The sequence below is a fragment of the Citrus sinensis genome, chromosome 4 (assembly GCF_022201045.2).
Source record: "Citrus sinensis cultivar Valencia sweet orange chromosome 4, DVS_A1.0, whole genome shotgun sequence".
Lineage (NCBI taxonomy): Eukaryota > Viridiplantae > Streptophyta > Magnoliopsida > Sapindales > Rutaceae > Citrus > Citrus sinensis.
Genome location: NC_068559.1, coordinates 11137271 through 11209359, shown reverse-complemented (window position 1 = coordinate 11209359; position 72089 = coordinate 11137271). Strand labels below are relative to the sequence as shown.

At 32.4% G+C, this 72089-nt stretch overlaps 2 protein-coding genes across 3 annotated transcripts; one reads left to right on the top strand and one right to left on the bottom strand.

The window, feature by feature from the left end:
- Positions 1 to 31913: 31913 nt before the first annotated feature.
- Positions 31914 to 34444, bottom strand: LOC102623573 (uncharacterized). Its single transcript, XM_052439874.1, has 6 exons — positions 34421 to 34444; positions 33607 to 33841; positions 33306 to 33456; positions 33061 to 33208; positions 32707 to 32952; positions 31914 to 32357 (listed from the first exon to the last, which is right to left on the bottom strand). Exons 1-5 carry the CDS (start codon positions 34442 to 34444, stop codon positions 32779 to 32781), a joined length of 732 nt encoding a protein of 243 aa, XP_052295834.1. The 3' UTR covers positions 31914 to 32357; positions 32707 to 32778.
- A 1717-nt stretch (positions 34445 to 36161) lies between these two features.
- LOC102623274 (DNA gyrase subunit A, chloroplastic/mitochondrial) lies at positions 36162 to 59683 on the top strand. Of its 2 annotated transcripts, XM_006485472.4 has the most exons (27): positions 36164 to 36744; positions 37266 to 37335; positions 37434 to 37499; positions 40380 to 40481; positions 41386 to 41430; positions 41516 to 41614; positions 41759 to 41845; positions 44165 to 44235; positions 44655 to 44763; positions 44882 to 44944; positions 45307 to 45372; positions 45515 to 45603; positions 46491 to 46539; positions 46666 to 46752; positions 46997 to 47090; positions 47795 to 47865; positions 47963 to 48052; positions 49607 to 49732; positions 49866 to 50023; positions 53920 to 54001; positions 54085 to 54249; positions 54341 to 54442; positions 57344 to 57480; positions 58317 to 58437; positions 58536 to 58590; positions 58697 to 58796; positions 59343 to 59683. In XM_006485472.4, exons 1-27 carry the CDS (start codon positions 36371 to 36373, stop codon positions 59491 to 59493), a joined length of 2829 nt encoding a protein of 942 aa, XP_006485535.1. In that variant the 5' UTR covers positions 36164 to 36370; the 3' UTR covers positions 59494 to 59683. The 2 variants fall into 2 exon arrangements, with proteins under 2 accessions (XP_052295575.1, XP_006485535.1); XM_052439615.1 differs by lacking the exons at positions 58317 to 58437; positions 58536 to 58590; positions 58697 to 58796; positions 59343 to 59683 and adding an exon at positions 57947 to 58044 and having other exon boundaries at positions 36162 to 36744.
- The last annotated feature ends 12406 nt before the right edge of the window (positions 59684 to 72089 follow it).

The following is a 72089-nucleotide window of genomic DNA, read 5'->3' as shown; positions in this document are numbered from 1 at the left end:
CACATGGAGAAGACACTGAAATAAATTTGAGTGACCCACCAGATTTGAATTGATTTTTTTTTCTTTTCGTTGATTTGATTTTTTTTTCTTTCTTTATATTATTCTTCTGCTAATTGAAATTATTTTTGCATAAGTGTGTTTGTTTAACTATTAAGTTTTCTTTTATCATTTTTAATCATGAGTACCTTACTTAGACCGTTCCTCCTGAACATTCTTAAACCACTTCAACGTGTCAAAACTCATCTCAAAAGGCACATTTAATTTTGTAAAACACATCGCATTTGGGCTCTACAACCACCAGAGTTAGTAGCCTATGTTGAGGGTTTAGAAAGCCAACTCAGAGACATTGAGAGAAGTGTTTACGACATCCAGTTGGAGCTTGAGGTAAATTCAATAAGAGGACGATTTTAATTTCTTGTGTGTTTTAATTTGTTTTTCTGTTTGTGTGCTTTAGTTTGTTACCCCGGTGAAGTGGCGGATAACGGTACTCCGTGACAATCAAGTCGATTACTTCAGTTTCCCATAATAACTGATATTCTGAGGTGAAGGTATGGACAGAAACGAGATTCTAGCGAAACTTCACAAGCGATTCCCTTCACTTCCTCAGAATGCCCTCCTTACGATCTATAAAGCTCGGTCCGAACGCATGCGATTACTCATGAGGAATAACATACCTGCTAACATCCGTTGGTTAATCGAGGCTAAAGTACGATCGGCAGGTGAGTTACCTCCAAAATTTATTGCATACATGCCTGGTTGTGGTAAAGGAAATTATGCAAGAAAACGACGAGCTCGAAGAATTTCTGTTACTTGTCATAAGTGTGCCAGAATGAGTTGCAATAAAAACCCATGTTCTTTAGGAATGATGTCTGATAACAGGGAAGATAAGATTCAATTCATTAGGGATGGCTTGAATAAGGAGTCATTGGATGATATCCTTTTGTCTCTTGAAACGCATCCCAGTGGATATGTGCAAGGAGCGATTCTCTAGTTATGGCCATTATTCCAGAAAGAGCATGCACGATATAGTCTCGGGAATCTGACTATAAACGACCCTGTTTGCCAGTTTATAAGAAAACTGGATAGGAAGCCTATCCTCGACCCATAGAGGGCGTTCAAACCGTTTCTGGACGTAAAACCAGAGGAAGATGTAAGCCACAGTCGCAACTACCTGTAAATATCCTTTCACTTTACTGTTATTTTATTTCACTATTGTTTTATTGTGTGCATTATTGTCTTTAAAAATTTTATTACTGTTTGCTTTTTCCTTATTACTGTTTTCTTTTTCCCTTTCACTGTTTCCTTTTTTATTAGCAAGCCACGTGCTTTACGCGTTATTTGACACTGACATATTACCTCATACACAACTGTGATCCACTGTCACCAAGATTCTTAAATGTGATTTCCTTTTTGTCAAGCACTCACAAATTATTTTCGAGAAGTATCACAATGGCAGCTACTCCCAATAGACAATTCAAGAACATTTGTGTGCTTTCTGGATTTACCTATGGCAAACATAAAGAGTTCGTTGAGGCAGCTATAGATCTTGGTCGAAGCATAGCAGCGAGAAAATTACACTTGGTGTATGGAGGAGGTAACCGAGGGTTATCAAAAATGGTCTCAGAAGCAGCTTTTATTAGAGGAAGTAAAGTTTGAAATACTAACTAGGCAACCCAAGAGGGGGGGTGAATTGGGATTTTAAAAATTATCATAGGCAAACCACACAACAATTTAATCTAATGCCTTAATAAATTAGAAAACAATAAATTCAATAAAAGCACAATAATAAATGAGTAAGGGAAGAGAAAACAAACTCAAGGATTTTTACGTGGTTCGGCAATCCCCGCCTACGTCCACGCCTCCAAGCACACCGGGCTTGAGGATTTCACTAAGCTAGCCTCCCAAGGCTTCAAACGCTTACAATTGACTTCCAAGGTGTCAATGGACCTTTACAACAAGAGATTATCTCCAATCTCTTAACCCAAGTGTATCCCAACACTTACAATCTTTTAACTTGATTTTACAAAAAGATTACAAATGAATCCCTCTCACACAATGTGTTTGATCTCAAGTGAAAGCTCAATGTGTGAATGAATGAGATGAATACAAAGATTTAAAGCTCAATGAAAGTTGTATTCTCAATATTTTGCTCAATGATGATCGTTGGAATTCTTCTTGTTTGAATTGGATTGAGCTTATTTATAGTTGGAGCTGAAAAACTAGCCGTTATAGATTGTCTGCACGAAAACGGTTCACCATTAACCATTAACGGTTAACCGTTTAGGCTGGTCAAAGTTACCGTTGGGCCAATTTTCAAATAAACGGTTAGCCGTTTAGGCTTACCCTTTCGCCGTTAATTTCCAAAGACCTGCGAAACAAATTTGGTTTAACCGTTCTTACTAAACGGTTCAAGGTTAGCAATCTGAAAATAATCGGTTAACCGTTTTCAGTAAACGGTTCACCGTTAGTTTCCAGAATCATCATTTTAATAATACTTTGCAGAACATGCTTTCTGGAAATTATCGGTTAGCCGTTTGCTACAGTGATTGCTACAGTAACCTGCACAGTGCACTATTTTCCAAAATTACAGTTTGTCCCCAAAACTTTACAAAACTGTACTATAGCCCAAAACGTTATGAAACTTTGCAAATAGGTCCAATTTCAGAATTTCTAAATAATGCTTTGTTAATCCCAAAACTTTTTGAAATTATGTTATAGTCCAAAATGCTATGACACTTTTCAAATAAGTCCTTCACCAAAATTTCAAGCAATACTTGTTTGTTTCAAAGTTTTCAAAATGCTTTCAATTAAACCATAAACTTTGAAAAACAACCAATTTCATAAAATCATTTTTCCATTAAATATGAAACATTTATAATGTGAAAATAATGATTTATTATTTAAAAAGAATAAAAACAATCAATTTCATAAAATCATTTTTCCATTAAATACAAAACATTTATAAATGTGAAAATAATGATTTATTTAAAAAGAATATTAAATAATTTGAGCTTAAAAGATTAATCATTCTTAATCTTGTTTGTTATCATCAAAATCAATATTATGGAAACATATATGTTAACAAAGTGTTAGGCATCATCCCAAGAGTCCTAAAACCATTGGGCAGTTCGTCTGACTCATCAACTGGAGAAGAGTTAGTCGTCTCAGGTATGCAAGAAAGAATAACTGAAATGCTTAATCATGCTGATGCTTTTATTTTCCTTCCAGGAGATCTTGCAACACTAGAGGCACTTATCACACTAGCATCATGGGCCCATCTGCACATCCACCAGAAACCCATCGGTTTGTTAAATGTCAATAATTTTTATGATGGCTTTATCGCATTTCTTAACCATGCAATAAAAAACTATTTCATTCCTTCTAATGTGAAAAAACTTTTTATTTGTGCTCACACTGCTAATGAGCTACTTGATCTGTTACAAGCTTATAAACCGGAGCCAGACCCCTGGACCTTTGTGTTGAAGCATCCACATAATGATGGTAACAGTAGCCACAGTAAGAAGTACAAATTAGATTTAACTCTCCGCTTGTAAATATTGTTTTCTGTGTTGCACCACCCAAGTGATGTCTTCTAAACTCTACTTCTTTCATTTCAAACATTGAGGACAATGTTTCGTTCTGGTTGAGGGGAGGGAATAATCGACAATTGTGGAATTTTGGTTAAGTTTTTACTAATTTTTTGTTGTAGAAACTAATTGTTGCTAACTTTTTGTGTTGAAGATGGCTGAATATGGAGTGTAGTGACTCTAGAAACGCATCTTCATCGTTTTAAAAAAAAAATTTTAAAAAAACTTAAAAAAAAATTCAGACATTTTCTTTTTCTTTATTATGTGTTTATGTTTATTTTTCTTCTTTTTAATTTCTCCTCTATAAATATACATTTTCCAACTTTTGAGTCGAAGATGGCTGAATATGGAGTGTAGTTCCTCTAGAAACGCATCTTCTTAAAAAAAAAAATCATTTTCGTTTTCTATCATTTTACGTGTAACTTTTCTAATTAGTTTTTATGCATCATTTTCACATTTCTGCATGCATATTTTCCTTTCATGTTTAGAATAGGTTGGGGGATAGAATGTTGTTTAAAAAAAATTGTGTGATTTGTTTTAACATTGGATGACATGATTAATTTCAAATTTTAGTATTTGTATTATCTTTGGTCTTAAGTGATGTTACGCTATGTTTGCTACTTTACATGTTGATGTCGGAGACAAATGTGAGTTGGTTGAAGGAATGAACATGTCATAATAAGTACCAAGTGAGTTTTTGAGCCTATTATTTTTCTTGGAGAATAACCCTTTTGCCCACTCTTTATACAGCTTAGCGGTTTATTATTTTACACACGATCTCTAAATTGCTTTTGAGTTAACCCTTAAAAAAAATTGTAAAATTAAAAAAAAAAGAAAAAAAAAAGAAAAAAGAGTGTGTTGCTATATTTGGAGGCCCATCTAACTAGTAGATATGGAAGATTATTTAGAGCCCTAAAAGACGATGGAAAGGCCATCTTTAATCCGTTTGAGCCTTTCTAGCCATTCCTTTTATCAAATATCCATAGTTAACCATTTTGAGCCTTTTTTTTAAAAAAAAAACCTTTTTCTTTGTCAACTTATCATCTTGACCCACTCCGATTTGGAGTATTATCCAATGTCTTATAAGTTCCATCACCTATTTATGTTTGAGAAAATGTAAATAATTATGTTGTTCAGTAAAGTTATGCCAAAAAACAAAAAAAATAAATAAAAGTTGTTGTTTCAAAAAAAATAATAAAAATAATAGGTGAAATCCACCTTGCAACTTCCAAAAAAAAAAAAATTCTATGCATTTTTCTCAAACATACACTTTGTTTTTCTTATTTTCCTTCTTTGTTAGCCATGTCCCTAGCCTACGTTTCGTCCTAATAAAAATCCTTCTTGATTTTAGGGAACTATAGTTTGAAGTAGAAGCTAGTTATATGGGCTAAAAAGATGCAGTGATGCATAATAAAAAAAAAGAAGATAAATAAAGTGGGTTGACTAGCATTTTTGTTTGACTTGAATTCGTATTTTTTATAAGCTGAGGGCATATTTATTTCATCTTGGTGAGAGCATGTGATATCACTTCTTTATTATTTTCTCTCTCAATTACCATTCATTGGAGTGACTATTTTTATTGGTTTTAATTTCTTTGTGAAAGTGTCACTACTTCTAGTGAGATTTTGGGGTTTGACATGTCATTCTTGAAAGTAGCTATGACAAAGTTTACTGGGCTGATTCATGTGGATGGTTGATGTGGGTGTGATGTTGCTTTAGACTGGAGATAATGCTTATACTTTTATTTGATTGCTATCATTAATCTGACGGAATAAATACGAGTGTTTCTATTAAAAAAAAATATTTTGAATTTGAATTTTGTTTTCGCTTTATTTGCTAGGGACTAGCAATAAGCTGGTTGGGGGGTGTGTTGAGTGTTAGAAAATGCATATTTATAAAGGAGAAAATCGTCATTTTACATTTCAAGTCTTACTAACAACCCTTACTTTTATGTATTTAACCTTCTTGTGATTTAATTACATGTGTTTTATTTTAATTAAGTATTTTATGTATTTTAGGGGCATTATAGTCATTTCACAATAAAGGAGAGATCAGACGGCAAAACAGACATCACTTTTGAACTCAGGACGGTCGAAAACCTTAGGAGGAGCATAAAAGGAAAAATGGCACTATTCATATGTACGGTACTATTCACGTGTACGGTACTAACTACGTTACTGTTCACAATATTGTTCACATAGACGGATCGATGACGTGGCATTGACCGATGATGTGGCATTGACCGATGATGTGGCATTAACTGATGAGGTGTCACGATCCTGTTGGGCTAAAATTCTTATGTACTGTTGATGGTGACGTGGCAGCATATCAGTGGATGAAAAATCTCACGTACGGTACATGCATCACACAGGATTATTTTCAACCAAACCGCATTACTGTTCATCCGAGTCAAACCTCGTTACTGTTCATCCGAGTCAAATCGTGTTACTGTTCATCCGCGTGGTCAAACCGTGGACTGTTGACTGATGACGTGGCGCAATCCTGAGCGTCCAAACTGTTTTTAATCCGATGGCCATGATTTACTCCGTGTATCTATAAAAAGGGGGCCTCCCCCCCTAATTTGATATCTCTGAATCCATTTTTGGGATCCATTTTCTGTAATTCCTTTTCCATCTTGTATCTTCTTCGTATTTTAATAAATTCCCATTTTGCCCCTAGTTCAATTATAAGTGGCTAATTTTCTTTCAAGCTTGGGTTGAAGGTGAAGTCTCAACATGTGTCATGGGCTTAATTTGGTAAATTTATTTTCTCTTCCCCTCTAGTTTTTGTGGATGTTTTGACTTCTCGTCGACAAATAATAATAATCTTGTCTAGATACCGCCTTGGTTACACCGGCTCTCTAGTATAAGATTATTATTATTTGGCACGATAAGCCCTTAGCACCATATTGATTAGAGCGTGGTTCATGAGGTGTGGATTCCCCCCTCATGATTTAATTGGCATTAATAAGGATTATTTAGCCCATGATGCATGTTGATACGGATCCAGATACCCAAGTACGTCATTTTAATAGAATTCTCTTCAATTTATTCTCGCCATTTCAATTCCAATTTTAGAATTTATTCTCGCCATTTTAATTTAAGTTTTAGCATATCCCAAATCATTTCCACCACAAATCCAATCACCCATTTACAAAATTAATTCTACACAATTAAAATCTACCTCCTCGTGGGATCGACACTCGTCACCATTAGTCTATACTACAATAGATTCGTGCGCTTGCGAGTACATTAAAATTTGCACAACAATTGTTATAGCATATCACCCACAATCTAATGGTCAACCAGAAGTGTCCAACAGAGAGATTAAAAAGATTTTAGAGAAAGTAGTTAACCCCACTAGAATGGACTGGTCATTGTGTTTGCATGACTCTTTATGGGCTTATTGAACAACATACAAGACACCAATTGGCATGTCTCCATACATAATCATCTTTAGAAAAGCTTATCACCTACCCATTGAGCTAGAACATAAAGCATATTGGGCATTAAAGCAACTAAACCTCGATATACATGTTGCAGCAGAACAGATGAAGCTTCAACTTTGTGAACTTGATGAATTAAGGTTATTCTCCTATGAAAATGCAAGGATCTACAATGAGAAAAGAAAGCAGTGGCATGACAAACATATCTAGCAAAGGAGTTGAATTCCAGGCCAACCAGTTTTCCTCTATAACTCAAGGCTGAAGTTATTCCCGAGTAAATTGAAATCTCGATGGTCAGGACCTTTCAAGTTAGTTATAATTCATCCTCATAGGGTTGTAGATCTCTTAGATGAAAGAACATGACAAGAATTCAAGGTTAATGGCCACAGAGTAAAACACTACATTGATTATGTTGTAGAGCAATCAAAAGAGGACTTGCTCCTCAATGATCCAACATTGTGAGAAATCAAGGAAGGTCAGGCTGAAGGGTCGAAAATCAAGAACTAATTGAGAGGCAACCCAATAATTAGGGAAGTTATTTTGATTTGTTTTTCTTTGTCTTTAGACTTAAGTTATCATGTTCTTCTTTATAATTTTCATTAATTTCTTTATTTTAGTAACTAATTGCCTTTCATGTCTATTTAAAAAAAAAAAAGAAAAGAGGTAGAACAATTAGAGGAAATGGGACTCCCATGCTGATTGTTGCAGCATTGCACTTAACAAGACAGACAGGTGGTGCTTCTCAATAAAATGTGGAGCTTTACAACAGCATGCTGCCGAACACAAGCTAATTCCTGCAGCATACGAGTGACACATCGAGGGAAACTTTTTTTTATCGTTAAGGCTACAAAATGTTGACAGCTGGTGTGGTTGATATAGATCACAATCTGAAGGGATTCTAATCCCTAAATTATTGCATCACAATCCATTTCCATTCCAAATTAGAATTGTTTTAAATTTAAAATCCATATTTCCAAGTTTATCTCATTCAAATTGATTTCCTTCCTAAATTAATTTTTACAACATGTATAAATAAGGATTTCACTGTGCAAAAAGGGACACGCTAATTTTATTTTCTCTTTCTCTCCCAGGAACCAAACTGATACTCTTACAACTCCCTGTAGCAACTGCATCTTCATTCTCTTGCAAGTACCTTCAACTTGCTCCAGCAATGAATAAATACAAGGTCATAGCACAACGTCTTAAGGACCCTTCCCACTTCTAGAGTTACAAGGTAGAAGAGAAATTTGAAGAATTTATAGAGCCAAGAAAAATTTTAGAAGAAAAAAGCTTCCAATTTCCACCAAATCCCTCAGGAATTGTCCAAACCATTCAAGCTCTTGTAGCAAGACGGGGATGGGTAGACTTTTGCCAACATCCGAGAGACCCTTTGGTACTAATAGTAAAGGAGTTCTATGCCAACATGCTGAGCCAGGAATAGAAAAAAAATTGGGTAAGAAACTCCCTCATCCCTTTAGACCCACGAGTCATTAATGCTTTTTATAACTTGCCATCTGACGTGGAGTGTGAGTATTCCAAGCTGATTGCAAACATGACTGATAAAACATTGAATAAAGTACTCAAAACCCTTACTGTATAAGGGACATCATGGGCTAATGAGGAGGGTCGTGTGATCAATCAAATTGACCTTAAACATGTTGCTAAAGTATGGGTCAATTTTTTAAAATCTACACTAATAACCACTACACACACTACCACTGTATCATAAGAACGATTAGTGGTTTTATATGTCGTTGTTCGGGGGCTACCATTGATGTGGGAGTTATAAGTAAAAGGCAAATTAAGGAGTGTGCCATGAAACAACATAAAACAGCAGCCCTCTTGTTTCCATCTCTTATTACTAGTTTATGCCTAGTATCTGGGGTGAGGGCCACTGTTCAAGATGAGCACATTAAGAATGCAGGAGCTTTGAATACTCGAACAATTAAATAAATTACTAAAGAAATTATTGCAGCACTAGCAGAACCAGTTGTTGTAAGAAGTACAAGAAGAGCTATTAGGGTGGGGAGAAGACTGCAAGAACTAAGTGACAGCATTACCCAGTGTGTTGCTGCAAAGCAATGAGAAAATAATAGATTTTGGGCATACTTGATGCATTTGGAGAATCATCTGCATCAGTTTGTTGTGTTCATGAAAAACCAACACCAGGATTTGCCAGACTCTTTACTGCTGCAATTCAACTTTGGAGACCTAATAGTAGGGAGTGAGGAAACTGTAACAGAACCAAATAGTGAAGCCGAGGCAGAAGCAGAAGACCAACCGGCACCAACAGAAGCAGAGGGTCCTCAATTAGAAGCCCACAGCTCCATAGAAAATTGGGAAGAAGGGGATTCAGGGGATGACAAATTTGAGCCATCAAAGATTACACCCCCCAAAAGAAGAAGAAAGCACACTATTGGAGATAAGTATAATGATAAACCTGAGGAGGAACCACCAGTCCCATCTCATAAGGGCAAGAAAAAAGTCAAAAGTGAAGAGGACTCTGAGGATGTTTCAGCATATATTGATGCAGAAATATAAGCAGCTGCTAAAAGAGTCACTCAAACCCTTGCAGCAAAGAAGCATCTCTTGGATATCATTGTTGAAATAACTGTTGAGGAAGCTGTTGCAACAAAATCTACCTCAGCTGCAACCCTCCAACCTCTATCTAGATCTCCTTCAACCACCACCAAGACAACCAACATACAGTAGAGGGGCCACCTCAAGAGATGCTACAACACTAGAAGAACCAGAGCGCAAACGCACACGATCCACTCAATCCACCCTGAGGCCATGCTGGTACTCCCTCAACTAGTCCAACACCACACCAGAGGACATAGAAGTCTACAGTTACACCTCAAGGTTCCCTTAAAGACCGTTTGAGGAGTGCCACGAAAAAGAAGTAAATCTTACGCTGCAGGAAAATAGACCACATCAAGGGAGTTCTTTTTACTAGTTTAATTTACTTTCTTTCCTTTCCAGAGCGTTTCTTTCAGCTTAATGCTTTTTACCACCATTTGCATGTGTAGTTTGATTATTTTTGCGTGCATGTGAGAGCACATCATCTTTCAAGTTTGGGGGAGAGTTGTGCTAAGTTATATTATTGTGTTTATAGTATATGTTTGCATTGTGTGTTTAGTATGGTATGTAGCTCTGTTATCTATTTGTGAGTGGATCTAATAAAAACCCAATGAGGACACCCTGAGTGTTAATTTTAAAGCACCAAGTAGAACAATTCATGAACAAAGGCTGAATTTTGTCATTACACATAAGCTTTGAGTAAGTCCTATGAGAATACTGTAGAAAACCCAGAGAACATAAAAAAGGTGAAAAAATCTCAAGTTTGGGGGGCAAAGAAAAGAAACAATACGTGTGCTTGTTGTTAAATGATTGCTGCTCCTATGGCTTAAGTTATTGAGTAACATGGCTGAGTATGTACTTCATATACATACTTGAGTCCAAAAGCAATAAAAGCTATGAGCATTGCTGTAGCAATTGATGAGTGCTATAAAAAAAAAAAAATGTCCTTTGTCTAAGATGTGGAAATAGCCAGGTTTATTCATAAACACTATGTTTAGCCTTGAACTAAAGATGTCTCTAGATACGATTATATTGTGCATATTTCTGCAGCAACTCTGATTTGTGCATTGTTTAAGTAATTGGGTGTCATCATTACAAGTGATTGATATTAATATGAAAAATCAATGACATTGAAAAGAGGTTTTTGATAGATTGACATGTTTTCTAAATAGCACAATTTGAGATGACTTGTAACTATTGCTCCCTAGATGTAAATATATTTATGTTCTACCTCTGAATTTTATGCAATGTCTGTGTAATGCTATAACATCTCTAGAATCTTATTAAAGTGGCACACACACACCCTGGACGGAATGAGGCCTAAGTCTAGAACTTGAACTGCTATGAAAAATTTTACATGATTAAGAGTGTGATCTGAGGGTTGAAGAATCCTTGCAAATTCGATGACAGAGCTAAGTTGCTTGTTGTATGATAGTGTGATTGTAGTGTTAGTATTGTTGTCATTACTTGAGGACAAGTAAGGGTTTAAGCTGGGGGGTGTGATAACTCTATGAAATTAGAGTTATCATGAGACTTTTAGGCTTAAATCAAGACTACTTAGAGAGTAATTGATCAATTTTCAGTACATTTTGATGTTAGTTTGCATTAACATCTATCTTAGTTTAAGTCTGATAAAGTTTGTGCAATTTTGAATAATTGTATGCCTAAAACATGTGCTTAATTATAGGTGACTAAAAACCTGAATTCTATGGAAAGGATGCTTTTGCAATGGACTTATAAAAAGGACAAACGAACATGGCTACAGAAGACTTGAAGCAAGGCTGGAATAGTGCAGATGATGTAGCTATTGTTGTAGCAACCATTACTGTAGCAATCCTCAAGCATTGACAGAAAAATCCAGGGAGGATATTCAAAATATTACGATCTACAGTTTCTTAATCTAAAGATGCGCACTGATTAGTACTAAAAATTGTTTAATTATCAAGCGATAATAATATTATTTTGTGCTTATGTTATAATTTATTTTTGTGTTTATATAATATATTAGGAATTATTAATTATATTTTAAATATATTTAATTTTGTGTATTTTTATGTGTTTATTAGGTAAAATATTAATTTCACGTAATTTGAGGCCCCAAACAGATAAACGGAGGATAAATTTAGATTCCGGAGATTTGAAAACCTTAAGATCGGTCAAGATCGGCTTAAAATTGGGCTTGTGTAAAAATAGTTGACTTTTCCTATTGACCGAGCACTGATTGGATGATGAAATGAGCTTACAATAGATATGAGCACATAGGATAGCTGGCAATTTTGACTAATTCTCAACCGTTCATGATTCAATGGCCATAATTATGCCACGTGGTAATGGTTGGTGAAGCAAGTTGTAGAATTTGAATCTTTGTATTCGGGTCGGCCTGATCCACCCATTAACCCGCCAAATTTCAATCGTTCTTTGGCCAAATCGGACGAGTCAAACGATGCCATGTGTGATTTTAACTTTTGAAGTTTGACCAGCCATTGGATCTTGATCCAATGGTTGTGAGGAGCACATGCATAAAGCTTATGATGGACCGCAAAACACTGGATTATGAATTTATTTTTTTATAAATAGAGCCTCATTTTTATGTTTTGAATAATCTCTCTATAATGCTCTTCTTCTCAAATTCTCTCCATCGCCCTGTAATCTTGATTTTCAGGTGTGTTTTTAATATTTTGTATAATTATTTTTATTAATAAAATTAGTTTTATTATCAATTTTAGTTGTTTTTATTACTTTAATTATAAGTAATTTAATTTTAATATTTCTTTTATTTCAATTATGCTTAACTAAATAGTATTAGTTAGGGGAAGGTGAAACTCTTAGGAAATAAATATGATTTATTCAAATTCTATTTTTAATTTTATAAATTAAATTATTTTCTATTTAATTTTATACATATTTATACTTTGAAATTTTGATTTATTGTAGACAAACAAATGAATTTGGCACAATAAATTCTTAATATCTTAATATAAGGTATGGTAAAATGGTATTTTGACTTATTGTAGTTGTAGACAAATTAAAGTTTAGCACAATAAATACTTAATCCATCATAAAATTAAAGGGAAAATAGTAATAATTTATATAATTAATCTTTGGGGCAATAAATTTAAAAAAATGGCAAAAAGAATTTATTAAATTTTATTTACTACTAAGAGTGGATCCACAACCATAACTAGTTCAATTTCATAGTTTCATTTAAATTAAGTTGTTTATATTCAAGTTTTAATTTCAATTTTTAGTTAAAATAAAATAAACAAATTAAATATTTTCTCTATGGATCGACCTCGGACTCACCGAATTATAATACAACAAGACACTCTTATACTTGGGAGTTAAAAATTACTTTTAGGTTGTGTCACGCGCCCTAAAGGTTTCTATTTACCCTAGTTTTTAACTATAAAAGGAGGCATACATGAAAAGAAAAAGGAGAGGCCGTCAATCAAGATCAAAAACAAAAAAAGAGACAACGAAGATACAGAATTCCTAATCAGAATTCAAGGCTACACCAGTAGAAGAACTTCCAGAATCGATTGGAATCTGTTCTTTCTCTTTCTTTTCTTGTTTATTTGCTACTCATTGATCATTGAAGATGTATTCGATGGCTAGAACTTGGTTGATTATTGACCTTTCACAAATTATGAACTAAATTTATTTGTGGTTGAGTGTTAAACTAGCTTGATGGTTAATTGACTAAATATAGATGTTGTTGCCTGTTTGCTATAACATTTTACTTTGATAGTACTCATTTAAAGTCATTATTTTGGCTGACCACCTATTTAATGGTACAAGCTAGGAAAGAGGCACAAAAGGGTCTATCCTAATAGAACATATCAGATCAATACTTGGTTTTCAATTGAATTTCCTGAATCGAGTTTAACTTGAGTCCTAAAAGGGCCATGCTTAATCTAAAATTAGTGATGAACTAGATATAAGGATTCACCTTGTAGGATAAGGAGAACTTAAACGTGTAATGTTATATCTAATGTTGCCATAGTAACTAGTCACTGTTAGGGTGACATTAAGATATAAGACATCCAACATGCTACCGCTAAGAATAAACATGGTTTTTGCCCAGTGCTGTGGTAAATGTTGCAGCAACTGAACTTGACATGAATAAAACAGTCAACACCATCAAGAGAGTTTAATCACACAACTACTCCATTTCTATTTATTTAAGCTTTGTGTTTAACGTGCCAACTCTATTCATTGCAATTTTTATTTATTGAGATTTTATTTTACTAAGTTATTTGGTAGTCTTAGTTGTATTAATTTAATTTAGAACATCGAGTGTACTGTTGAAATTGCTATAGCAAGTAGGGTTGGCAAAATCCAAATCCGAATGCACCTACATCCGGATCCGGATACGGATTAATAGTTTTACATCCGGATCCACATCCGGATTCAAAAAAAAAAATGCGGATATGGATGCGGCTAATGTCTGCAACATATGTGGGTGGATATTTCGGATATCCGGATCTGCAAAAATTAAAATTTAATAATTTAATATATAATTTAAAAAAATCAATAACTTATCTAATAATATCAAATAAAATTTAATCATAGTTTAACAATTAATAATTCAACATGAATAACATAAAAATAATCTCATAAATTTACAAATAAAAGTTAATTTGTCATTTTTTATTTCATTTTTAATGTAAATTTTAATTTAATTTTTAATGTATATTTTAATTTAATTTTTAATTTAAAATAAAATTCAATAATTTACCTAATGATATCACATAAAATTTAATCATAATCGAACAATTAATAATTCACATGAATAAGATACAACAACATCATAAATCCACAAATAAAATTTAATTTTTTATTTTTTATTTAATTTTAATTTAATTTTTTATTTAAAATAAAATTTAATAATTTACCTAATAATATCAAATAAAATTCAATCATAATCCAACAATTAATAATTCAACATAAATAATATACAACAACATCATAAATCTACAAATAAAATTTATTTTTTATTTTTCATTTAATTTTTAATATGTATTTTTAATTTAATTTGTAATTTAAAATCAAAATTTATCCGGATATTCGGTTTTCCGGATGCAAGTGCATCCGGATTCGGATCCGGATCCGTGCAGATCCTCATCTTTTATATCCGGATCAGCATTTTTAATATGCGGATCCGAATTTTTCCGGATCTTTACCGATCCGGATTTATTTGACATCTCTAGTAGCAAGTCTGATAGCATCAATCTCTGTGGAAACGATCTTGAATACTCATCATTTTATTACTTATTGAGTACACTTGCACATTGACACCATAGCAATTGAGGTAAAAATCAACAACACATACTTTCTATAAAATTTTATTATTAAAAACATTATTTGTCAACATACTCTCTGTAAAATTTGAGATTTTTTCGGTGAAGGAATAATTCATTAAAAATTAGAAGCTAAATACTATTCTATTGTGGAATTGATATTGATGTTATTTTAGACTTAACGATATAATTGTGGTTGTTATTAATTAACAATAGAAAGCGTACATTTAATAAGGTTAACATTGTCATCTTTTTATACTTATAATATTGATTAATGCATTCATAACTTATAAACTATCTTAATACTTCCCGAATATAATTTTATGTTAAATTAGATTGTAATATGTTAATTTTATCCAAATCTTATATTTTAGATAAATTTCAAGAATAAAGGAAGAATCTGAGCCAAAAGCGGAAGAAAAAGAAGATGAATTTGTATTAATATAAAAATAAGAAATAATAAAAAAATTGAAACCAATTGATAGTCAAGTGGCGGCCGCCACTTTGCTACTTGACTATCACTTATCCCTTTTTTTCTATCATTGTTATAAAAAAATAAATAATTGAATAACAAAAAAAAGAGGATGAGGCAGGAGTTGCCTACAAAAGGAGGGGAAAGAGAAGAATTAGAGAGGAGAAAAGAAGAGAATTAGGCATAGGAAAAGGAAGGAGAAAATGAGAAAGAAAAGAAGAGAGGGAGTAGAGGGGGGGGGGGGGGGGGGGCTAGGGGATAAGGAGAAGAAGAGGAGTCGGAGTATGTAGAAGAAGGGTGAGAAACATAAGGCTCAATTACCAAAATTTCTTCCATTTTCTTTTGTATTTAATTTTCTTTTAATTTATTTCAAAATTTTAAAATTTAATCCGTAAATAAATTTTATTTTATTTTTAATCTTAGCTCGTTTAAGTTTAGTTATGTGTAATTTAGTTTTAACAATTGCTTTTATTTAAATTATGCTTTGCTAAATAATAATAGCTAGGCTAAGTTAATACTCTTACTAGAAAAATACGGTTTAAAATTTCTATTTTTAATTATATAAATTAAATTATTTTCTACTTAATTATATCCATATTTTATATTTGAAATTTTGATTTATTGTAGATAAACAAGGGAATTTGGCATAATAGATTCCAATATCTTAGTATAAAGTATGGTGAAATGGTATTTTGACTTTTAGCAGACAAATTAAATTTTAGCACACCAAGTAGTTAATCCATAATAAAATTAATGGAAAAATAATGAAAATTTATACAATTAATCTTCTGGACAATGGAAAAAAAATATAATAATAAAAAATAAATTTATTAAATTATATCTACTACTACAAGTTGATCATAATTCTAACTAATTTATTTCCATAGTTTCACATAAATTAAATAGCGTGCTCTTAAATTATATTTTTAGATCTTAGATAAATTAAAGGAAATTAACAAATTAAATGTTTTTCCTGTGGATCGATCCCGGACTCACTGGAATATATTATAATAGGACACTTTTATATTTAGAAGTAATTAATACTTTTGAGTCGTGTCAAGTTTTTGGCGCCATTACCGATTAAATGTATTTATTTTGTTATTTTCTGATTTATTATTATTTTCTTTTTATTTCTCCTTTCGTCACTCCTTTGTTTGGAACTCATAATTTTATTGTATTTTTATTTCATAAAATTTCAGTTAGGGCCTTTCTTTCTCTTGAAATTTCAGTTCTGCTAATAAAACTTATAAAAACTAAATTTTGGCCTAGAAGTTCTTGCAAATTAGTCCCTGAACTGAATTTGACCTTGGATCTTTGGATTATAATTTATTTTTGGAGATTTGGACCTGAGAGCTAAATGAATTTTGACTTTTAGACTTTGTGGACATAATAAATATTGATTTGAACTTTAACAATTACAACAAAGGCCTAATAATTTGAATTAATGGCTTAATTAGGTAGTAGTTTTAAAATTTGAGAAAAAAAGAGTTTGCTACTTGAGGTAAGCATTCCTTTTCATTCTTCTTTATTTTTATGTAATATAATTTCACATTTTTTATTTTTTATTTTAATTTTTCTTTTTGGCATTTATTTTACATTGTTAATTCATATGGCCGATTCAATTGCCAAAATTTATGTTTTATTTTGTTAATATATTATTATTCTATTAATACGTGTAATTTAATTAATTTGTTTATATGGTTGGTTCTATAATGCCGCCTAAATTATTAATGCTTTGTTAATGTGTTATTTTTAAATTTTTTTACATTGTTTATATGGCTAATTTAACCACCTATTTAGTTAATTTAATTTCAGTTAATCAATGTTTAGTTTATTTACATTACTTGTTTATTTAATTTTTAGTTTGCTTCTATTTCTTTTTATTATTTTTTTCATTTTCATTTAATTTTGAATATGTTCCTCATTTTTTTGTGTATCGTCTAATTTCACACATACACGTCATCAAGTTGCATGAGACTATGGTTTTGAACATTAAGGGGTAGGCTAATTCGTAGATCTCAAATATTATTGGGTCCATCTCATTTAGGGGCCCAAAAACCCAAAGTCTAAAAAGGCTTGTTTGATGTGCAATTGACATTAGGCTTTGAACATGAATGAAATTTGCCATGAAATTTAGCTTTGAAAATCACATAGCTATTTAAAGAATAAAAAGCAATTTGCTAACCTAATTATCAATCGCAGTAAAAAGACGAGAGAAAAAGAGAGAGACAGTGGCGTGGAGATTATTTTAGGGGCAGGGGTTTCAATTTTTGATTGGATGATCGAAAAGCGATTTTAACTCTGTTTTCTCCCAAATTTGGAGGGTAAGTTCCTAACATCACTCTCTACAATCGTATTGGTATTGATTTTTATTTTATCCTCTCATTGCCTATTATTTGAGATACCCACTTGTTAGAGAGACAAATATTAAATTGTTATTGTAAGCCAAGAATATTAAGATTCTGATGTTGTTAGCCTCTAGTATTATCTAAAGAAGAATTTGTGATGTAATCCCATTAATACAATGGAAGATTATATCGGACTACAGTCCTATAGTTTTTCCCGTTTTGGGTTTTCCATGTATAAATTCATGTCTTCGGTGGTTGGTTTATTCCTTTGAATTTTATTTATTTATTTTTCTACTTATTAATTTGTGGTATATATCCTATTTTAATCACACAAAGAGGGAAAGAGTTTTGTTTTTGCTTAATTTGCAACTGCTTATGTGAGTTCTTTTCCTAACAATTACCACCACCAATCATGGAAAAGAGTCAAGAAGAAAACCTTTTGGACCAATTTAATCCTTAAATTGATCAAGGAGACAACCATTCTCAATATAATGCACATGATCAGAATCAATTAGGAACTTTGAGAGACAACATGAATCCAACCAAAACTGCAACACCTTCGTGTAAAGTATTTCCTTCAGAAGCATCTCAATTCAATTTCAAACTAGGTATTATCCAACTTTTACAAATATCTCATGGTTTAGAATCCGAGAATCCACACTTACATTTAAGAGATTTTGGGGAAGTTTGTCATATGAACATAATTCGATTAATAAGAACTTCGAATAACATGCAAGAACAATTTTAGAAAAAAAAATTTCTAGCCTACGGAACAAATTCGTTTAAAAGATAAATCATCACTATCACTTAAAAGCCAAAAGAGACTCTTTACTATTGTTGGGATAAGAATAAGGAATTACTTAAAATTTGTCTACACCATGGTTTTGAAGCATAGATATTAGTGTCATATTTCTATAAGGGATAGGTTGTTAAAATGATGTGTAATGGTAGTAAGTTTAGATAAAAAAGTCTTAAAGCTCAATTAGATTATCTTGACCAATTTGCTAAAAATGTGCAACACTAGGACACTATTGGTTCTTATGAGTCATCAAGTAAACCCCGGCCATGATCATCTGATGGAAGCATGTACAACCTTAGGGAAGACCATGCCTTTCGAGCCAAATTTGCATCTTAGCTAGAAAGCTTGTAGCATTAAGGTCTAAAAAGACAAAACTTGTTAAATTTGTTCAAGATATTTCATATTATGGTTACAGTTCATTGACCATGTTACGCATGATTGTCCGACCTTGCCAGCTCTGAAATAAAGCTTACATGATCAAGTAAATACCATAGAAAATTTCAAAGGTCGAATCTCAGTCTATACTCATAAACTTTAGTTAGAGAAACCACCAAATTTCAGTTGGAGAAATGACAATAAAGCATAATCTTTACAACAACCTGCTCCACATCAGAAGTTTTAAAATTCCCAAAGTTACCTACCTTATATCCCACCACCAAGAAAAACTCATGAAGATACATTACATTCATTTATTGGAAAACAAGAGACCATCAATAATTAAACTATACAAATCTTGTCCAATTTGACAAAAATCGTCTCCAAACTAACATCAGCCCTTGTAATTCATGAAAAGGTAAGTTTTCTTCTCAATCAGAACCAAATCCTAAGAGTCAACAACATCCTCAAACGAGTAGTTTCGGAAACTAAAACATGAGCTAAGTCAAATTAGTTATAACCCTTTGTAGTGGCAAAGTTGTCTAAAAAATACATTATTGATCCTTGTGAAATTAGTGAGGAGTTAATTTCATAGAGTAAGGAAGAGTCTAACGAACCTTTAACCCATGAAGAAATAACCAACTCTCTTCCTATACCTTCATTCCCTCAAGTACTTGTAGGATAAGGTAAAAGAAAGCTTTTATTTCGAAACAAATAAACTCCATTATCTCAACTACTAATATCTTGAAATACAAAGATTCTAGTTATCCAACTATTTCTTGCATTATTGGGGACCATAAAATTGAATGTGCTTAAGATCTCAATGCTAGTGTCAATTTGCTTCCATACTTAGTGTATCAACAACTCAATCTTGGTGAGTTAAAGAAAACTTCTAACAATCTTTTACTTGTAGTTATCATTTTTGAAACTATATCAATTACTAATGAATGTAAGCAAATTCCTATCATATTAGGTCAACCATTTCTAGCCATCACTAATACTTTGATTAATACTCCTACACTTTTTGTTGAGGTGACATTTTCATGGTTTGGCACTGAAATGACACCTCATTAAATGTTTCATAACAATCCTCTTTCTTGAGATTGATTTTAGCGCATTATGTTATCTACTTGGTGAATTATTATGGAGTCACATTTATTTATCATCGCTTTAATATGTTTTGTTGAGTGCCAACATGGAATGTGGACACTTATTATAATTAATGTGTATGGGTAAAAATGTAAAGAATTCAATTAATTAATTAATTACATTGAGTAACTCATGGACAAAGTTGCAGATAGTCGAAAGAAGAGAACTTACCAATGGAAATGGAAAATTATTGTCACTAATTAATTAATAACTAATACAATTAGAGACATTTGAAAGATATTTAAGGAAAAGAGGACACTGAGAAAGAGGAAAATGGTGAATCAATTTAGTTAAGCAAGCAATTTGTTTAAAAAAATGAAATACCTTTTCATCAAAGAGAGGTTGAGGTTCGGTGTGATTGTTGCCTTGCGATGAGCTCATGGAAATGAATCTTTTCATATTAGGACAGTTATCAATCTAAAATTCAAGAGGGGAATTAGCATAATGAATGCCCATGGCAAATCCCATTAGTTTTGGAAGATCTATGAGCCTTAGGTAGTGTAGTCTAAGAAAATCCATTTCAATCAATCTTCCTTCATTTTTTTTTTTTTTTGGGACTTTGTAGAGATGGTTTCGACTACTCCTCCCATTGACCAACATTGGCATACCTCAAGATGTTGAAGTCATACAAGATTATTAACCATTGAATATATAAATAGGTGTTTCAAACGATCAGAAAACGCCACTTTCACTTTTGTTAAATTTTGACAACAAAATATTCTTAAAAACTTGTTTGGCCATAATTTTTTAATGGTAATTAATGAGTAAAGATCCAGCTCCTCCAAGCTTTGAAAAATAACCTACAACGGCAAAAGCATTTTTGTTACTTTAACAACTGTCCATTATTCTTATGATGATTTGAAAATAACTCATGCTGAAGTCCACAAGAAGTTTTGTACACTTTATAGCATTATAAAGAATTTTACAATGTTATAATAAACTCTTTTAATTTATCAAGCTAAAAATCACCTTCAGCTTTTCTAAAAATAGACATGTACTCAAGTGCGCACAAAGTTTATGTTAATGTACTCACTTGAGCATTTCTTTTAAATTAATCATGATAATATATTTTGAAACATAAAATTATCACCTTCTTATTAAGATCATCCTTTGCAGTGATTTTATTGAATCCCAAAGTAGTTCATTGTTTCTCATGAGAGTTATTAATGGGATGAGCCTTACTTGTACAAGATGTGTTCAGATCATGTGATCAAAAGATGTGCACTAGATAAAGAAATTTCAGACATCATGTACTCCTATCATGCTGCAACGTATGGAGGACACTTTGGAGGGTACAAGACAACATTAAAAGTCCTTCAATCAGGTTACTACTAGCCCTCTATTTTTAAACATGTCTATGAGTTTGTTAAATATTGTGAGAGGTGTCAAAGGGCAGGAAGTATCTCTTAAAAGCATGAGATGCCACTCATTAACATTTTGGAAGTAGAGCTTTTTGATATATGGGGGATAGATTTTATGGGACCGTTCCCACCCTCTTTCAACAACCTATACATACTAGTGGTTGTAGACTATATCTCTAAATGGGTGGAAGTTGTAGCATTACCTACTAATGATGCCAAGGCAGTGGTGAAGTTCCTTTAAAAAAATATTTTCTCAAGATTTGGCATTTCAAGAGCCATTATCAATGATGAAGGTACACATTTTTGCAACTAAATAATTGCTCCAGCATTAGCCAATTATGGATTCAAGCATAAGGTTGCTACAACATATCATCCGCAGACAAGTGGACATGTAGAGGTATCCAATAGGGAGATAAAAAAGGTTTTGGAGAAAGTTGTTAGTCCCAACAGAAAGGATTGATCACTTAGATTAAATGACTCCTTATGGGCTTATAGAACAACTTATAAAACTCCAATTGGCATGTCACCGTACAGAATTATTTATGGAAAAGTGTGCCACTTGCCATTAGAGCTAGAGCACAAAGCATATTGGGTAGTCAAGTAATTGAACATGGACATGACTACTACAGCAGAGTAAAGGAAATTAAAACTTTGTGAGCTACAAGAGTTCAAGTTATTCTCCTATGAAAATGCAAGAATCTATAATGAGAAGACCAAGCAATGGCATGATCAGAGAGTTCAGTAGAGGGAACTCATTCCAGGCACTCAAGTCTTGCTTTATAACTCGAGATTAAAGCTCTTTCTTGGAAAATTGAAATCTAGATGGTCATGACCTTTCAAGCTTGTCAAAATATATCCTCATGGGGCTGTTGAACTTTTAAATGAAAGAACATGTCAAGAATTCAAGGTTAATGGGCACAGCGTGAAGCATTACATGGGAGCTATTGTGACTCACCCAAGGGAAGACCTATTCGTGAGGGATCCAAAATGAGCAATCAAGGATGGTCAGACTGAAGGACCTAAAATCAAGTGCTAATTGGGAGGCAACCTAATGATGAGGGGAATTATTTAAAATTTCCCTTAAAAATTAAGATTAGTTTTACATGTTTTAATTTACGTTTTTTCATTTTAAATAGATTATTTAATTTCTTTTCTTTCTTTCATTTTATTACAGCACATTTTGTTTCTAAAAAAAAGGGCTAAGAAATTCACACTAGTTGTTGCAGTATTACATACAACATGGCAATTGGAAAGTGGTTCTCATCCACCAGGGGAATTTATCATTGTTGTTGCAGCACCATATTAATTGCTGCAGTAGCAATTTTTACCGTTGCATCAACAAAACCGTGGAACTTTTTATCGTTGGGAGTTTGTTAGGATAACGCCAGCAGACCAAAGTTGCAGATACAGAAGAATTGTATAGTCCTTAAATAACCATGACAAATATCCTTTCCCTTTTAAATTAGATTTGTTTTAAATTTCAAATATTCTTTCTAATTTATCCTCTTAAGTACCTTCTTTTTTTCTATTTTAACACCATCTATAAATTAAGGACTTATTGTAGCTTCTTTCACTCTCACAACAATTCTTTCATTTCCCATCGATTACTCTTACCATTATTTCAAATTCCTTTTATGATTTACCTCTTTTTTTTTAGGAAGCATACAATTCTGTCCAATGTGCTCTAGCAATGCCGAAGTTTGATTAAAAGACCTTTCATGCTTCCATAGCTATAAAGCCGAAGACAAATTTGAGGAATTTATAGAGCCACAAAAAGTTTTGGAGGAAAAGAGCTTCATATTCCCCAAGCAACCCACGGGTGTAATAAGTAGCATTTTTAATGTTGTAGTAAGGTGAGGATGGGTAAAATTTTGCTCTTACCTTCAAGACCCAATTGTCCCATTTGTTAAAGAATTCTACTCCAATATGATGCAACAGGATCAGTGCAATATTATTGTAAGGCAAGTCCAAGTTCCTTTAGAGTTATTAATGCCTTTTATTATTTACCCATTGTTGTAAAATATGAGTATACACAATTTGCTGAGAACATGACGGTGAAATAATGGAGGGGAGGGGAGTGTTCAGAACATTGACTGAACCTCGTAGTGAGAGGATGACTGAAGATGGACGATTGATTAGTAGAATAAATTTGAAACCTATAGCCAAAGTTTGGGTAAAGTTTTTAAAATCTCAATTAATGCTAACTACCCATACTACCATAGTTTTGCAAGAAAGGCTCATTCTCCTCTATGCCATAGTTAAGGGTTTAGTGATAGATGTAGGCAAAGACATTGAGAGGGAAATTAGAGATTATGCTATGAAAAAACAAAAATATGTTGCATTATTATTCACTTCTCTTATCATGGGAATATGTGAGGTCTCAGGAGTTCAATTTAAGGACAGTGACGAGAGAATAAAGAATGAAGGAGCCATTATTGTGAGGACAATTGAGAGAATTGCTGGAGCATCGGCAGCTGCAGCAACTCCAAAACACCCTGCTACATCACGGACGGAATATACTATAAGGATCGAGAACATGTTTCAAGCACTTAGTAAAGCTGCAAGTGCTTGTGCCCAAGCACAGGTGGAAGAAAATAAAAGGTTTTTGACCTACTTGCAACATCTAGAAGCCCAAAAGCACCAATTTACTTTCTCCATAGAGAGTAAAAATGCAGACTTTCCAGACTCGTTGTGGCAACAATTTTAAATTTGCAGAAGCTGGGGAAACTGCTCCAACAGAAGAGAGTAAAGATGCTGGAGCAGGAGAAGAGAGGGAAAGAGAGTCTGAGGAAGATCAACAACCAGAGCAAAAAGAAGCAGATGATGCTGAAGCAGAAGCAGAAGACTCATAAGAGGAAGAGAAAGAGGAAGAAGAATGAGAGATAGAAAAGGAGGACAGAGAAGTAGAACTCCCAAAGGTAACTCCCCTACACAAAGGAAAAGAGAAAATTTTAGAAGAAAATGAGTCAAATCATAGTGAGAAGAGGATGTGGATGCAATTATAGAGTAAGTTATTAGTAAAGTCGTTAAAAAGAGAAACCAAAAAGCAACATAAGAGACCTCATTGACAGTATCACTACTGAGGAGCCTGCTGCGGCAAAACCTGCTCCAGTTACTACATAACAAACTCCACCAAAATCTCTTGCCACAACTCCAAGGGTATTCAACAAGTGCAAAAAGGCACAAACCTCTAGAGGTGCTACAGCACTAGAAGAGCCAAAGCAAAAGTGAACAAAGCGAACAACAGGGGAGTATCCCTTGCCAGCCTAATTTAATTTTTCAATTTTTGAAACTTTTCTTTTATTTAAAATTGTTTATTTTGCATTTCTTTCTTGATTGTGTATTCATGCTTGCTTTGTTTTGCTTTGTGTGCTTGTGATGACACAACACTTCTTAAGTTTGGGAAAGTTGTATTATGGTGTAATGTGTTTGTGAGTGCATGTGTTTGTGTTGTAAGTTATGTGTAACTCTGTTATCCAGTATTATAGTTTATAGATGAAGGTTGAAATTCTGTCTCAACACATAGGCTTTGGTTGAGTTTTACGAGTATGTTATAATAAAGCCAGGAAGACAAAAAAAAGTTAGAAAATATTTTAAGTTTGGGGGGAAAATTTTTGTCAAATTGTGCTTGTTATGAAATAAATTCTGCTCGAATGGCTTAAGTTGCTGAGTAATCAGGGCTGAGTATGCACCCCATATGCAGACTTGAGTAAAAAGACAGTAAGAGCTGTGAGCATTGTTGTAGCAACTATTAAAAAAAATAGAGAGAGAGAAGGTCATTTGTCTAGGATATTAAGTAGCCACGTTTGTTCATGAGCGTCATGTTCAACCTTAAGTTAAAGGTGTCTTTAGATAAGACTATGTTATAGCATTTTACATGTTATTACTGCAGCAACTTTGATTTGTGCATTAGTTGAGTAATAGCACAGTTTGAACTTATTTGTGACTTCAGCTCCCCCAAATGTGAATGTACTTATGTTTTACCTCTGAATTATATGTAATATATGTGTCATGCTGCAGCACCTCTGGAAATTTATCAAAGTGACACACACACACACTTTGGACAGAATAAGGCCTAACTCTTGAACTAAACTGCTGTGGTAATTTTGCGTGATTGAGAGTGTAATCTGAGGGTCAATGAATCCTAACAAACTTCATAACATAGTTAAGTTATTTGTTGAAGGATTGTGTGATTGAAGTGTTAGTATTGTTATCATTACTTGAGGACAAATAATAGTTTAAGTTTGGGGGTGTGATAACTCTATGAAATGAGAGTTATCATGACACTTTTAGATTTAAATCAGTAACACTTCGAGAGTAAAAGAGATGCTTTTATTGTATTTTAGTTACATTTTGCATGAACATATATTTCAACTTATTTTTAATAAATTGAGTTGTTTTAAAATAATTTGTGCTTAGATTATATGTATAATTGTAGGTGATTGAAAGCTCAAGTTTTAAAGAAGGAATGCTGCTGCAACAGACTTGCAAAAACAATTAAAGAACTTGGCTACAGAAGAATTGAAACAAATCTGAAACAATGGAGATGTTGTAGCTGTTGCTGTAGCAATCCTGGAGCAATGACAGACTGGATTTCGCGCGCAACAACGAAAAGATTGCGATCTAAAGTTTCCAAAAATAGAGGATATGTGCCAAACTGGATTTCGCGCGCAATAACAAAAAGATTGCGATCTAAAGTTTCCAAAAATAGAGGATATGTGCCACATATTTTCGGTTGCCCTAATTTTGAGTTATAAAAAGAGCACCCTTACAAAGGAAAAAGGGGAGTCGTCACTCAAGGAAAAATCAAGAGAAAAACAAAAGAAAAATGGAAAATAAGAGGGATTTGAAGGCTGCAATAGAGGAATCACAGTGACAAGAATGAGAGATCACAAGATTAAGTGGACGTCAACTCTTTATCTTGTTTTCTTATTTTCTATTTACTTATGGGGATGTATTTAATGACTGAAACGATTCTATTTGCTATTTTACTATAAATCATGAATTGAATTTGATTGTGGTTGAGTTGTAAACAATCTTAATGGATGTTTGACTGACATATGTGTGTTGCTCTATGTTTGCTATAGTATTTTGTCTTAATTGTTTTATTTCAATTTTTATTTCGACTGATCATCCATTTAGTGGATACTAGTTAAAAAATGGCCTAAAAAATGTCTTACTTAGTGGATCTCACTAAGAAAATACTTGGTTTTAGATTGAGTTTCCCAAATTGAGTTAATCTCAATTTGAATAGGGTCATACTTGATCTAAAATTACTGATAAACTAGACATAAGTATTCACCTTGTAGGGTAAATGGAACCTAAATCGTTTAATACTATATTTAATGTTGGCATGACAATTGGTTACTATTAAGTTGTATTAGATATAAGATATCTAACAGGCAACAGCTGAGGTTGCACGAGGGATTCTACCCAGTGTTGTAGTAGATATTGTAGCAACGGTACTATAATTGAAAAATAGTAAATGCCATTAAGTGAGTTTGTTCACTTAACTACTTCTTCTTGTGTTTGATGTGAGAATTTTCTTTATTGCGTTTTATTTATTGCATTTTTATTTTAATTAGTTTATTACTTTCATAAATTGTCTTATTTTAATTTAGAACAAAACTGTACTATTACAGTTGCTATAACAAATTTGATAACATCAATCCCTGTGGAGACAATATGAATATTCATCAGTATATTATTTATTGTGTATACTTACACAATGACATCCATAGCATTAGAGATCACATACCAATAGATAACATTAGATATCATTCCAGTACCAGACCAAGCCAACACGATTAACTTATGCTCTAATCGAAACGTGATTAAACCTCATTCTAATCCAAATAATTCTAGAAGAGCGATTTCTTACAGATAATCCTAAAGGGAATTATAAAATAGGTTTTTTATTGAATAATCAATGTTGAAGTTACGATAATAAGACCTCTTTATTCATAATAGAGTAAACTACTTCACTGATAATAAGACTAAGACACATGCCATAATTGATGTTAATTAAAATAATAAAATTTCTAAAATTCTAAAATAACGTTCTACATCAGTCTTTCCTTTTTAAAAGAAACTCGTCCTCGAGTTTGGATACAATTTGGAAGATGAAACTTGTAGTATAAGAGCAAATCATCTTGTAATTTGAACTTCTTGTGTTTCTCATCAATCTTTTTCGAAACTTTGAAGAATTCATGCTTCATCAATTTCCTTCACTTGTGCATTCTTCGATGCAATCTAGATTTCTAAGAACGAACAATGATCAAATAACTCTTGCCCTTTCCCAATTGACGTTCAATGCATTCTCCAATAAATTTCACCTTTTTAATCAAATATTCTTCAAGCAAAACCTTCTTGTCTTCAATATGAATAGGTAGAACCATTCCAATCATTTCACCTTCTTCAATTTGATTTTACTACACGACCTCGATCGTACTATTAGGCTCAATGCGCAAATCAAGGTTAGGTTGTTCTTCTTCTTTAAAAGTCTTAAAAAGATTAATAATCTCATCATCTTCAACACTTGTCTTGTCCTCTAAGGAAACATCATACACATTCTCACATAAATTATCAAATTAGAACTTTAAATTAATAGTCAAATTATACCTTTTCTTCTACAATAATGGATACATCTTCAACATGTGGAGAGGTATAAACTTTTTTTATTTAGACATATTTTACTTTAAGTTGCTGACTTTTGATATTAGGCTGCTGACTTCTGATAAAACTAGGGATCTCAAACTGGTGTCATGGATGTGGTTGACTTAACTTCTTTGATGCTTGACTTCTTTCTCTTTGGATTTGCATTTCAACTCATAATGTAATTTTGATGACATCCAAAAAGTCGCAATGAATCACAGATTGCAAAGGAATTTGTTCTTTGATCTCATCACATAATTCTCCCACAAAACTCAAAATTAATAGATAATTATTTTTAGAAAAATTTGTACGAGAATAGTAATCTTGAAATTGAGAAATATAAGCTCGAACAAATTTTGTTCCTTGTAAACAATTCTCAAACTTATAAAGTATTATTGTAGTATAATCATGAGGTATAAAATGAGCTTTAATCTTCCTCTTCATATCATAGCAATTGTGAATCTTATCATTTCCTTGATGAACTCATTTTGCCATTAAATTTCTCCACTAAGTAAGGTATATCTAGTAAATTTGCAAGAGACATACTTGACATGCTTTTTTTTTTTTTTCTAGAATGCTGTCAATCATAAAATCTTCAATTACAGATATCTAATAAAACAGTCTTTGGATCAACAACAAGACCAGAAAAATTCTGAAATCATTAAACAAATCTTGATAAGCCATGTGATTTCTTTTCTTAAGTTACATTATTAACCTTGAATTGGAGTTTCTATTGCTAGTGGTTGGTGATTGTGAAAAAGAATGGTGATGGTCAAATCTAGAAGATATGGTGGTAAGGAACGCAATGGTGGCCAGGTATTGGCTGGATTCTCGATGGTTTAGTTGGAAAATTAAAGTGAATTGGTGGTTGGCGTAGTGATTACAACTATTTTAGTTTGTTTTTGGTGGCTACGGTGGCAATCGATGGTATTGATGGCTAGGATACGGGCGGCAACATGTGGGCGTGATGGGGGTGAGGATCATCGGGTGATAAGGTGGCAGAAGGCAGTGGGTTGAGTGGTGGAAGGTCGTGAGTTTTTGGTGTTTTGGGCCAATGTATTGTCGATTCACGCGGAGGCTAGTTAGGTTTAGGTTAATAGAAGCCGGCGAGCCGATGATGAAGGTGGCTAAATGGTGGCGGGTTAAGTGATAGAGCTTGCGGGTTTGAATGGCCTTTGGGGTGGTTTATGGCAACAATTGAGGGTGGATTTGGCAGGGTTTGATCAGAGGTGGATAGTGAGTCTAATGGCTGCAACAGCTGATGATGTTGATGGCTGGATTGTAATTGTAAAGGCAGTGGTGGCGGGCGGTGGCGGTTAGGGTTTGGTAATTTTGTATTTTCTGTTTGCTTTTTGTTTTTTTACAGTGGTAGACTCAGTAAAGATGAATGAGGGTAGCCAAGAAAGCTATGCAGTTGGCATAGATTTTTTTTATACCAACTAACGGAGCGAGGTAGCGGAAGCGAAATTGATAGGACAAATAACACTAGATATTGTTTTAGTACCGGACAAAGTTGACACAATTAGCTTAAGCTCTAATTAAAGCGTGATTAGATCTTGTTCTAATTCAAATGACTTAATGAAATTTTTAATAATGCGCAAAATGAGATTAGATGACACTCTACTTCAAATAATTTTATAAGAGAGATTTTTAATGGATAATCCTAAAAGGAATTATAAATAATTTTTTTAATTGAATAATCGAATTTAAGTTACAATAATAAGATCTATCCACTACTAGAAAAATGGTCTTTACTGACTTTAGAATAGTGTCAAAAATTACTTTTACTGACACTTGTTAATTGTGTCAGTAATCTAGGAGTCAGAAAAATAGTGACACTTGTAAGTGGTGTCAGTGATTACTATTACTATAGTATCACTAAAATAATCACACCATGATATCAAAAATATTACAATACTATATTAGTATTTGTGATTACTGTTACTATAGTATCACTACTTTATTTGTTATTTAAAAATAATTATATAAAGTGACATGTTGCCCATTGATTTGTTGATAGAATTAAAAGGCTGTGAGAAAAAAGAACAAAAATCAATTTATATATCAAAACCTTTCATAACATTTAAATATTATCAATATATATTACACAATCCAAATACTTCAATACACAAAGACGTCTTATTACAAGACATCTTATTCTTGTAATTGAATAATCTTAACTGCTATTATCCAATCAAATTCCTTCTACTCATTGCTGAATTTAAGGGCTAAATTTACCAAATCTAAAAGCTAAATTTAGAAGGATTATTATTTTTCACTCCATGAACATAAGTACTGCGATCATGCATTATCACGGACAGCTTCTTCATTCGATAAATTTGATGGGTTAGGGATATAAGTTGAAGAAGAAACACTTTAAACATATTAATCATAGCTGCAAACAAATAAAAGAAAAAGGAAAAGAAATTGGTTGCCAAATTCCAACAGTTGCAAAATAAATTAATAAGCAATATAGAGACAATGGAAGGCGATCACAAGATAGTTATACCTCTGCCATATTAAACTTATCAATTTTGTAAATGGGGTGCAGGTAAAATCACTGTTAAGAGCATTGAAGTCAATACCTCTGGATGCCATTGGAAGGCGGTCATAGGATAGTTATAAGCTTGCACTATCGAGACATAGACCTGATAATGATTAATAACAGAAGTTAGAATTGATAACACTGGATAAATTGCCATTAAAATATCAATTAATAACAGAAGTTAGAATTGATAACACAGAAGTTAGAATTTATCGGAAAAAGGAAAGGAAAGAGGGCTAATAATGGGACTGGAACTTGAAACTGAAGGGGTTTCTTGCAGCAAAGGCATTTTAACATCTATAGAAACTGTGGCTATTTATTGCATGAATATGAAACGTCCAGGTGACTCATCAAAAGATAGAAACCCAATTGCTTTATATAATTACTATCCATGAATATGAAATGTCCAGGTTTCTTATCACCGATGCCTAAACTCCGTACACAACACACACGTTGGCACTCAGAACACAAATGATTTAACATAAACCACAAAATGAATAAAAAGGAAAAATACTCATAACAAGAATCATGACTTAAACTTGATATTATCATTGTCTTTGAACTCCACATCATTACATTAACTATTGAGAAACCCTTCAAATAATTTAAGGTTGTCCACAGTGCATACTCATGCATTCAAAGAATACGAATAATTTCGACAAGTATAGAACAAACCCATCTATAGAATCAATAGTTCAAGCTCAAAATTGACATCAATTTCAATTTCACCAAATCAAAACCTCATTCAAGTTCGCAAACCCTAGAACACCCAAATCCAAACACACCCACAAAACTTCCTGATTACAAAATCACTAAATTCTCTAACAAAATAAAATCTCTAAGATAACCAACAAAACTCAAACAAGCTCAATTCATAACCAAATTACAAAATGAAGAATGAACCAAACGATAACAAACATATCACAAGAAGTGATCTTAGTTTCAAAATCACTCATAATTTTTTAAAAAAAATTCTTGCCTGATTAATTCGACCGAGAACCTCTTCTTTCTTCGCTGCTTCTTCTTTGCTTTCATAAAGCCCAGCTTCAACCAAAAACATCAACCCCAAAGGAAATCAAAATCAGGGTTTCAGATATATATATATATATATATATAAAGTAATTATAGATAAAGATGAAACAAAATCTTTTCTAAGTCACAGGTTCTTTGTATAGCCTCTGTGGATTCTATAATTGATATTGGTTTCGTCGACGACGACAAACATAAAGCCAATCACAAAAGCGATCTAATCATTTTTTTTTGCCCCCACAAATATTGATTTCCAGATTTTTATGATATACAAGAGAAATAAATTTTCTACGTATGGTATTATTGAGAAACATATACATATGTAGTTATCATTCCTCAAAATTTCAAGAAAAATTATTAATCAACAGAATACCAACTGTTAAAAGTAATTAGCAAAACTTTTTACCGTTAACAATGATAATCTAGATTTGCATCTCAATGTCTTAGAGTCGTGCATGTAAGTCTGATGAGTTGGTAGCCTGGGCAGAAACAGAGTTTTTGTCACCTCCCACCTCAGTGGAGTTTGCAACTCTACTGGTATCCTGAGAACATAGGTAAGACAATGACTGCAGCCACGAAACTAAAGTGGGCTTGCGTGTAACATCATCAGATTCAACAACCAATGAGAATAACTCATTAAGGACCAAATTCTGTCCATCTTTTGGCAACTTCATGATCAGCTGTGCCAACAACTTCATCAAGTTTGATAGTACCTAAAATAGCAAGTAAATGCTAATTTTAGAAAAATCATACAATGTTTTAAGTAATTAGTGCATTAATTTTAACATTTGTATATTTAAATGGACGTGGAGAGAAATTTACACATTTATTTTTTCTTTGATTTTTTTCCTTTGATTCCAAGAAAACCAACTTCTATATCCAAAACATTGTGGCAAGCAATGGAACAAACTATGTAAGCAAGCAAACATTCCACATGGAGAATGAAATGTAGGTAGGAGTGGTGGGGGAGGGGGTGCAGCATGGGGTGGGTAGGAAAAGGAGGGCACTATTTAACAAGATACATTAAAGTGTGTAAAGTGATATTATTAGATAATTACTTGCCTGTATATCAACTAGAGAAATGAGCCGTAAAAGCAACTCTATGATTTCCTTACAAGGTTCTGACTCTCCTTGCTAGTTCTTCCATATATCAGCCTTGTAAGCAAACACTTCACCACAGAGCCTATTAGCTTTTACAACAAAACTGTTGATACAATAAAATATGGCTGGACTTCCAGTAGGAAGATGTCGAACCAAGGCCACAACCCCAGAAGCCATACCTTTAAACGGAGTAGTGCCAGGATATTCCTATATTCAAATCCACACAAAAAAAAGAGAAAAAAAAGGTGTTAATACCTATAATGTGATTATAAAACCTCAGATTTCACCGATACATTTTTCAGCTACTTCAAATACCGCTAAAGATCTCTCAATGTAATAGAAAACAAGTTTCTCCTTCAATGAGACTCTTTCATCTTGGTCAGAATCCTTCCCTGAAGAGATGAATCCCACAAACATAGAATGTGAAGCTCGAGCTACCTTTTTATTTGGATGTCCCATATACCTGATTTCACATTATAAGGAACCAAAACTTTCATACATGCATACATGATTTTACATAAATATTAGCTTCCTGATAAACTTAGTCTGCCAGAGGATACAAGAACATAGTAGGCACTAACACCTGTCTGAAAATAGGAGCAGTTACACATTCAATGCAAGTTGGAATAACCCGTAAATAAAACAAGATGCGAGCAGTTTGTACCTCATCCTTGTACCAAATGTATTCCATCTTCTGTAGGACGGAAAAGTCTACAAGAAAATAATTTCAGTATAATAAAAAATAACAATCTAATGAGTGAAATCAACCAAAAAAAGGGAACTCGTTTTACATGCATAATCAGCACTTGATAAAATATCAAGCATAACAAGAAGATGATAACCAAATACTCAATCGATTACCTTGCCAATTTGTCAAGTCAGCATAAGAGGGCATGGATTCTACAAAAGAGACACACACAGATTCGTTCTCCTGAACACTCACAATAACTCCTCGAATCGTGTCCATGTATTCTGAAAGACGCATCCGACGGAAGTACTCTACACAAGAAAATGAAACTAATATTTGCACTGATGTTTCAATTTGAGTTTCATGGGGGAATTTTGAATTCAGCCTGTGCTTTGTAAATAAAATACCCTGAACAAAAAAAGCCCTAATTTTTGGAATCTGACTTTCGAACCCTAACTTTGGCTAAGCTCTTCACAACACTTTCTAGGTGTCTTTCTAAGGGTATTTTAACTCAAGGATGGCGGCTTTGAAGGTTTACAGCAGTGGCTTGTGAGGTAGATCGTTATTAGAGAGAGAGGTAGAGAGAGAGAGGTGCGAAGAGAGAGAGAGCTTCGGTTCAAAGAAGAAAATGGCGATGGGGATAGATTTTTTGCTCGTCAAAATTTTTAGATTTTAGGTTTCCATGTACACCTCATTAAGACATAGTTTCTAGATAATTTAATTTAATTTTTAAAAATTACATACAACTTGTGGTCTAGTGGTTTAACGTTTAAAATTAAAAAGCTAAAGTTCAGAAGTCTGCGGTTCGACTCCTAGTGGAGACAAAATTAAAATTTTATTTTTTTAATTACTGATACCTTAATGTCATATATCTCTGATACTTAATTTACAGACGCTATAATATTAAAAATTTATGATACTTATCTGTTAAATATGGAAAATGCCCCAATCACATATAATTACTGATACTTGTTAATAAAGTGTCACAAGACAAGTGTCAGTAAAGACCATTTTTCTAGTAGTGATCTATTTATAATAGAGTACATTTACTTTCTTAAGTTAACTTAAAAGGAGAAATTAAATCACAATTTAATAAAAATAAAAGATTGAGATGCATATCATAATTGACTCTAATTAAAATAGAAAATCCTAAAACAATAAAATTTTTAAAATCATATAATAACGTCCTACATCATAAGATAAATAACTTCTTAGTGCAAATTTGATCCCACTTAATAACTAAACAAAAGCACGCGTGTAATTCATTGTTCCTACATAAGCTCCTAGTCCACCAAAAACAACAATCATCCGGAAAAATTTTGAATTTGGAAGAGAAATTAATTACCGCCTATCATTTTCTATGGGCCACATTTTAGTAAAATTTATAGGGAGAGTAAGAGAAAGAGTAAAAAATGATCGAAGAGTGTGAATGGTGGAGAGAGTTTACTAAAAAGAAGTAAAAGCAACAAGGGAGAGGTAGAAAAATGGAAAACAAAAAATAAATTTACCTCGTGAAGAAATTGATTAATTATATTGATTAATCTGATTTTGTTTAATTTTTTTTAAAGAAAAGATATTTGTACGAAGAGAGTTTTGTTTAGAATCTTAGGAAAATACCGTTAATGGTCATTTTTATTTATGGGGTAGAGATATTTATACCCCAAAAATAATTTTAAACACTCTAATTCTAATAAAAATTTTATTACAAAATTATCTATCATATGAATTATTGTTAAGTACAATCAATTATAATCAATATTACACAATTACTTTGAACACTTATATGCACACTCATTATTCAATGTATATAATTCTCATACTTTAAATTTTAAAACTTCTATTTCTAACGTCTTAATTAATACTTAGATGAATAATAATGTAATCATATTTTATTTATTTTTTATTTTTCCATTAAATAAAAAATTTTGCACTCATTATTTTTTATTTTTTTTTTCAAAAGTAAAGTAAACAAAAGTACTCTAAGTGCCTGTTTGATATGGCTTATTTAAAAGCCATAAGTGCTTATTTAATCGTATAAGCACTTTTTAAAATTTTTTATAGTGTTTGGTTATTTTTTTAGTAGAGTTTTTTTAGCTTAAATAAGCTAATTTACCTCTACTAGCAAAAGCCCAAAATTTGAGCTTTTGGGAGTAGAGGTTATAAAGCTTTTCTAAAAATATATAATATAAAAAATATCACATAATTTAATGGTTCAAAAGTGCGTTTTTTATTGACAACCAAACACCCAATGACTTTTTGTCCGAAAACTCTATTGGTATAAGCTCTACTGTTATAAGCTCTATTTAATAAACTGTACCAAACGGAGCCTAAAGCATTCATTTTTTTTTTTCGCGTTTGGCCTCTTCTCCTCCTCCTCCTCCTCCTTCCTTTTTTTAAATAGTATTTATGGAATATTTCTTATTCAAATTATTTTGGGTGCAAAATCTAATATTAAACATAAATTAGTTACTAATTTTTTGTTAAATAATTTGTTTACAATTTGACTTAATAATATTGTTGTAAAAATTTATTAAATCTCTTGAAATTGAATATTTTAAATAGCTTCATTGATATTTTAAGTAAATAAAGTTAATTAATTTAAATAATTATAGGCGTTTTAAATAAATAAAATTAATAATTTTAAATAATTTGAGTAAAGATATTTTAAAAATATAAAATAAAACTCAATTTTTAAAACTAATGTTCAGACTAATTTTTTGAACACAAATGACTTTACGCCGTCCTAATAAACCCATTTATGTTTGCAGGAGAAAGAAAAAGAAAAGGAGGAAAACGAAAATGTAAAGTTCTATATTGGCGCGCAAATAATAACCCCTAGGGTTTTAGAGCTCGAAGTCTCGAACAAATCCCCTAATTTTATCATTTAGACGCAAGCCACACTAAAATTTTCTTTTAATTTTTGATTCTGTAAATGGCATGAACTTCTCAATTTTCACAAACACTTCGCCAATGGCGCTCTCTTCGACTCTGCGCTTCTCTTCCTCCTTCTTCCTCTTCCACAACCACTGCCGTCACGCTCGCTTTCTATCTTCGCCTCGCCGTTTCCTATCCTTTCCTCCCTCTCGCCCTCCTCCTTCTTCTCGCACTCCTATTCTTGCCTCCAAGGATGAGGAGAGAAATGGAAACGGCAGTGTTGCCACGGTGGGCCCCAATGTTTCGCCTCGCATAGTGCCGGTGGAGCTCCATGAGGAAATGACTGGGTCATATATCACTTATTCTATGTCTGTTTTGCTGGGACGCGCTTTGCCTGATGTTAGAGACGGCTTGAAGCCAGTGCACCGTCGGATTCTGTGAGCTTCATTCTTTTTTAGAGCTTTGGAATTTATTTATTTATTTATATTATTGGCGAACTAGAGTGCCTTTAGAAGTGTTTTGGTATGGCTTTATTCCCTTCTCATCTATCAAGCGTTTCTCCATAAAGCATTTCTGTCTATTTGAGCTAGAAAACTAATAAGAAATATTTATTTATTTATCTATTCATAATCGCTTTTTAAAATGCATAAAGAAACTTCTGATTTTATGAACAAAGATAAATTTGTTCACGTAACCTGTTGGGTTGGCAATAATCATAAATATCAGGAGAAAAAGAAAGAAAAACTACAATGGTCTCTGCTCAATGAAGTGTACCTGATTAGTTGTTTTAGACAAAGTTAGCAAACACATGCCTTGCTGAAATATTTTCTTTTGCTCACTCTTCTTACTGTGCCGGAGAAAGGCCATATGATGTTACTATAAATTTCTCTTACTTAATTCTCTCTTTTTTTTTTTCTGATTAACATGCTATTTCTTTTGATTGGATATTTTGCATCAGATTTGCAATGCATGAGTTGGGCCTTTCATCGAGAAAACCTTTCAAGAAATGCGCTAGAGTTGTTGGGGAGGTTAGAGTTACTATTAAGTGATGCACCAGACAATCTTTTATGGGAAGCTACTAAATCTATATTCCTTGACCCTAATAACCTTTAATGTCTCATTCCAGGTTCTAGGTAAATTTCATCCACACGGAGACAATGCTGTCTACGATTCTTTGGTTCGAATGGCTCAGGTAATTTGTGGGACGATGTATACAGTATCTATTGCTGGCCAATATATCTCTTTGTTGCACTGGGTAAACTTGTAGTGCTATCCAGTTACCATCTACAAGGGCTGAAAAAATGAGCTATCAAATCATGACATTATTCGACGGATTATTAATTGCTTTTAGTTGAAGTGTTAGTATAATTTTGTATGTGATTGAAGTTGTTATTAATATGGATATAAACAATTCAAATCTTATTTCTCTGGATATAAACAATTCAATTCGTTTATCTCCCATAAAAAAGAAAGAAAGAAAGGGGTGTTATCAGGCATTCAAGTTTTTTAGGTTGTTTGTGTTTGTAACTAGAATCTGATTGTAAGACATTTAGGCAGGTTTGGTGTGAAGGACTTGATTATATATTGTACTGTCTTGTGTTCGGTGAAATACAAGATTGCAGTAAATTATATGTTAAAAAAATTAAAGTAAATTGTAATTAAATATGAACTCTAATTTAGTAAATATAAATGTTTAAAATAATTTGGACTTATTAATACAAATAATAATAAAATATTTGTTTAAATTTAATGTTTTTAATATATTACTTATAGTAATTAATAAATAAATAATATACTTATTGTTTATTAAATTGATTATCAGTAATTGTTCTCATATCATCATTTGAATTGTTAGATAATTATGTTCATGTAAAATACTAATTCAATTTCTAAAACTTTTATTGTTGTATTAATTAGTTGGTAAATCATACATTTATTTTTACCGGTTACTTTTATTATTAACTATTATAATAATGTTATTTAGTAAGCAGTTAATTTGCTATTAATTAATAAAGTAAATTATATTCGTTTGGAAAGAACATTTTATTAAAATTAGTAATTATGATAGTGATAATTAAGAAAAAATTATATATATAAGCTTTCGTTAACTAATTAATTTAACTTTAATTATTATATAAATTAACTTTAGAATGCTTCAATACCTTTTTTCAAACGAGGTAATAAAAGTATTTTTTATGAGATATAGATAATTGTTTTTTTAAAATTTCCAGTTCTCATGGGTAAATATGTTACAAGTAATCCCAAGACAAAATCCAGCCCTAGAACTAGAAATCTTATAAGATCATAAATTCTAATGATATTACGCCATAGCTGCTTCCCAACTAATCAAAATAAAGAAGAAAGATAAATCTTCAAGTCTGGAGAGGTGGAAGCCCATAGAAGCCCAGAATTTGGCTCTGTCCCAAAGAAACATGTAATCTTCTATCACTTTGTCCTAAAGAATTCTTAAGTTTCTTTCAATCCATATGACCCAAAGTGGAGCTATGATAGCACAATCCCTTAAGAAGCCTTCCCCCTACCTTTAACTCTCAAAAACTTTTCCAGGAGAGCAGAAAAGCTTGTTGCATGGCTGCCCAACTCAATTTAAAAGTCCTAAACAGCTTAAACCTCAAGAAGAATGCAGCTGGGCAGTGAAGAAATAAGTGGTCAATACTTTCCAAAGCATTTTTACACAAGACACAATTATCTATGAAATAGTGTTATTGTTGTAGCAAATTTTTTAATATATTTATGTTTTATTTAAATGATTGAATTTATGTTGGCCTACAAGATTTTGAAAAGAAAAAAAGAAAAGAAGTTGGACATCATATAAATAAGCAATTTTGTGAAACTATTTTAATTAAATTACGAACTTTGATTAATCTATATTTATAAATTATCCAGACGACATATTAAGTGTTTAGCTTTAAAATTCTTATACATACAAATGTAAGGATATTATAAGGGCATAAAGGTCACACTACATTTTTTTCAATGATTTATTATGCAAAACCAAACAACTTATCAATTATGCTCAGACATAAAATGAAAAACAAACATATGCATTTACACTATTTATACTTCAGTAAAATTCAGACTTATTAGGATTTCATATAAGGGGAAAAAAAATGCTATTAGAAAGGAGTTGACTCATTATTTGTAATTTCAATTTTGATTTAAAAATATTTGTAGCTCTTTTTTTTGGGGCCTATATTTGATTCAATGGTTATTTTAGTAACTTCTTTAAGCTGTTTATTTCTTTATTTAATCCTTGTACTTTTTACTGTTGTCTTAATTGTTGTAATTTTTTTTTAATTTTTTATGCTTGTAGAAATAAATTGGTCATTTTTTCCCCAAATATTTGGTTTCATTGGTAAGAACTCTAGGGGTGGTGCAAGAGGTTTGGGATTGGGTTCTTCACAGGGTTTGGGAGGCGTTTGACTTTTACTTTTGTGACATTTTGTCTGAGGCAGGAATAAGCAATTGAGTTATAGTTGTGAAGGAATTATAAGGAAGGTGCACAATATAAGATGTTCTGATAAAATATATTAGCTTAGTGTGTGTAAATTCTTCTTAGCATCTTTATTACTCTTACTAGTAAGCCAAATAGTTGCTGTTTAAGAGTTTTCATTTTCGCTGGATGGATATGTACATGGTTGGTAGGTAAAACACATTTTCTCAACCTTAAAATATATCACTTTGTTAGTGCAGTTATTGATTTTAAAGATTATTTATGTTATTGTCACACTAAAGCTTTCTGCGATGATAAATGCAAGGAAAAAAAGAAAAAGAACTGGTAACGATGCTCAAATTATGTTAGGAATGAGATTTGGAATGCACATTTTGTATACATGATGTTATTATATGGGTGCTCTTGGTGCTCTCAATATTGCTCAAATATTCAAATTGACTAGCACTTTTCTGTGCTTGATGGTGAAATGTTTTAATGGCCATATGTTCTCTAGATGGTATATTATTTGTTTTACAGTTATGTATGTCTGTTTGGTTACTATTAATATTACTTTTTTTCTCTAATCTAATATGAAACTCACTTCATGATATTTAAATCCAGGATTTCTCGCTAAGATACCCGCTAATCCGAGGGCATGGGAATTTTGGTTCAATTGATGCAGATCCTGCTGCTGCCATGCGTTATACAGAGTGCAGATTGGAAGTATGTGATGATATTTTGTTTTCATTGCAACTCCTGCTTTTATGCTGGCATTCACACTTCCAGATTTTTTTATATGTCAAGTCCGTGCAAGAACTTGTGATGAGGTGTAGCTGGAGAGAACAAATATGATATCTTTTAGATTGTGAGGTAGAACTTGAGTCATGTTGAACACCTTTGTCACAGAAATGAAGATTGAAGACTGAGAGAACTTATGATGAAGGGTTATGGGAAATGAAAATGGTGGGCTGAGAGTTTGTGATAGAAATGGAATAATTGTAACACCTTTGTCAATGACATGAAGAGTTTTAGTTTTATGCATACTTCGTGAACAGCTGCTCCAGTTCTCTGTATTCATTCTTATTCTTTAATTCAAATTTCGGTTTCTCACAAAAGAGGCAAGTGGGGAGGAATTCTTGAAGGCCATGATTTGCCAATGGAAGTTTCCAAATACATTTATCGAAAATCACCAATTCCTATAACCTTCTTTACCTCTGGATTAAGAAATCAAACTCTAATTAACCAAGTCTTTTGAGAAACCATATAGTTTCAGGGATTAATCACCACCCATCCAAAAGCTGCCTTATATTTACCTCTTGATTTGTTCTATTCTGATATTGTCATCAAAATAGCTTTGCTACGATTGCTTCACTATCTAAATTTTATCACGTTAAATATTAGTGAGAAATTGTGCCTCTTGCCAGAATATGCATTTATGGCCTGTCATTATTATTTCTACTAACTATAAGAATAGAAAAAACTTATTGGTGATAATGCAAATTACAAGAAAGTGGACCAACAGTCCACAAGTAATAGCATTCAAGGTCACAGTTGTGCCTTTTCTTTGCTTCAGGTTCTTAAGCTATCAAGTTTCTTAAAAGGTAGTTTATTTATTTATTTTTGTCAGGCACTTTCTGAAGCAATGTTGTTGGCAGATATTGATCAAGATACCGTAAGTGTTGTTTCCTAATGCATAGACATTTATTATAGTTCATTATAGTATCATCAATCTGCTTATTATTATTAAATCCTTGCAGGTTAATTTTGTTCCTAACTTTGATGAATCACAAAAAGAACCATCACTTCTGCCTGCTCGACTCCCAACTTTGCTGCTCAATGGTGCCTCTGGGATTGCGGTGATTTCTTGTGAATCTTTTCCTTAAATATTTTTGTACTATATTGGTTGATTCTCTGTTACTGGTACCTCCTTGCCCTGTGATGTTATCTAATCTCTTGCATGAGCAAAATGATTCTCATAGAGGACTATTCCATATTTACAGGTTGGCATGGCAACCAACATTCCACCTCATAATCTTGGAGAGTTGGTAGATGTGCTCTGTGCATTAATTCATAATCCTGAAGCCACAGTAAGTGCCCAAAATCTATCCCTTGATTACTTGAGCTGAGAGTATTGGACATTGATTAAATTTTTAATTTATTTCTTATGTCTTGGGCAACAATGTTGTACAGAACACAATATGATTCTGTGCTTTTTATTCTGTGATAGAGGGTTTTGGATAAGCCATTTTGGAATTTTTGTGCTTTGGGGTTGTGTTTCCTTTGTTTTGGGCCTATTTTAGGGTCTTTTCTTTTTGTTTTCAGTCGTAAATTTTTATCATGTTTGGATGAAGAAGGCTAGTTTTAGCCAGCTGTTTGTCCTTCATATCCATCTTTTTGTAATTTTTATAAATACAGTTTTCTTTTGGGATATTATCATTTTAATTGAATGACTTTTTTTTTTGACATATCACTTTACCACTAAAGTTTTTTTATAATTACTTTTTCCCACGTAACATTTTCAATTTTTTATCATTTACTATCAAACTGTTAAAAATAACATAATTTTTTACAAAATCTATAATAAAAGTTTTAATAAAAGTTTATTGTACCTCAAAATTTTGTAAGTACAATTTAATCCTCTAAATTAAAAAAATTAATTATATACAAAATTTATAATACTTTTGGCTTAATTACTGAAATTCTTGAAATACCCCTTTGACATTAGTAATTTCTTAACGGAGTTAGCAGTTTGGTGGTAAAATAATAAAAATTGAGACATCAAGTGGGGAAAAGTAATTGTCAGAAAACTTTGGTGGTAAAATGATATGTCAGAAAAAGTTAGATGGTAAAATGATAATATCCCTTATTCTTTTTTTTACCATAAGGGAAAAAAAATGTAATTCCAGTTGGGGGTAGATTAATTTGGATGGTGATTTTAAAGACATGAAGGAAGGGGTGTCTTTTCACATTCTAACGTAGATTAGGTATATATTGGAAAGTGGAGTTTCCCAGTTTCTTGCGCCAATGACCACGACAGTTGAGAGGGATTAGTAGTTTAGTTTAGTTTCTCATTGTCTTGGACTAGTTATCATGACATAGAGAGGGATTGTACTTGCTAATCTTTTTTAGCATTCACTGATTTACTATTTTATGTGAAATGTTGATTAAACCAATAAATCATCATCTAAATTTCACATTCTTGTTTGGATCATTCACTTGGATCTATATACTTCCAATCATTTCCTTTTGAAGAAAATAGTTTACGTTTTAGAAAATTTAGAATGTAATTTGGATATGATTTTCAAATTTCTTAGTTTGACGTGTGACTGCCTTTCTAAAGAAGAAGACAAGGTAACTTTGCACATTAGATGTTCTTGTGACCTTATAAAAGTATTCCAGTGATCTGAAGTGGCTATGCTTTGACATTTGTGTCTTTCTTAGGATGAGGGAAGTTGAATCTAATCCCTGGGTTTTTAAGTCTTTTCTGCGTCCACCCATATTCTGACCAGTTGGCGCTGGTTTTGTTTTTCACTGGCTTGATATTTGGAAAGTAGGAAAAGAAGGTAGTTCTATCTTTGGAAGTCAGTGGCGCTGAAAATCTTCCCGAGAAAGGACCCTTTGAAATCCCAGAACAAACTTTTGTTAGTGTGAAATAGTGCATGTACATGAGTGTCAAATCTTCTAGAAAGGGGTCATACTGGAAATTTGGTCGCACAGTGTTGCTCTGTTGAATTATCAGATATTAGAGTTTTGAGAATTCTCATTATTGCTTTAAATCCAACTTTTTGAGAAATGAGTGTACTCTGTAGTTAAGGGATTTGCTAAAGTCTTGTATGAGTTCAGTTTGATGAAGAATCTTCGAAACAATTATTCAGTTTTTTGCTATATTAGCTTGTCGTGCTACTTCAAGTTTAGGCTTGGTTCTTGTGAGTAATTCAATTAGGCATTTTGAACCAATAGTAAATTTTGGTTGTGCGTGGGTGATATCTCTAGATTGGTTTTTGAAATTATTACAGTAGCCATGAGAGAAATTGAGATGTTTGTTCGTCATTGTGGCTAATCCATTGTATTTGGCTCGAAAGGAATGATTGGATTTTGAAGATAAGTTCTGTGATATGGGGCCTAAAGCTGATCTTTTTGATTGAGAAATTTATTTCCATGAATTTTATCTCCTTGTTGTTCCAATATAAAGGACCTTTTTCAAAGTCTTGAAAAATTAAATTAACGAGTTCATGTTTACTGCTTTTTCTAACTTTCTTTTGTCCTTGCAACTATTTTAGTTAATGTATCAGGAGGTGTTCGCTTTCTTTGAGTGTTTTCAAATTTTTCCTGTACAAAAATTATCATTGCTTTTTATTGGATGCACTCATGCTATTCTGTTCTTGCATCATTTTGCTTTTTGTTAGCTCCAAGAGTTGTTGGAATACATGCCTGGACCTGATTTTCCAACTGGAGGACTTATTATGGGAAATCTCGGGTAAGTAAAATTTGGCTTCTTCTTGTTGATTCTGCTTTCTGTAATCAGTCTCCTTTTTGTTTGATTTAAGCGAAAGTGAGTTTGCTATCAAAAGCAGACCTGAGAAAAATATTGTAGACCAATTAAAATTGTAGAAAACCAATATAAAGAAAAGAATTGGGAGATTCAAAGGACAAAAGAAAACAGAGGAAAAATCTACTCAATGTTGTGAATTTTATCATATAATATCTGAGTGAAAAGAATAATGTAAAGCGCTTATCTTTGAGGAAATTTGTTTGAGAGAGTTTAATATGTATTCTTTTGTTTTAGATGCAGATTTCTAGTTCAACTTCATTGTATCCTCGTTTGTTTGTCTTAACTAAAGTTGTCCTTAGGGAAATAGTGTGAATAGTGCACTGACATTTGATTGTTTTCTCCAGTATCTTGGATGCATATCGAACTGGACGAGGACGCATTACAGTCAGAGGAAAAACTGAGGTTGAACTACTTGACTCTAAGTCAAAGAGAATGGGTGTCATTATAAAAGAGGTGATCGTCTTGGCCTTTCTAAGAGTTGCACAGTCATGCATATCCATTTTCAAGAAGTTGTAGAAATGTTGGGCTCAGAGTTATTCTATCTTTTATTTATCTCTTGCGAATGAAATAGATTCCTTACCAAACCAACAAATCCATGCTTGTGGAGAAGATTGCTGAACTTGTTGAAAACAAGGTATTCTTAGCTCTTCTGAAATTTATTTTATTTCTTCTGTTCGAACTGTGGATTTGAAAACAATCAAACTAAATTATTTGTCTTAGCTAAATGTGTCAGATAAATGGTTAGATTTAAATGATCGGGAGGAGAATCATTTATTTCAGTCATTAGTATTCATCAAGTCTGCTAAAAGACCGAAACATAGACCTATTTACAGTGGTCATAATCCTAATAAAAATTGAAAAGAAATCCATCTCATTACAGATATATAACTCCTATAAAACCTAATCTGAAAAAAAATGTAAGAAAAAGAATAAAAATAACCTAGCCTGTTATACATCACAAATATTTATTATTTGCTTTATTCTTTCCTTTGACAGACTTTGGACGGAATCAGTGATATTAGGGATGAGAGTGATCGTTCTGGAATGCGTATAGTTATTGAGGTACAGTAATATAAGTTACTGCACACTTCTTTATAATTCTTAGTTGCTCAAAATGAATATTACTTTATGACTCACAGTCTATCGATACTATGAGGTGATTGAAACAATTGTGATCAAGTAATTTCTTTCTGACACCCTACAGCTAAAACGGGGAGCAGACCCTTCGATCGTTGTAAATAGTCTTTATCGTCTTACTGCTCTACAGTCCAGTTTTAGCTGCAACATGGTTGGGTGAGTTGTTTTCTTTATCTATCATCAAGACCAATTTAAATTGAAATACACTGTACTCCTACTTTGGCTCTTTTGAGTTAAGACAATCTGATAGTCATTAATCATATCTGATACCTGCTTTCATAGCATTTGAATTTCATATGTTATGCTTTCATTGATATTTCATTTTTAGTTTTGTTTCACTGTTAACCAGCTTCTGATTTAACCTGACTGTCATATATATTGGCCTTTGGTCAGGAAGGTAAGTGCATGGCATGGAGGTGCGTTATAGTAGAAATCTTTACTTGTAGATATTGATTCATAAAAGTTGAGATCTTTTGTGGTTGCACTTTTTAAGTATCATATTGAGACCTGTTCTATTTGTAAAAGTTCAAAAGTTGTCGAATGTAGGGGCACAGAGAATAATACTACAAATTAGATAAAATGATTGTGATGACAGAATCTATAATGTTATCTTTTAGGATCTTTTATTTGGGAGATTTGGTTTTAGAAATGCTTTAATTTGCATGTCAACAGGATCTGTGTTGCTTGTTTAAGATTCTTATTTGATTAGCACTTGAATTGCCTATTTGGAGTGAATTAAGTTTCTTTTGGGCCATAGATAGGGATTGAAAGTATGTAAACGAGTGAAATGCTGCCCCCTTATTATTTTTCTTTTTCCTATGAAAATGGTGAGTAAAATAAAGAATGAAATTTCTACGGATCCAATGTGATAAAATTGTTCAGCTATCAAAGCAAAGTGATACGTAGAACCTAGAATTATCTTTGTAAACTTATATCCTATAGGTTTTTGTCTTATTGCTTTTGCCGCTTATTTGTTAATTTTATTCTTGCATGTTTTAATCTATCGTAATGCATTTTAGTTATGATTTGCTTTTATATTTCAGTATACTCGATGGACAACCTAAACAGATGGGTTTGAAAGAAGTACTTCAGGTGACTGCTTGTGTGTAGATTTCTTGCATTCCTCTCAAGTCTCAACTTGAAATGCATCCTTTTTATCTAGATGTTTCTATTGTTACAAATTTCTTCAAACATTACATGTTCTTTTTCTTTTATTAGGCTTTCTTAGACTTTAGATGTTCTGTTGTTGAAAGACGTGCAAGGTTCAAACTTTCACAAGTGAAGGAAAGAAGACACATTGTCGAGGTATATCAATTTGCTTTTTAAAGTTATCATAGGTTTGGCCACAGAATCAAGTCTATCTTTCTGTTTCTGTACGAGTATCGTGTATAAATTTACTGTATGATGCATATGGGGGATAGTTCATAAGTTATGATATTCGTAACTTAATTCGAAAATGGATCAGGCCCTTCAGACACATAGTAAATTGATTTGTTTTGCATGATATGTGCATACTTCAATAGTTTACATCCGGTGCATGTGTCTTTAGGGTATCATGGTCGGGCTTGATAATTTGGATAGAGTGATTCGCATTGTTAGGGAAGCTCCTAGCAATTCAACTGCATCTGCTGCTCTAAAGGATGGTAAGTTCCCCATGTAGGCCTTCTTTATTTATTCATTTTGATTATTATCATTATTTGGTAAAGGAATTTACGTAATGTGAAATACTATTTTTGTTTCGTAGGGGAATTTTTTTTTTTTTTTTGTGTGGTTATTATTATCGAATAGAAGGGTGATTTTAGATACAACATGAAACATTTTGTATGACAATAAAAAAAAGGGTAATTCTTTTTATTTTGCAAAAGTATTGAAAGTTCAATCAGGTCATTTTGTAATATCATAAGGAGTGCGGTAACCATTTTGACATTTTGCAGGAAATTGAGTACAGTTCAATGAGACATCTGCCTAGTCTCATCCTAACGTGTAGCTATTCTTGGGCATTGATGTCTTAACTAGTCTTGTGTTATTTATTTGGGCATCTTCTTTTTCGAATTACTTTTTCTTTTTCTTTTTCTTGGTTCTATAGTAAGGGCTGAAAGCAGATGTCATTAACGCCCGCGCGGGGGGGGGGGGGGGGGGGGGGAAGGATCTTTGACTTGTAGGCGTAGTTCATGGTACTCTAGCTGAAGTCTTCATGAATTTTTTGGATGATTCTGTAAAAACAATGTTGAGCAATTTTTCCAGTACTATAAAAACTTAATCTAGACATATTGGTTATTCCTGGAATGCCTCGCGGTCATAGCTGCTTTTTAAGAGAGAATTAGTTAACTAACATCCTTTAATGCAGAATTCAAACTTTCTGAGAAACAAGCTGATGCTATTTTGGACATGAACTTGAGAAGACTTACCATGCTTGAGGTGCATAATAATTTTTGTTTTCTTGGTGAAATATCTCAGATTATAGTTTTTACAGATAATATCATCTGAAGGAGATTTTACCATCTTTATTATTCAGAGAAAGAAGTTTGTTGATGAGAGTAAAACCTTGATGGAACAAATTCTGAAGCTGGAGGAACTATTGTCAAGTAGGAAAAATATATTGCAGGTAACATATTTTTAGGTGAAAGCTGGCTTTATTCATGTTGATTCCAACAGTATATCCTAGAGTAGAGTTGTTACATCTTAGGGCTCTTCACTTATTGGTTTATAGATGGGATGTCTTCTCATTCATGCTTCCCTTTTTTTTTTATAATGTTTTTGATAGGAAACTTAAAAATATAGTAATCATGAAGACTTAAAACGGATAGTGGTCCGGCTATCCAGTAAGAAAACAAAAAACTAAGACTACTTATGCTTTACAAAAATTATACCAATCACACTTTTCCTTTTTGAAGTTGAGATAATTTCAGAGTTCTGATTATTTTGATTTGTTTGCTCATATTATCTATCCACTCAGTCTGATTTTGGTTCTGCACAACTGCTTATTGATTCTGAAGTCAGTGAGAACTTATGATTTCTTTTCCCACACCTGATTTATTGTTACATTATCTACTATCTGTTGATGTATATGCTGTGCTTTTATTTTGTGAGACATTCACTGATTAACTGCTGTCTTTTCTGGAGCTGTGAATTGTTATGTTTTGTGATTCTTAGTTGTTTCTTTTCCAAATCAACTGCTCAATATTATAGATAAGGGCCCAATAATTTTGTTAAAGCTTCAACATATTTGTTTATGTGCAATGTAAGTGGATGAAACACAGTCACAAAACACACAATTATAATCGTTAATGTAACTTTATGTTCTGATGAATAATTGGAGGTATTCAAATGCGAGACCTATTGAGCAACCTGGTACCTCCAATGCTTTATTGATTTACAATTAAACCTAGAATTTAAGTTTGTGGCTAAGTCTCAATAGTGGAGCTCTAACCTTCAACAATTCTGAAAATGGAAAAAGCCGTCAAAGTTGTTAAAAGTGGACCATGTTTGTCACTGTTTCTCCAATAAAATAACCTGTACTACTCTTTTGGTATGATTTGTTTCGGCCTTATGCTCATCAGTCCTTAGTAAACAACAAGATTTTAGGTTTCAATTCCAGGCATTGCAATGTCTTGTATTGCCTTTTTCTAGAGTAAATTTCACTAGCTTAGCTTCATCTAATTACAGACAGGCCTCTCTGGTTTGGAGAATAGACATAAGCTTTACCTTGAAGGAGATCAATAATAAATTCTATGAATTCCCAAGGGTGTTTAATTTCATTTTTCTGGGAAAGTATCTTGGGGGAGGATTCTGAAAAATTTGAACCTACTAGGGTTCAGCTATATGAAGAAACCGCAAGGATAGGATTGATTAAGCAATGCCTGAAAAGTTGTTATTATTGGAGGAGGAAATATTAAAGTACTTCAGCCCATACTAGAGGGAGATAGGGAGATCATTCTTCTTATGGCTTTCTTTTACTTCATAAAATTTTATTGTTAATATGAAATGTGCCTTTCTTGTTCTTTCTAAAATTGGGTTTCCAAATTTCTTAGCTCATTCTTCTGCTATTATTTAATTTTACCTAATTAATTTTTTGATTTTCTTGCTGATCTACTCTCTTCCTTTTTTCTATATCTTTTGATTTTCTTGCTGATCCACTCTCTTCCTTTTTTCTATGTAGTTAATAGAACAAGAAGCGATTGAGCTAAAGAACAGGTTTTCAACTCCAAGGCTTTCTATGTTAGAAGACGCTGATAGTGGTCAACTCGATGATATAGATATCATTCCAAATGATGAGATGCTACTTGTATGTAACATAATTCATCAACATCTTCATTGATTTTGTTTTCTGTCTATTTGCTGACATCATATTCAAGTGTCAGATCATGGGACACCAAAGGTCTGGTCTTAGTTCTGAAAGAAATCTGTCTAATTTGCAGGCGATTAGTGAAAAAGGTTATGTTAAGAGGATGAAGCCTAATACCTTTAATCTTCAGAATCGTGGAACAATAGGCAAATCTGTTGGAAAACTGAGAGTTAATGATGCAATGTCTGACTTTATTGTTTGTCGTGCACATGATCATGTACTTTACTTCAGGTACTTCTTACCCATTTTGTCTGTTGTTAAGATTGATCTGAATAATTCCATTCATCGAATTTTAGTCATACAGGTATTTCGTGATAATTTTATTCCACTATCAGTTATATAAAGAAGATTTTTTATTTTGTATTACTTTTGATCTTTTATCTAAGATATAAATAAGTCTGAATTTAACCAAAGGCTGAATAGGTCAAAAGGCAAATCTCTATATGTGTATGTATAGAGTCCCCTTGTAATAAGGGATCTAAAAGACAAAAACATAAATTTCGATACACTATAAAATGAAACACAGTGTGTGTGTGTGTGTGTGTGTTTGTATAGAGTCCCCATGTTTTTCTTTTCTTTTAGCTTGACCTTTAATAAAAGTAAGGATCACTTGTTAAAAAATTACTCTGTGTGTGTGTGTGTGTATCGGGTTAGGCTTTTTCAACTTAAAATTTTGACACAAATTTTAAGCCATTGATTTCATGCAATCCAAGGGTGGATGAATTGACATTATTAAATGCTACTTTGGCTTTCAATATCTATCATTAAATTGCATGATATCAATGGCTCGAAATTTGTCAAAATTTTAAGTATAAAATATCAATTGTAATAGCCAACCCATATGTATACATATATATTCAGTGTGTTTTTCTTGTCTTTTAGTTTGGTGTTCACCTTAATAAAATGAGGGATCCCTATCATATATACGTTGTATGTGTTGTATGTAACATGTTATTTATAGTTAAATAGTTGAGAAGATATGAGAAAAATGTTCTAATGTCATAGTAAGTATATTGATAATGTACTTGGAATCTATCTATTTTATAGTTTTTTCTTTTTTACAAACTTATTTTTGTTCCATAACATTTACATTTGATATAAAGATTGAATTGGGATTATATTTTTAACTAATTGATGCAGAGCTAGAAATTGAAAAAATCCTAATTAGGCTGAAATTTATAATATAAAGGAATATTTTAATTAATTTGTATTCTAGTATAATTTGGTTTTGTATTTATAATTTTATTGTTTAGGTATTGCTTATTTGAGTTGTATTCTTAATTTGGGTATAAGTCTTATCAAAATAGGTTTTCTAGTCAAATTAGGATAAGCCTTAGTATAAATAAATGTCTTTCATAGCTTTTACAAGCAGGGAGACTTTGATTATTTGTTATTGATTATTTCTTTGAATAAACTCTGGGTTTGAGTTCTATTTTTGTTATTTCTCGGCAATCTGTGAAATCAACGAGCTTTAACACCCTAGATTTGCGGGTATTCTTTCAAATCAACGCGAATTGAGATTGTTCCTTTATTTAGTATTCTCAGTCTTAGGTTTTCTAGTCAAATTAGGATTAGCCTTAGTTAGCATCAATACGTGTTTTTCGTGACTTTTACAAGTAGGGAGACATTGATCATTTGTTATTGATTATTGCTTGGAATAAACTCTTGGTTTGAGTTCTATTTTTGTTATTTCTCGGCATTTTGCGGAATCAACGAATTTTAACACCCTAGATTCGCGGGTATTCTTTCGAATCAACTCGAATTTAGATTGTTCTTTTATTCGGTATTCTCAACAATCAACGGAATATCTAAACATTAAACTTCCACTACATCACTAATACAAAAATTGACATGTAGTAATCAAGATCAATTAATAAAATGACTCTTGCTTTTAGTTTCTTCGATTTTGTCCAATGGAGGTTTTGGTTAGGTTTTCATTCCACATCTTCACTGGAAATAAGTAATTTAAAGTCACAGTAGGCAGTACGTCTACCCATCTAACGCTCATAGCCTTCTATCACATGCTTATGATTGAATGACTTGCAACCATTGATTCTACACGGTGAATGACATGACAACTTCAAGCAATATGTATGATAATATGTTTTCATGAAAAGAAGAAATTTTATAATCTTTTGATATTGGATAAGCTTCGTAAAAATAAAAATAAAAGTAACCTTTACTCTTGAATCTTTAGTAAGGTGGATAGTTTTCTGATAGGAGGAAATAAAATGACGATGATGACATTCAAAAGAAGATAAAAAAAGTTAAAAAAATACAAACCACCTAAAACTTAACTGTGACAATAAGTTGGATTAAGACTTAAGACCATGAAAAAAGAACAGCCTTAATGTGGCTATCAAAACATTACCCAAAATCTTGTGTTGCTCCTACGTGTGACCTTGATGTGTTTTAACTCTGTCTATTTAACAGCTACCTTGTTCTTGATATGGTCCTCTAATGCGACTGAGTAGATATATTCAAGTATTTGAACTTGCAACATGCTCTTGGCAGGCCCTAATTTCTTACAACACACAAACCAACTATGAGTTGGTTTGTGATCTCTGACCTTTTATGTGTTAATTAATATTATGTGTGCTCTCATTTTATTTAGTGATTTATAATGCAATTGAAGCTCATTCAACCATATCTGATGATTTTGGATGAATCCCTTTTATGCATACCTACCCTGAAACTTCTTGGTTGTCACTTAGCAATTGGCAACAAAAGCTGGCTCTCTCCCTTGAAGTTTTCAAACGCCTGAGATTTCATAGGGATCTTGGAACTAATCTTCTTGTGAGAGATCACTGGTACTGCTACACGATGTGCATAGTGTAGGCTAGTCTTCAATTAATTCTTTGAGCTGGCGACCCAGGACCTATTGGCTAGGAAATTCACCAATAATATATCTATTGGATGCCATCTATGCTTATTTGATTTGCCCACATACTTATTCTGAAGCCTTATAAAGTATGGCAGCTAAACCTATATAAATGAAGACTACCAAAGTGGAGTACTGTATGGATAGAGGTAATTTCCAGTGCAGCCATTGGACCTTTTTTATTTATATGTATTAGTATCCCGATTCATAAATCTCTTGGTTTGAGAAATCAAAATAATAGCAAACCATTCTTCAATATCACAGTTGAATCTATTCATCAAAATCAATCTGAGTTTCTAGAATTGAAAGAAGTTTGACCGTGGATTAGACACTATAGAGTCGTAGACCTCCGCTGTCTTGCCGTTCCTTGGATATATTGGGAGGGAGTGGAGAGCTTTTTGTTTTTCTGGTTTTTGATGTTCCCCCCCAAAAAAAAGGAGTTGAATTGAGGATTTTTTCCCATTTACAAAGATTTGAACAATAACAAAAGATGGTAAGTGCCTGATCAAGTTGATTGAATCATGTAGGAACAATGTTCAAGTCTACCAGTCTGTTAGGGTGTCTCAGCTGCGTACATCATTGCACTACCACTTGACATTAATTTTTTTTTTAATGATTATTGGCTCGTTGCTCCATGAGCTCTTGAATTTCTCAAAATTTCTGTTGCTCCATCCTATAGGGGCAAACAAGTAGTCACTTCTCGACTGTGCTATTCTGCAAGGAATAGAGTATTCCTTCCTCGAACACCAAAAGGTAGGGGAGGGCATGTCGCAAGATGAGAGGGTATAACTTAACATGAATTTAATTCACATCTCCTTTGCAAGAGTTTCTTTTTTTCTTTTTTTTGTGATGTTCAACTTTAGGTCTTTATCTAAGTACTTATTGAGGCCTGATCAGGTATGTGACTGGTCACGTGTCACCTGATCATTGGCTGGCATTTAATAGCCCGGCCGATGATCAGGTGACACATGACCCATCGTTCACGATAACGTGTGCTATGGCGTGCAGCTGATCATTCTTCTTGTATGTTGGTCTTTTTAGTTCTATTGTTTAATTTATGAGTTCCCATTGTTTTCTTTTTCTTTTCTTTGGACAACTAGTCCTTTTATGCGTATCCTGTCTCTTTGCTTTTATTGATCAAACATGAGAAAAAGTATGTGATTTATCTATTCTTCCACAATTTTTGTTCCATTTTTAATGCTTTAAAAAATTTTGATATGCCATGGCTAACATATATTTTCTGCAGTGATAGGGGAATAGTGTACTCAGCTCGTGCATACAAAATACCTGAATGCACGCGGAATGCTGCTGGGACACCACTTGTCCAGGTACTTAGTATTTTATTATTTTTCCCTCAGTTTCTTTTCTGTGACAACTAAACATTTGTCGAATGTTTTGATATTGGAAACAGATCTTATCTTTATCTGATGGTGAGAGAATCACTTCCATTATTCCCGTGAGTGAATTTGCCGGAGACCAGTTTCTTGTAATGCTTACAATGAATGGCTATATCAAGAAAGTGTCCTTGAATCTTTTCTCTTCAATACGTACAACTGGAATCATTGCAATTCAATTGGTTAGTTACTCTTATAGTTGACTTTAGTATTTGGTTTTAGCTTATTTTCAATAGTTTATGTTTATCTTACCCTTTATACATTATTTCCTAGGTTCCTGGTGATGAGTTAAAATGGGTTCGCTGTTGCACCAATGATGACCTTGTGGCCATGGCTTCTCAAAATGGAATGGTTATTCTAAGTTCTTGTGACATTGTAAGTTTTTTTATGCTCTTTTGAATATTATGCATGTTTTTTTTAAACATATATCGTTAGGGGTGGGCATCGGATCGGATTCGGATGAATCCAATCCGATCCTCAGTTCAGATTCAGATTCGGATATAGCATAACATCCAATCAGATGGTATTTGAGCAATCTGATCAGTTTGCAATACAAGTAAATAAAATAAAACATAAATAGAAAAACAAAAATGAACAAGAACCTAACGGCTGAAATTGAATCCTCCCAAACAAAAGTACAACACCTAGCCAGAACAAGCACTCATGATCACGAACCCTCACCACGCTAATACCCAATATGGCAACACATCTAACCATTAACAATTCCCCAGCCTCAAACATGCGATATTGCTTCTTTTTCATCTTCTAAAATCACATGATTGCAAACTTGCATCCTCTAAAATCACATGATTGCAAACTTGCATCCTCTGCAGCCTGAAAGTCCTCTTTTAATATCGGGTTCACAATATCCTTAACATCTAATTGCTCAATCATAAATTCACCATCACAAGCCACATAATATCCTTGAGCAGCAACATCAAAGATGGGTACTGATGTGTTTGGAATTAGAAAACAAGGGTATGGTGGGGTGTTTGAAAATTGAGTAGTTGGTGGCTTGGTTATGGCAAGCATTGTTGGCCTGAGAGCGACATGGACATCATGATTGTGTCACAGATCTAAGTGCAAAAACCCAGCCCGAAACTATCTAATATAATGCATCAATTCTGCAAATTGTATCTTAAAAAATTAGTTGCTGTAAATTGATCAATCCGAGTTTAATCCGATCCCATCCTAACCAGAATTAATCTGAAATATTCATCCCATCTGAATCCGATCCAAACTTAATCGGATCGGATATCAGATCCAATCAAAATCCGATCTGATTGATCCGATTCGGAGATCCAATCAAAATCCGATCTGATTGATCCGATTTCGATCCGAATCTGAAATTGCCCACCCTATATATCATATTTGCAAAATTTATTTGGGATTTTTTCTGCTGTAACTAAATAATTATTGTTTCTTTATCTCTCCCATTTTCATGCAAAGTCTGCATGTATAATTGAGAGTATTAAGTGCTTAGGTAGAGTGAAGTTAAGGTAGGCGAATCTGGATGTTAATTGTTGGAATGTAGTAGTTTAATTCTCCAGCTGAACTGGAAGATGTGGTTTGCATTTGTTTCTTCACTCAAATTATTAATGGATTTAATGGCATGTTTGGCTGGGGGTAATCCCTACTGGAAAGGGATTCCTATTGGAAAGGAATTCCTTCTATTCTTGTGCTTACTTTGCAAACTTAAGGAGGGATCAAGATTCCTTTACAATCCTGATTCCTCCAAATTGAGGAATCATGATTCCTGACCAAAGAGTTTGCTAGGAATCACAATTGTTGCTGTCATTTATGATTGAATTACCTAAAGTACCCTTGTAAAAGTTAGCAGATATACAATTATATAATTAACGATGGAAACTTTTTAACAATATGATTAACTTTGTTTTGTATATTACATTCTCTCAATAGTGTAGTTATATTTAGAGAATAATAAAATTTATGTGACATTTGCTTAATTATTAGAAATTTTTATTTTATTACTATACATTTTTGAATTTATGGTATATAATGGAGACAAGGAAATATTTGAGAACTTTTTATATTTATTACATTCATTTAAATTAATGAGTATACAGTACTTTTGAGAGTTGAAAATTTTTCTTCTAAAAAGCTATATTTTATTCCATTTTAATCGCTATTGACATTTTTAGGACTAAATAAACTTGTATTTCAAAATAAAACTGTATTTTTTTCTTAATTATTAAATGTTAATTATTTTCGTCCCCCAAAAAAAAAAGTTTGTGTTTCATTCCATATTCCATGATTTAGCCAAACATACGAATTCTATTCCACCGTCCTTTTATCTCCTCTGTCCTTCCCATTTCTTCCGCTCTTACTTTCATCTTTTCATTCTTCTAACCAAATATGACCTTAATATCCTAAAGCTGAATGCCTCAGTTTTTTATCCATATGCACTTAATCCCATAGTTTCCATTCAGATAGTTGCCAAGATTTAAAAAAAAAAAAAATTCATATGAAACTATTATAAAATCCCTTTCCAAATATCCTCTCGTCCCTCAAACCATGTCCCTCCCCCACCCAACAAAAAAATAAATAAGAAAAAAAAGGAAACAAAATTTGATTCTTTAATAACTTACATTAAGATGTATTAAATCCTTTGTGATAAGACTTAACCTGATAATCTATGGGCTGCTTTTCATATCTGGTGGACTCAAGCACAAATCTAAATTATTACTGTCCCCTCTTATTTCTTGGTCTCTTGGAACTTGGGATATATTGTATCTACCCTGTCTAAGGATGAGAAAGTTCTGTTGGAATTTTGATTAATGTATATAGATTGGATTACCCTGTCAGGGCCAATGCCTCATTCCCTTTGTTGTCTATTCAAGTATTTAAGGTTTTTGCCGTGTATGAAGAGCAAGCTCTCTTGAAGAGTTGTCATTTTCTTTCCCCATTTTTTTTTTTTAGTTGGTGAAGTTCCTTTTCCCCATCCAAACCCTTTTAGTGATAAAATAAAAATGAAAATAGTTGTATCTAGACCATTGATGCAAAACAGATTTGATTGTAGTTCCTTTTGAATGAAGCCAATCTTAACTGCTGAAATGAAGTGTCGCATTTTCTAACTTTTGATGTTTGTGTGTAATGAAGCCAAACAAGAGTGGCCTAAGTTTAATATTTCAATTTATTAACCATGACCATAAAGAATAGCAGGGGCTTAAATGACTCTTCAAAAAATTCCATGTTGTGCATGTTTATTTATTAGTGAGAATTTACAATATTCCATTTTATTTGTTGTCAACTCAGATCCGATCATTAAGCAGAAATACAAGGGGTTCAGTGGCCATGAGACTAAAAGATGGGGACAAGATGGCGAGCATGGACATTATACCAGCGGCCTTACATAAAGATTTGGAGAGGACACCAGAAGATTCCCACAGCAAGTAAATTTTTAAACTTTCCTCTGCATGTTATCCCCTATTAGTTTCTGTTCTAACCTATTAAGGTATATTTTAGTTGCTGAACTTGTACAGATAGTGCTAGCAATACTAATCTAGATTGATCAACTTGCCCAAGGAAAATGCCTGGTTGGATTCCGGTGCTTGGCCGTGAACATGACTTGATTTACTATAGGATTTGTCTGGATAAGCTCCCAAGCTGGCTAACCTGATCCTTCCTTATTAATTGCTTTTGGAACTTTTGATTTCAAATATATTTTCGGTCATTCTGTTGTTCTAGATTATGATTTTCTTTCATTATATTTTGGTTGCTTAGTTGATTGCTAAAATGTTGGGTTCACTCATTATCCTCAAAGCTTTCTCGGTGTTTACACTTTAGCAGGTGTCATCTATGATTCTGTATGTATTCACTCCTAAAATTTTATCATTTAAGATGCTGGTATGACTGCAGTACTGCTTGAGAAGTGTCAGTTTTTTTCTTCCTTGTGGTGCCTGGGAAAGAATGACGTGGTGCCTGGGAAAGAATGACCTGCATCACATCTTGCAGTTAATTAGGTGTCATAGGTAACACTTTTGCAACACTTTTGCAATGTTGCTGAGGTATATATATATATGAGTTAAAGTAATAAATGGAAATATATTTGATTTTTCTGGAACTTTATTAACTCAATTTGACATCATCTTCACTCGATACATATGATTTAGTTTACGTCTTTGTTCCATCTCTCTACCTCTCTCATAGATCAAGGTAGTTGTCCACAATAATTTTAGTATAATATCTTTGTTCGTATATGTTGATACATAAGGCTGCATTTTTCCAGTGTCAAGGGTTCTAGTGGTCCATGGTTGCTGTTTGTGTCTGAAAGTGGTCACGGAAAGCGGGTTCCCTTGAGCAGCTTTCGAAAGTTGCCTTTGAACAGAGTTGGTTTGATAGGTTATAAGGTATTATGGATACAATATTTACTAGATTTATTTTGAAGTGGTGATCATTTTGCCTGTAATTTTTCCTTCAATACGTGACTTTCTTTGCCATATCTCAGTTTTCTGCTGAGGATCGGTTGGCAGCAGTCTTCGTGGTTGGTTTCTCTTTGGCAGGTAACCCTATGTCACTTATAGCAAGTTGGAAGCTATTATTTACTCAATTTCACTAAAATCTCTTAATAATGTTTCTGATTATTCCTACTCTTTTTCGTCTTTGCAGAAGACGGTGAAAGTGATGAGCAAGTGGTTCTTGTAAGCCAAAGTGGTACTGTTAATAGAATTAAAGTCCGGGATATTTCAATACAGGCTCGTTATGCAAGGTAGAAACACCCCCCATTGTGTTTGGTTATCTGCATTTTTACAATGAACATGCACACTGGCATGTTTCTGTCTGGAGTGAGTATAATAGTTATTGTTTTGAGTGGAATGTGTCATTAATTCTTTAAATGGTTAAGTAGTACATACTCTTTGAATGCCATACAAAGCAGTCAAGCACAATGCCTATTAAAAGCCAAATTTCTGTTACATTCTGGGCCTGTCGGACAGACTTGGTTAATGAAAAATATTTATTTATAATTCTTTTTGTCTGATCCTATCTGGTAAAGTTTGTTTTTCGAGATACCTGAAAATTTTTCTGGGTTCTTCTTTTAACGGATGATGATAGGTTGAGACACTCAGATGTTCGTTTTATGTTATTGATCATCTGTCACTCTTTCCAAGTGTCTACACTGTTTCATTTTATATGTTGCTTTTAGCTGCTAAGCCATAAATCAAGCTGCAAATCTATTTAAAGTACATGAGTATATGATGGTAATCAGTTGCACAAATTATTTTTATTGTTTCCTTTTTAAACTTTTATTTTCCAGGGGTGTTATTTTGATGCGATTGGAGCTTTCCGGGAAGATTCAATCAGCTTCTTTGATCTCTGTCACTGAGCCTGAAACTGATCTATTCCTTCCCAGTACACCATCAGACAAATTAGCAACAGAAAGTGGAGTGTCCGAAATGTTACAATAGCGGCATGAGAAAATTTAACTGAAATTGTGTTGTATATATGTTTGTGATACATGAGCAACACAAATTTCAATTACATTGGATTCGAATATCACCAATCCTGAATTATATATATATATATAATTCAGTTGGTCTTGTTTCCTGTTTAGATTGGGGAGGACGAGGAAAGAAACTAATTTTGAATTCCTGCCTATTGAAAACCGTTTCCCAGGGTAAAACAATGACTTACTGCTGTTAATGGTTGCCATTTCCCTGATTATAGCTATAATAACACATTGTAGTCTGTCAAAGAAAACGGGGGAAAAAAAAATGCAATAGCATACGCGACCTCTGTTAAAAAATATGATAATAAAATATCAAATCTTTCAGAAAGTGTTCAAATATTATAAAATGTTCTAGTCTCGGACATTGTTTAATAGTGTGATTGAGAAGTTAAGATAATAAAATGTTTTAGTAAATATCTTCCGGTGTGGTTAAAAAATTAGTTTGATTTAATTTAACACTTATGATGAAAAATTAATAATATCTTTTGATATTATTGTCAAAAAAATTTATTTAAGTCATATGATACATCAATAATTTTTGTTTTATAATTATAGTTATAACTTTCTAAGCTATATAACATCTGAACACTAAATATGATTTTAGTGATATTTTTAGACTTTCGTAACTTTGTAATCGAATTTCTAAAAATAAAATATATAAACGAAAAAGCATAACTCTCAACACTAAGTAGAGCTTTACATCTTTAAATTTTTGCAACCCACCTCTCTATTAGTGGTTCAGGAAGCAAGGTTCACAAGTGTATCCAACTTACAACCTCACGTTGAAGCTCTGAATATTGTTGAATTAAAAAGTACTGCAATAACAGTAGCTTGATGCTTAAGGTAAGTGCTCTGGAGTTTTAGGAGTTCAATCAAGAATATAGGCTTGTTTTGAGCCAAGAAAGATGTTCTAATGGTGGTTGAATGGTAATGGCTGGTTTCGTGATTCTTGAAAATAAAGAAACTAAAACAAGGGTGCTTTAGTTAAGAAGTTTTTTTTTTTCAATAAACAAGGACATCTTTTCTTGATCAAGTCTATGGATCTAAAGGTTATACAAATCTTGATTTTGATGTTAACAAACCATATGTCAAGGTAAAATATTTAGTATTTACATATTCTTTGAATCTCACTAGCTATTGAAGGGCAAAAATCATCCATGTGAGTCACGTACAAGGCATTTAATGGACAAAGCTCATCAAGGATGCTAGCTTAAGGGATCTTTCTTGTCACGTTTCTTATAAAACTATAATGATTAAATATGAATGTAGGTTGGTTGTGTATTACAAGGGGGGTATCTTCCAGGGGCCATAACTTAAGCTACAAGTGTTTGTTTTCGGTAATTTGAGCTACCATTTCGAAGCTTGTGATGAGACAAATAAAACCCAAAATAGCTTGTGCTATTTTGCCCTATGATCGAGCCAAAATTTCTACTTCTTTCCTTGTCGTTTTTTAGTTATAAGATTTTTTTTCTATTTTTCCTGATTCTTTGACGATTTTTATCTTTTTTTCTAAAACTCGGATTTAAGTGCCGTTTGTTTTCCTTTTCTTATTTTGATTAGGAGAATTGAATTATCATATTATATTTTGAATTTTCCTATTTTAGTAAATTCACCATATTTAGGCTTGTTATAAAAGGGGTTTAAAATCCTAGTTTTATTCATTCAGACTTTCAATAAAATTTATCATTATTTAGAAATCTAATTTCTTCTATCAGCAACTCAATAACGTTTCTATTTCATCAGTTGGTATCAGAGCAAGTTTGCTTGCCATCATGGTACTGCCACACTAACAAAGGAACAACCGTCCCAAATACGCTAATCAAGGGATGCAAACAATGTCTGTGGAGACTATCAGACAGATGGTCAGAGAAGTAGTCTTGCAAGTCATGCTTATTCATTCAGACTTTCAATAAAATTTATCATTATTCATAAATCTAATTTCTTCTATTAGCAACTCAGTACCGTTTCTGTTTCGTCATCAAATTATTATCATGATCACAACATTTATATGTCAATGTTTTCATACTATAAAGATCCAACACTTGAAGGAAAATGAAAATTAAGTGTTTTTATCAAAACAGTTGTTTTTAAGTATTTGTACAAATTGGAAAAATTTTGGAAAATTTGAAACCATACAAGCATTGTTTAAAATTTTGGAAGAGAGCTAATTTGGAGTTTCAAAAAGTTTTGAGGTCAAATATAAAGTATGGAAAATTGAGAAATAAAAGTTAGGGTCATCTGCTTCATAGTTAGTGGTGATCTGAGTTATTGGTGATACAATAATAATCTAATATATTCTATCTTCAAAACCGGTATCCGATTATTTTTAGTGGTGATTTGTTTAGGCTTAATTTTCAAATCTATTTCAAATAGTAACATGTCACATTAGCAAGCTTCAATGCAATACAGTATAATATAATACAATATGCCAAACACACCAATAATATCTTAATTTAAAAGAATAACATCGAGTTTCTTGATCCGTCTATAAAAAGACAACTAACAACTAGCTTCTTGATCCATCTATAAAAAGATAACTTTAACTCATTTTCATATCTTCTACTGAGCTAAAACTTGATCATTTTAAGCATATATGAGCTTTTACTTACTTGCTTACATACACTATAACTTGTTTATTCACTTTTGCAATGAATTTGATCTTGTAAGAATAATCTTTATTTATGAGATTTAGAAGTTGAAAATGTGGGAAATGATTGAGAAAAGAGATGTTGGATCATCTTAGATATGCTACGAATCACTTGGAGGAATGGACATAGAAGAGTTTGTCGAAACACGTAAAAATTTGTGCTTCATTTTCTCTACCCTTATCTTTTTATATTAATTGTCTTAATTATTGTTGTTGGATTTTGGTGGTTGAAATTGTTGAATTGTGTTTATTAGTGAAGAAACTTTTAAAAACCCTAGTTCACCCCCCCTCTTGGGTAGTCTAGTTGGAATTACATATGGTATCAAAATTTGACTCTCTAATTAGGACTTAATGGTCTTGAGTTAAATATCTATTGCAAACCAAAATCTTAGACTATGAAACATGGGAAGTATTTTGTGATGGTCCATTTATACCTAGAAAGAAAAATGAAGAATATGAAGATATTCCAAAAACTTCATGTGAATGGAGTGAGTCAAAAATGAGAAAAGTTTTTCTAAATGCTAAAGCCATGAATACTTTGTTTTGTGCCTTAGATAAGAAATAATTTCAGAGTTTCAAGTTGTACAAATGCATATGATTATGAGGGAAAAAATCAAGTTAAGGAGATCAAAATTAGTAGATATACTAGGCAATATGAGTTGTTTCAAATGAAGGCAAATAAAAGTGTTCATGCCATGTACACTAGGTTCACCAATACCGTAAAACTCTTGGAGCACTAGGAAACACCTTCACAAAGTGAAAAAGTGAAGAAGATTATTAAATCATTGCTAAAATAGTAGAGAACAAAGAGAACGACCATAAAAGAAGCAAATAATCTTGATAGTTTATCTCTTAATGATCTTATTGGCTCATTTATCTCATATGAGTAAGACTTAGCAAATGACAAAGTTGATGAAGATAAGAAGAATAACATTGCTTTGAAATCTTTTAAAGTTAAAAGTGATGATGGAGAGAGTGACTTTGAAAATGAAGACAGTGCCATGATCTTTAGAAGATTTAGAAGGTTTTTCAACAAGCCAAGTGTGAGAAAAAGATTTAAAGACTTCAAAAATGAGATAAATGCAAAAGACGAGGTCACATAAGATCAAAACTCCCTCTTCTCAATAACCCCAAGTTAAGAAAGAAAGAATAATAAAAATATACGATGATAGTGATGAAAAGTCCACAAATGAAGAGGAAGTTCATGAGATGTCAAACTTGGCACTTATAGAAATAAGAGTGAATGATTTGATGAGCTTGATGAAGGCTTAAAAAAAGAAAAGAAACAAATGGTATTTTGGATAGTAGATGCTCAAGACACATGACTGGTGACTACTCTTGGTGTTCAAGCTTCACAATTCAAAAGGCAACATCATTGGAGTAGGTAATGTTGGTAAGAATTATTGTACCACAATTGAAAATGTTTGTTTGGTTGATAATTTGAAGCATAATTTGTTTAGCATTAGTCAATTGTGCGATAAAAGTTCTAAGGTTATCTTTGATAAATCAAAATGAGTTATTGAAAATGCAAGTGGTGAAACCCTCTTTGTTTGTGCATCATCTCATGATAAATGTTTTTCTACTTTACATGATGATGGTTGGTTGTGGTATAGAAGGGTAGGTTATAAAAGTATGTATTTGATTTTAAAGATTTCTAAAAAATTATTTAGTTAAAGGTCTTCTAAAATTTGGCTTTCAAAAAGATAAATTATCTTATGCATGTCAATTTGGAAAGTAAGCCAAAACATTTTTCAGAGACAAAAATCATATCTCTACCATAAAATCTATTCAATTTCTTCACAATATTTTTTTAGATCATCTAGATACGGAAGCATTGGCATAAAATACTATGCATTTGTTATAGTTGATGATTTTTCTAAGTACACTTGGGTGTTATTCTTAGCCAATAAGGATGGTGCCTTTGATTCCTTTAAAATCATTTTTTAAAGTGTTCAAAATCAAAGAGGTTATGTTATTTCTAGTATTTAAATTGACCATGGTAGAGAACATGAAAATCATGCTTTTGAAAATTTTTGCAATGAGTATGGTATTAAACATAAATTTTCATCACCAATGGCTCGTCAAGAAAATGGAGTTGTTAATAGAAAGAATAGGTCTATTCAAGAAATATCTAGAACTGTGTTAAATGAAAACTCTTTACCAAAATACTTTTGGGCTAAAGCCGATAACACCGCATGATATATTTTAAACCCTGTATTATATTTAAAACCCTGTGTTAAGTAGACCATCTCTCAACAAAATCCACTACGAGCTTTGAAAGATAAAAAAATTTAACATCAGTTATTTTAAAGACTTTGATACAAATTTGATTCAAAATTAGATGTCAGTGTTGTCCTTAGATATTCAAACTCAAGCAAAGCTTATAAAGTCTTTAATAAAAGAACTTTAGTTGTTGACAATTCCTTGCATGTCACATTTGAAGAATCTAAGTCTCTCTAATTTTCTTATTAATGATGATGTAGATATGAAGAAAGGAGAGAAAGATTTAGAACCTGATAAACCCTTAAAAGAAAAACAAGATGATCATCCACGTACAAATGATGAAAATCAAGAGAAGCTAAATCGAATCAAATTAAAGGTATCCTCCTTCTCACCCTAAAATTTAATTTTGGGTGATCCATCACATGACATAACCACTAGATCATCAATTAGTAATATTTACAAGCATACATAATTTATATCCTAAATTGTCTAAATCTAATTTATATCCTAAATTGTCTAAATCTTTTCTTAATGTTAAAAATGATGAATCTTGGATTATGCCCATGCACAAAAAGCTAAATTAATTTGAGAGAAATTATGTGTGTAAACTAGTCCCTAAATTGAAACATCAATCCATACTAGGCAAGAAATGCGTATTTGGAAAAAAGATGGATAAGTATAGTGTAGTTGTAAGGAATAAAGGTAGAGTAGTCGCTCAAAGTTACAACCAAGAAGGAGGGACATATATTTATGTAACATTTGCACCTATACTTAGATTGTAATCTAATAAGATGCTATTAGCGTTTGCATGATATAAATGGATGTTGAAAATGCATTTTTAATGGTTATATTATGAAGGAAGTTTATGTTAAACAACCTCTCAGTTTTGAAAATAAGCAATTTCAAAATCATGGTGTAAGTTCTCTAATGCCTTGTATAGTCTCAAGTAGGCTCCTAGAGCATGATATGACATGCTTAGTAAATTTCTCTTTGATAATGGTTTTTTCATGGGTAAAGTAGACACTATACTTTTTGTTTAACATAAAGCCCTAGATTTACTTATTGTACAAATTTATGTTAATGATAATATTTTTGGTTCTACTAATAAGTATATGCAAGGAATTTTTACCTTGAGATAAGCATGGTGGGGAGTTGACGAATTTCCTTGAACTTTAAATTAAGAAAAACAAGGGAAAATATCCACCGTCCACCTATTTTTTACACCTTTTTCAAAAATACACAATTCCTTCATTTTTTGGCTGGAATCCACCCAAAGTTACATTTTTTTTCACTTTTCCACTTCCGTTTGGAATCCGTTAAGAAAACTAACGGAAACTTTAAAAAATGACCATTTTACCCCCAAAACGAAAATTACAATTTCACCTTAAAAATTACAAAAAATAATTAGATTAAATCTAATTATTTTCCCCATCGGTCAATAAATAAATTAATTCCATAACCATCAAATGCATGTTTTTTTAAAAATATATCTGTAATTAGAATGCTAAATTATAACAGTAGTATTAAAAATAGCCCAATCTCACAAATCATCAATTGAATTTAAGATAAGTAGAGTTTTATTATTAATTGAGTTATAATCTCTAGTAGTTAAGATTTTTTTGTACTTCATTAAAGTACCAATAATGATATTCATCATTAAATCTTATTATTTTTGGTATTTTTTAAGGTGAAATTGTAATTTTCGTTTTGGGGGTAAAATGGTCATTTTATTAAGTTTCCGTTAGTTTTCTTAACGGATTCCAAACGGAAGTGGAAAAGTGAAAAAAAATGTAACTTTAGGTGGATTCCAGCTAAAAAATGAAGGAATTGTGTATTTTTGAAAAAGGTGTAAAAAATAGGTGGACGGTAGATATTTTCCCGAAAAACAATAATGAGGGGATATTCATCAATTAATCCAAATATATGTAAGATTTGCTAAACAGTTTTGGCTTTAAAAACACCCTAAGGAGCTCGAGAATCAAGCTTGACAATGATGAAAAGGGCAAAAAGGTTGACATAAAAACATATTGAATAATTAAATCTCTGATAAGTGCTAAATTTCTTATAAGTTTTTATTGCTTTCTTTATAATTATTTGATATTTTCATGAACTTTTGAATCTTTAGTGATTTTATATTTTTTAGGAGTTTTTGGTCCAAAGAAACAAAGAGTAGAAAAGCTGTAAATTAGTACGAAGAATAGTCAAATCGTGACTTCATGGATTTTGATTGCTTCTTGGACAAATTGTTAGGCATTATTCGCTTTATTGGGCTATATTAGAGATGTTCTAAGGTTAAGGATCAAATTTGGACCATAAAAATTGATTCTTGAAGGGCTTATCAAATTTCTTAATTGGGCCTACAACATAAATTGACTTTAGAGTAATTTTACCACATCTACTTATTTTCTTGGGTTAAAATCCAACTCTTATAAGAAAGCAGGAAATAAATGAGTTTCACTAGTCCTTGAAGGATTTAGACAGCAATTTCTGTATAAAGGCAATAGTTAAACCGCCCTAAAGAGAGAAAAAAAAGTGAAGAATTAGTTTCGAAAAAGAGAAGAGCGCAATGAAGAGAGGAATAGGTAAGCTGAAGAGAAGACTTGGTTGCCATAACCATAATTCAATCAATAAGCCTTTTTTTCTATTGTCAAAGTTTCAAAATAATTCATATATGTGTGAGTAGGCCTTTTATTGACTAGGGCTAGTTTCAAAACCCTGGACATGGATTTTTATTGACATAGTTTCAAAATCAAAATTTCTTCATCTTTCTCTAGAAAATTTTGTATTTCACTAATTTTAATGTTATGAATTTGATTGTTAGTTTAGGGTTTTTGATCCGTAATTGTCAAAGAAATAAACCTAGGTGGTAGATTATGACTAGGATTATGGGATATTTTCATTTGATTGTAGAAATCTAATTTAACCTATATCTTTTCTTATTCTAATGCTTTCATTAAGTTATATCTAGAGAGCTTGTTCTAGATTGTTTCTTGGAAAGAGATTAAGTAAAGAGCTTGTTTTATTTGACAATTAAATAAGGAAAGATCAAGATAATTGGGCTTGTAATTATCTTAGAGTTGTTGTTCTCAAAATAAAGTGAATAATGATGCTGATAATTAACTTAAAATCTAATGTCTAGTGGTGGAGAGTGATTCCTTAACCATATTTCAAATTATTATTCAACCTCTTTAAAAATGTATTCTACAATTTCAAAATTTCTACTTTAAATTTTTTTAGTTTAGTTTACATAACAAATCAACTCCAAATCCCCCCAAATTTTTTTTACATGTTTGTTAATATGTCCTTAGTAAATCTAGAAAGTTTGAGTTCATTTCGTTAAGTCTAGATAGGGTTTTTAATTTAATCTTTGCTACTAGTTGGTTTTTGTGTTTTGTGTTAATATCTTGTTAATTAGGAACAATCCTTTGCGGGAACGACCCTTACTTACCTCTACACTCAATAATGATAATATTAGAGTAGGGTTTTAAGTGATATGCCTTATAGCTTATCAATCTCTACTATATTTAACTGCTAAAAGATCAATATCATGTACAATGTATACTTATGTGCAAGATTTTAAACATGTCCCAAGGAGTCTCATTTGCTTGTAGAAAAGAAAAATTGTTATTAAAGTGGGACTATTTTTCTTGTATTTTGGTATCTAAGAGAACACATATAGATTTAACATGTTACTCGAATACCGACTTTGGTGGCTACAAAATTTATGGAAAGAGTACTAGTAGAACTTGTTATTTCTTAAGACATTTATTTGCTTCATGGTTTGATAAAAAGCAAAATTTAGTTGCATTTTCAATCACTGAGGGCTGAATACATTGAGGCTAGTAGTTGTTGTGCTCAAACCATTTTGATAAAACAAACTCTTAGAGATTATGGGATTCACCTTGACCACATCCCTATCATATGTGACAACAGTAGTGCCATAAACTTGTCAAAAAAAATCAAGTTTAAATTTATCTAGAACCAAGCGTATAGAGACAAGACATCATTTTTTGAGAGACCATGTTAAAAAAGGGACATTTGTTTAAATTTATCTCAATCAAACAACAACTTGCAGATATCTTTACAAAACCCTTTTGCGAAGAGTAATTTTGCAACATTAGACACGAACTTTGGATGATGAGATCTTTACAATAGTATATTTGGTTATGGTATTGAGATTATTACCTTGTGGGAAATTATCATTTTACTACCAAAGTTATTCTGACATATCATGTCAATACCATAGTTTGCCAAAAAGTGTATTTTACTACCAAACGTTTACGCCGTTATCAATTCACTACCATTCTGTTAACAAAACGTTAATGTTAATAGAAATTGAGTTAAAAGTTGTTTTTACCCCCAAGAGTTTAAAAGACAATTTTACTCGTTGTAATTTAAGCATTATATGTCAGAATAACTTTGATAGTAAAATGATAATATATCTATCAAATTAACAGACAATTTTACTCTTACAATTGAAAATATCTTTGATGCCCTTATGACATTTGCAAGATATCAGAAAATTTTTACGTTCTTAACAGAATAGTAGTGAATTGATAACGGCGGAAATGTTTGGTAGTAAAATGCACTTTTCGGCAAATTATGGTACTGACATGATGTGTCAGAATAACTTTGGTAGTAGAATGATAATATCCCTTAACTTGTTAAGACAAATTAAACTTTATTTATTGACTACCTCTTTGTATGTATATTTGACAAAAGCATATCCAATTATCATGATGAATTTGGTTGATTTTGATTAATTATCCTCATAGTTCATGCATTAAATTGGCCTTAAGACATTTTGGGATCAAGAAGTAGCCTTGAAGTAGATCAATTTTTAGCCAAAAATCAAATTGATGCCTGAAAAACAGAGCAAATGGCTAACTGGCTCCATTTTAATAACTAACCGAATCCAATTTGGATCGACCAACAGCTAGCAAGCAAGCAACTCACCACTAAGAAGACAGTAAGCACGCCACTTGAAACGGATAACTGCTAAGTCCCAAGTGGCCAATGGCTGCATTTTCCACCTTATTTATTTTTCCTTTCTTTATCTTCCTCACAATATCATCACACTCTCTCTCTAAACTAAACACACATATATTGTCTCACTAAAAATCCATGATTTCTTGCAAATTAATTACACCAAATTGTTTTTCACCACTATTTTCATCTTCTTTTATCATCTAAATATCATTCTTCACTCAAATCTAACTAGATCCCATATAAAAAACCAAACCCTAGTTGAATCGTCATGCTTCAAATTGATCCATTTATTGCTTTATTTTCACCAAATTGAATCTACACAACAATTTAGAACACCTATATCATATCTTTAATATGTCTACATTCACGAATTTCACCCAAAATTGAAAACCCCAATTTTCAACCCAAATCTAGTCAAGTCAAATTTTGTTGGTTAAACAAACTTTTGGTTCTCTAACATCAAATTGAGAGCTCTAGGATGTTTCTCATCACTTATTGCATAATTACATTGCATCAAAACTTGTGTTTGTTCATTTTTAGTTCAAAATCTGCATTTAGGTGTTTGTGTTTGTGCATTTTTAGTTTGAAATCTAAATTTAGGTGTTTGTGGTTGTGTTGGTGGTGACCATGGCCAATGGTGAAAGTTCACGGGGTGGCACAAAGAGAAAGAAAGTTGTTTCAAGATGAAACTAAACTTAGTATTGATTTTAGTCAAATTCATTTTTGGACATTCAGTCTAGAACAACAATTTTATGGTCGATTTATGCCTAGAACGAAACTCCCTGCCTACTCTGTTAATTTAGATAATATGAGTAATTTGAGTAATTTTTACAAATCGCTTAGAAGCATGCTTAAGAATATAGGTTGGAAAGATGCTTTGCTTGTAAATAAAAATGTTTATTTGAATTTGGTCAAAGTTTTTTTTGTTTCGAACATGGATTTTTCGCAGTTGATTAAAATAGAGTAGTTACCTCTATTAATGGGATGCCTGTTGCATTTGATGATTCTAATCTTAATCAAATCTTGGGAACAACAGATAATGGCCTTAGGATATTTACTTTTCACAAAGAACTTGAATTTGCAAGAGTTGATCATTTTGATTGTAAAACCCTAGGCAAATCCCACATCCGTAAAGCACGAAAGAGATGTTGAATTTATAAGGGTTGATCCACGCCTTAATTAACAAGATGCATTTTAGAGTGTATGGACGCCCTAGAAATAAAATCATGCGGGCCTTATTTAGGCCCAAAGCAGACAATATCTTGTCATGTCTGAGTTAGGTCATGACAAATAGTATCAGAGCGGTTCCACGTGTACTCTTGAGCGATGATGGGGCAAACTTCAGTAACGACTCTGAGTCCCTAAGGGGGGTGTATATAACAACCTAAGCAAATCCCACATCGGCAAAATACAGGAGACATGCTGAGTTTATAAGGAGTGATCCAAACCTTAATTGGAAAAATGCATTTTGGGGTGTATGGGCGCCCCAGAAACAAAATCATGCGGGTCTTGTTAAGGTCCAAAACGGACAATATCTTGCCAAGTTTGGGTTGGGTATAACAAAATAGTTAATGGGGTTTCGTAAAACTTCCTACTAATCCATACTTTTCCCTCTTCCATAACCCTAAGTCCACATCATTTTCTTCTATTTTCTCTGCTGCTCATTCCTCACTTACTCATATCCTAAGATTAAAACCCTTGCATAGGAGAGAATCTTAACGGTTGGTAAGTTTTACTCTCTCTATTCTCCATAAGTTTTCCTATCACTCCATCAAGGATTTTATTGACATGGTTTTAGATTATTACAGACCATTATGTATGATTTAGGATGTATTTAAGTTGTGTTTAGGGATTTGATTTATTGTTGAGTCTCATTAATCAATCCTTGATGCAATAAATGCACTAGACAATTCTAGACAGTATGAATATCTCAAAAGTAAACATATATTTTATGAATGATTATTAAGAAGAACCTTATCTTTCTCAAAAATAGACATGTATGCCCTATTGAATAAATTTTGTCTCATAAGATTTCACTTCGTTTTCAATTTTATATGTATTTTCGAAACAGACACTGCTGCATTATAAAACTGCAACTTTAGCAAAATGAAAAACTTCACAAAATTATTTGTAGTACCAAACGATTCAAAAAATTATGAAATTTTAAAAAGAAATTAATATATGTATCTAGTATTCGAAGTTTTAATTTCATAATTTTTTGATTAATTTCTGATTTTATATAAATCTTGAATCCTGTTTTGTTCAGTTAAGGTACTGTGAAATAATTTCGAATTTGTCAAGAAATAAATAGTTTTGAAAATGTTTTTGGTATCAGATCTTCCTGAAAATTTTGCATAAGATACCCATGGATGTCCAAAGTAGTTCTGTAAAATATTATGTCATTCTGATTTTTAGATTAAGAGTTAAAATTATGAGAATTAGACTTGTACGGGTATGAATTAGAAAATAAGGTTCTTAGAATAAGTTATTAATAGTTATATATTATATTTGTTTAAGGTGTTAGAGGTGTTTGAGGCTCTTAGAGGCTTAGAGGTTGTTAGATCAATTCTTTTATCGATGTAAGTAACTTCATTCCTAATGTACTGGATATGTATGATTATTTTGATATTATTATAAGTGTTTTTATACTACTTAAAATATTAATTGATTTTCATAACAAAATTAGTTTATGTAAA

What these genes read in the sequence shown, in the direction of transcription:
- LOC102623274 (XM_006485472.4), top strand. Translation starts at nt 36,371, where the DNA reads ATGAACTTCTCAATTTTCACAAACACTTCGCCAATGGCGCTCTCTTCG. An exon ending in CTGGGACACCACTTGTCCAG is followed by an intron (nt 54,002 to 54,084) that starts GTACTTAGTATT and finishes TATTGGAAACAG; the next exon opens with ATCTTATCTTTATCTGATGG. An exon ending in TTCTAAGTTCTTGTGACATT is followed by an intron (nt 54,443 to 57,343) that starts GTAAGTTTTTTT and finishes TTGTCAACTCAG; the next exon opens with ATCCGATCATTAAGCAGAAA.
- LOC102623573 (XM_052439874.1), bottom strand. Translation starts at nt 34,444, where the DNA reads ATGGTCTTTACTGACACTTGTCTT. An exon ending in TCTTTACTGACACTTGTCTT is followed by an intron (nt 33,842 to 34,420) that starts GTGACACTTTAT and finishes TTTTTTGTTCAG; the next exon opens with GGTATTTTATTTACAAAGCA. An exon ending in TTAGTGCCTACTATGTTCTT is followed by an intron (nt 33,209 to 33,305) that starts GTATCCTCTGGC and finishes ATGTGAAATCAG; the next exon opens with GTATATGGGACATCCAAATA.